The sequence below is a fragment of the Patiria miniata genome, unplaced genomic scaffold (assembly GCF_015706575.1).
Source record: "Patiria miniata isolate m_02_andy unplaced genomic scaffold, ASM1570657v1 HiC_scaffold_13, whole genome shotgun sequence".
NCBI classification, from domain to species: domain Eukaryota; kingdom Metazoa; phylum Echinodermata; class Asteroidea; order Valvatida; family Asterinidae; genus Patiria; species Patiria miniata.
This window is the reverse complement of record NW_024037051.1, coordinates 5,742,059-5,814,147: the sequence shown is the minus strand read 5'-3', so window position 1 is coordinate 5,814,147 and position 72,089 is coordinate 5,742,059. Positions and strand designations below refer to the sequence as shown.

Below are 72,089 nucleotides of genomic sequence, written 5' to 3'. Positions count from 1 at the left end.
GTATGTGCACACAGGGCACTATACTTACCTGGTGTGTCAGGAGGGTTTCCGGTTTTTAAAAGACAAGAATTAATTGGTTTTGAGTCATTTTCTTAATTAATTTTGGCAATCGTGTACATTACCTTTATCAAAGTACCTAAGCTATAGAAGTTATTAAAGGTAAGCAAATTCTTATTAATAAACGTCGGCAAATCCCATTCAGCATTCACGAGATCAAGACCTTTTTACATGCTATTATTTCTCAAAATGCAACCATAGCGTGGGCAGATATAGAACTGTTCGTAAAGGAGAGTGGTATAATAAATAATAAGGACTTATGGCGTCCATGCAGGTGAGGGAAAACACCAACCAATTATTAAAAAAACATAATGCTTTATTCAATTTTTTCTAAGGCTCAAAGATGAAACAACAGTTTCAAAATTCTCGATGCGAAACTTATCATTCACTGAAAATGACCTTTGCCTCAAATAGCCTTTCTAGTCCTGCATGTCGTACAGTTTGCGTGCAGGTAAAGAAAGGCTTCCACTGCATTTTGATGAGAAATCTTCGCTCTACCTTATCGGCATAGCCAATTCGTTTAAGCTCTCATTGGATAGAATTTGTTTTAGTCGATGACCCAGAGGCAAGCTTTTTATTACTGCAGGGTGGTGAAGTCATTTACATTACTACGCATGCGTGGAACATATCACGTGATCGAATAAACATGTCATGTGATTTGAAATAAATTCATATGGTTTGGATTGCACGGCGGAGTGCGTGGCCGGTGAAGCGTGAATATCAGACTCCATGAAATATGGACTCAGTGGTATAATAAAATATTTATAGGCCTAAAATAATAGGAGAGTGACTTGTCACGTGTGAGGGATTAACCAATAATAGGGAAAAAGAGTCCGATTTTCATAGGAGTCGGATTTTTATATTACACCGGCACCACTGTGGTCTGCTGCTACGCTAGGTAAGTGGTCACACAATGCTGGAAGTTGCGGGTTCGACTAGCCTACTCGGAATTTTACTTTTTTTCCCTCCTTCCCCAAAATTAAATGTTCTTTCTTAAATTGTGTTTAAACAACACTGAAATAATTTGACGGGTTATTCAGGAAGTGTTGTCGTCGTTGCAACCCGCGCGCTCCTTTTATAATATGCGGAATACATGGCAAAATCTACTGCGCAGTCTGGGATCCACACTGAATCGAGATTGGGACAGGTCATTCGGAATAATGGTAGAACGATCACCTATCAAATTGTGACGTGCACAGTTGCATTTACATTAAAATTGAACTTCGAGAGTTCAAGTCTTTTTGAGAAGTTATCATTTGTAAAGTTTCCTCTAGTCTTCCTCTGTGCTAGCTACGTCGCTGAAATGAACCCCTGATGTTACGTAACGAACTGTTTTTAGATTATTGTCTGATTTGTTAAAGTGCACAATTTCAGTCCACAATAACTTTACCTCACTTTGTTTGCCGGGCTCCTTTATGAAGAACGCCAATGATTTATTAATCTATAATCATCGAAAATCAAAAGAGCAAGTTGAACAAAAACACAGTAGGGACACAGGGTGAAACAATACCACGCAAGGAAACGGTTAACTTCCCTCTAAGTTGCTTAGAATATGACCTCACTGAAGCTTCTTTATTGACGGTTATGCAAAGACATTGGGAGGGCCAACTTCAATACCTCTCCGCACCGTATTTCAGCGGCTCTGTGCAACGACGTCATAGCCTTGGATGCGGCTGGAGATGAAGGCCAATACAAGCAGGCTATAAGGTGACAATTATACCCTCAGCTAGAACAATCTCTGGCATATCTCATTAGAAATGACGGGTTTTCATTTCTAGAAACCTTGCCCCGTTTCATCAAGGGGTCAAGAGATCCCCGGGTCCTTATGGGTGGTCCGGCCCGTTATTTATCCAAGTCTCGGCGGGTTTTCGTCACCAACCCCATGTTTGTTTTGCTGAAGAAGAAAAGAATAGAGAAAGAAAATTAAGATCATTTCAATTATGAAAACTATCACAACACGAAACAATCCGAAGACAAACGTGCGTGTTTGATTGGAGAAAATAGTATCTTATCTATAAAATTTGATACTAGTGATCATATATTCCTTTTGTAACTAAGTTAAGCATGTAAATGGTAGGTGGGAGTTAGGGGTACATGAAATTTGCCCAGAAACATAATCTCTAAATCGTAATTTTAAAATACTAATACTATTGCTGGTTATTATACCCGGCACCCCCGAAAAATCTAGATTTAGTTTTGCTCTAACAGAGTCGGGGTTTGGAATGCTATGTTGAACATGGCCCTCCATGTGTGCAACGTCTATACCAAAAAGATTTTAATTCCATGGCAAAATAAGTTTGTACGTGTATAATGTAAATGCAAGAATTTGTAACACTGAAGGAGAATGAACCCTCCAGAACGATTGATGGCTAAGCAAGTCCAAAATTCCAGAGATTACATTTTCGTTTAGTCAAATTATTGACAACTTTCCAGGCAGACATAAGAGATTTATCAACATGAGATTTCTATGATTGAAGTAATAGCTGGAATGTATTTAACATAAAGCTTGCATATAATTTCCTCCCACCACGTGACTCCCATCCAAATTGTTATTGGTCTATGATATGGTGATAACCAAGCTTGTGAACGAGTCGGCTTAATTAAAGGGCCCATGCAATGTAATTTTTTTAATGCAATCCTTGAAAGTGCACCTTTGTGTCCCATTAACCTTATTTTCAATAATCAGTTTTCCATTTTCAAGGGTATTTTGGTGCCTTTTTGGTTTTTATGCTGATGCAAATTTCCATATTCATGAGCCAAAGTGTTATTTTATTTAATGCATTGTCAGTACATGGCAGTAAGCCAATGAGCAAACTTTTCTCACAAATGTTTTCAATGAGGACATTTTTGGGTTCACCGTGAATTTGAACAGAAAACCTATAAACTATGAACAATATCTTCCTGGAATGACATCACAGCGAGCGCTCTCAGGTGTCCGGAAAAGCACGGAACATTTTAAATATGTCAAAAAGTGGACTTTTCTATCAAATTAAACAAAAAGGAATGTCAAATAGTTTTCATACAGTTAAGAGGAGTAGAAAGTTGCACAAACTGTATATCTTAGAAAAATTCATCTCATCATAGACAGCTTTTCAATCTGAATCAAACTCCTAAAAAAGCAATTCACAAGTTAATATCTACCAAATGAATCACTATGACAATTCTTATGAAGAAGGAAGGTAGCACTTAAATGTCTAACAAAAACAAAAGTTTGCATGATCTTTCGTAGCTACAACTATACTTCATCAGATGCAAATCCTCAAATTCCTCCCATTGGGTAGACCTGCTTATAGGCTTATGATATCCGAACCATTAGTCTCGTTAACGTTATACTATTCCACAATGCCAAACCATAGTGGACTTGAGCAGCCTGGCGCATTCCCTGTGCTGGAAACAGTCTAACAGATAGCTCTCATCTGTAAGGTGTTCCACGTTTGTCCGTGGTGCGTCTCCCAAGGCAGTCCACGTGGAGTGGTATTTGAGTCCTGCCCTTGTTATACCAACCCCCAAAACGGGCACCGTGTTGGTACGGTAACGCTACACCGTTTAGCGCGTCGTTCGCCCGGTTGCTGTTTCGCCCACTCCCCGCTGAGGGCCCTCCAGACGCCAGCGCCGATAATGAAAGAGCAACAAATTATACACAAGGATTGTTGGTCTATCGTCATACGATAGAATATTTGAGCCCAAGCCTCCGCCACGACGTTGTCCGAGGCTGTGACGTGTATTTATTTTCCTTGAAATGTATGGAAACGATCTGCAAGCGATATATCGAAAAGGCGAAAACGATAATCGTTCAGTGTTTTTATATTTTTATGGTTATTCATTTAATACTATCATAAGTTTCTCTGGAATGGAAAGGAGATAAAATGAAAGAATATTGAACAAAGAGACTGAGCCTTACATTCGTCGAAAACGGAAATGAATACCACCAGAAGGGCTATAAAATGTCCATTGGTCGATTTATTTTTAGGTTCAACAATGAAAGTATACTGGTACCACCAACCTCGCTGCTAAATATCAATTAGGTTCGTATATATAAAACCTGATCTCTCAGATTAAGGGTGCTCGCATATTCTAAATTAAAGTTGATGAACATCAAAGATATAGACCATTTTAAATTAAAGGGATTCCCACAATACCCTTTGACCTCCAACATCGTTTTGCTTTGTTTTGTGTGTCAACCAGCAGAACGTAAACTTTTCGTAATTCCATTTTGGTAAAACATTTGCTTATTCGTGTGTGTGCAAGACTCTTACATCTGCTGAACGTATCTGACGGCCTACATACGTGCATGCAAAACACACTATAGAAGGTTGCACTGCATAAATATGAGCTAACCAATATCAGTTTTTATATATATTGCTATGTTAATCACAAATTTAAAGGGTCCATTCGATAAATTTTTCTTAAAAACACATTTTGTGCAACTTTCTTCTCCTTTGCAACCTTTTTGGTTATTTTTATTGAAAGGTGCACTTCTATAAACATTTAAATTGTTCATGCTTTTCCGGACAACTGAGGGCGCTGTTGCTATGATGTCATTCCAGGAAGACACTGTTCAGTTTAGGAGTTTTGTGTTCAAATAACCCTTACTTTGCTCATTGAAAAACATTTGTGAGAAAGGGTTGCTCAGTAGCTTACTGCCATGTACTTACACAACAACGAAGGCAAAATTCCAAAATCCTAGCAACTGTTTGTACTGAAATAGCTGTAACATTGCCGAGGTTTCTGCCCAGATTGACATCACAGTTTTGCTCATGAATATGGTAATTCGCATTAGCGTAAAAACCTCAAAGGCATAAAAAAAAGTACCCTTTACAATGGCAAAACAAAAATTGAAAGTAAGGTTAAATTGGACTCTAAGGTGCCTTTTTAAGGATTGTATTGTAAATGAAAAGATTACATTGCATGAGCTCATTAATTCATCGCAATTTCATTCCTCAAAATGGAATTCAAAAAAGGGAAACTTCTGGCAATGTATTTTGACTTAATCTGCCTCCAACTTAATGTGGACATTTGAATTAGTAATTATCATTTTTAATTATAACTAAACCTATTATTGCCAACGAATGAAATGTCTTCTTAGTAAGAGAATTATAAACCTGAAAAACGCAAGCAGTCATCCTAGTGTGTTGCCATCGCATAGTCGCGTGGCCTGATGACCTTGGTCTGTCTCTACTAGCAGCTCACCATCCAGCCATTGTTTCATCTGCCACCACATTTGGCTGCTGATATATACCTGCACATCATCAAAGTTACTTTTTAAAGCTATAGTGTGGGGGGAAAGTGACGTCCGCCAGCGAAAACGACAATTAGAGCCCATAAAGATTTATAGCACCATCGGTCTTGGCCCAAAGACGGCGGTGATGAGTTTTCAAGAAAGCAATGCATTTAGTCACGGTTGGCTTGGCGGGGTTGCTGTGAGGCTCCTGTTATAGTATCACCGCGCCACGCGCACGTCTTCCAAGATTGCCGCGACAAAGAAAGAGGCGAAAGGAAGTTGGAAGAAGGGCCTGGGCCCCGTCATCCTCGAGTGGAACTCCCCCTCCATAAATGACAAGCTTCGCAAATGGCTTGCCTGGGGGAAACCCTTTGATAAATGACCGGGGGAGAGATGAGCGGCGCGCGACCCCCGATTGTTGCCCACCACTTTTCCCTCCCTTTTTATGGCCGAGGAAATGACAGATTGTGCCGTTCATATGAGATGGTCCTATGCCAAGCACAGCAAAAAATGGATTATAAAGCGGTGGGGTTGGTCTAAGCAATTCCACTGGGTGGGACGATTTTAACGGGCAGTACAAATCTTGCCGTATCATACTACACTTGGGCTCCCCGCTCAATAGGGTTGGGTTTCGGGTCTGGGTGGAGCTGGCTTTTTACCTGGACACTACAAAACCATTTTGTTTATGAAATTCCCTCCCTCGAGACGAAATGAAGCGGCTTTCGGCTCTCCTGGGGCTTGGCAAATTGGTATGCGATATCTACGGTCCTTTGTTCCGGGCTAGATCTCGCCTTCGTTCGAGGGTTGTCGCTTGTTGTCGTTATGGACCCGCGCACCTGTGCTGAGAGTAAGCTGCAACAGTAAAGTTAGCTATTCAAAAATGGGGGCACGAGTTGGGGGTTTTGTGGATTGGCTTTGGTCAGTCCAGCGGGCTAGGACCCAAGTGAATGACCACTAGGTTCAACCTCAGGTCATCTCTCGTGCCAGGTATCGGTTTACACAGGGACGGTCATCTTCAAGCCATTGGCAGTGTTACTGCGGGAGTAAAGTCTTTCAGGACAACTCGAGGCTTCTTTTTTTATCGGATATGAGCCCGTGCAAAATTACCCAGCAGTTCTGTATTATGTAGCGTTTTGTTTTCAACTTTTGATGAGAATGACCGGGCTTGTGATGAGATGGCTGCGGTCCACCGAGGCTTGGCTGTCCGATGCGGGCGAGGATGATTGGCAGGGGCTTGCGTTTCATCTCAAGCCGCAGGCTATAGCATCCGAAGGTTTGATTCCAATATCTCGCCACCGGGCGGTCGGTCCATTCATCGGGATAAACGGCCTCAGTTCGCTTGGCCCGTCAGGCCTGGACCCTCGGTTTCTGGTTTTCGCATTCAGGCCTGGAAAACCTGTCAAGCATCTGCTCAACTCGTTCCAACCACAAACTCAGACAAATTGCCAACCCCTTTTTTTGTCTTGTCCTTCGTGCCAAAGTCTTTTGTGCCGAGCCGAGGGGTCCCGCTAAGCGCTTCTCAAAATCTAGGTTGCCGGGTGTTCGAAATGTCTGAACAGAAAGGTGAAAGGTCACGTTGATTGCCATACAGCTGTTGCTTGTGGTTGAATAACATCTGCGAGTGTCTGCTTGCCTGAAATGGGACAGGTCATAGGTCAAGCTAGAGGAACATGCCTTCCGGGTCAGTATGATGAAAAATCATTTGGGCAAACCTCTTTAAATTTCCCTACGTACATTAAAGTTCAAAATCTGAAATTATACTTTATACCGTTTTGGCCTACCGCCACACAGACTGGATAGTTCAATTCAATTCAATTCTATTTAATTTGTTCACGTTTAACTTTACACATAGACATTTGATGTCCACTGACAAATCTTATAATGCACTTAAAACACACATTGCATTGTTTGAAGAATTTCGAGGATAAACCGTTTAAAATGGCTGTTGTATTGAAAAATAATTGCAAATGTGAGGATTTGTTGTGTTTCCATGTTTACAACTTCTGATCAAATGTCAAGGTGTACAGTGTCTTCCATGGATGACACGTGTGCTAAACAGCGAGCGATGCATACATCGTCTGCACATGTTTTGTTAAAATGTAACTTAACATTATTACACTAGTTCTCCCCAACGTCTGAATTAGTTCTTAAGTTTTTCTGCCTCTGAATTTGGAGGAGGTTATTAGAATCGTGTATTTTCTTTAAAATTATATCACGGTATTTTTTCTTATTTATATAAGAAATGCAACATCTACTCGCTAACGAACTTGAAAAAAAATCAAATAACAAAGACCGACCAACTAGCTTCAAAAATCAACCGTCTCTGAAAGGATAATCATTTTACTTACTAAATGAGCCAACAAGTTGAATATTGTAACAAATCAAGGAAAACCCGTATGACATAACACCATACCAATGTGTACATGTATGTCTCAATTGTCCACACTCACACTCCAACTGGGGCTAATCCGTGGTGCTCCCTTCTACTTTTCTAGAAAGTCCTGGGTCAAATTTGACCGGGATGATCCGGCTTCTATTGGGCAGGACACTTTTTCCGGGTCAAATTAACATTTTCTGCGCGTCAAAATGATACTTGAATGACCCGGAAAATGAATAAAATAAAGTTTATTTTGACCCGGACAAAGTGTCATTTTGACCCGGAAAAGTGTCATTTGACCCGGAAAAGTGTCATTTTGACCCGGAAAAGTGTCATTTTGACCCGGGACTTTTTAGAGAAAATTTGTTAAGAACAAATATGTAAATTTGTTTGTGAAAAAAATGGTTGCCGTCTAAAAGTGTCGTCTGAAAGACGGAAAATCATAATCCTTGACAAAATAAGGAGTTTTATCGCTCTAAGAGGTCATACTGGTCAATTTCTTGTGTCTGAATTTTCACGACACAGCTTTCAACAATTGTTCCACCAAGCATGATGTAACACATTGAATTGTGATGGTGATTCGAAAACCACACCATGTTTCCATGTTTGTTTTTTTGTTCCCCTTGAAGTTGTGGTCCTCTGATTTGGTTTTAAATCAAAGGTATTTAACCAATGTGAACAATAAGCTTGCTGCGTCTCAATTATTTAACGTAGTGGCAATGTTCGTTATTAAAGGCCATCTACTGCAGATTCACCGTACTACGTTCACTTTTCACAGTCCCGAGTCAAAATGACACTTTTCCGGGTCAAAACGACCCTATTCCGAGTCAAAATGACACTTTTCCGGGTCAAAACGACGTTTTTCCGGTTCGAAATGACACTTGTTAGACTCATTTTCCGGGTCATTTTGACCCATTTAAGTGTCATATTGACCCGGAAAAGTGTTATTTTGATCCAGAAAAGTGTCAGGCCCCATAGGACCCGGATTCCGGGTCAAATCTGACCCGAGACCGTTTAGAGTGTAGACCTATAATTAGATAGCGTGTGGTGTTAGAGTGTATCATCTTATGAAGCAATTTCTTTTGTTATTGTTTGTATTTGCTGCTCAATGTAGTGCCTTCTTTTACAGGATAACTGCAAACTTCTACTGGATGGATAACCACTATTACCATCAATTAGTGTGCAGGTATTGTTTCCATGTCCTCAGCTACAGTGCTCGTGCTTGACAGTACATGAGGACAAAATACAACCCGCGTGTGAAACTACTTCAAATAGTCAGTGATCCATGCAGTATCCATAGCACTCTATCGCAGCACTGGGCTGATTTGTTGTAACAGCTGATACGAAGGGGAAAACATAATTCATTAATTGGAAAATATTTCAGCGATTGGGGTGTTAGTAAAGGTAATAACATAATTAGTTTCAGGTAATACTGGCTATATGAAAGTGCAAGTTAGTGAATTGACTTTGACGATGTTCAGATCTTATGTTGAATTGTTAAATTAAGGAAACTGATTTGTGATTTTATATCAAAGGAATTTAAAACTGAGTTGAATATAGATGTCTACAGACGCAAAACCGCACCAACTATTTCTGGACCTTCCTGAGAAACATTGGGGCGACGAAATAAGTGTCTTCATGTCATAATTATTCATTCGTCATGCTATTTCTTCTATTTTTTTTCCGGATTTTTTTGTCAACTTGACGATCATTTATGTACACAATTTGTTCTTTTCTCAATCATGAAAAAAACCTCAAGGCAATAATGGTCCAAAATGTTCATCGCATAACATGGTAATACCAAGTAATTTATGAAAAACCATTCAAGTTTAATCGAATCAACAAACCAGCATCGGTAACATTCACAATAGCAGGAATGTTTTTCGCCCATCCATTGAGAAATACGCGCGAACACAAAACGCGTATTTCACGTAAGCACGCAGAACAGTTAATCGAACTCTGATGTCTAACCATGAGTAAACATGAGTAATGCGGACCTAAAAGCACACACCATCAAAGTATACATTAGCCAGAAACCAGAGCCCAAATGAGCGGCGTCACTTGATGGTTTTAATAAGTGGTAAACAGATGACAACACAACGTACTTGTTAAAAGCAGCTATGCTGCGGTCCGCCAATTCTGTTTGAAATTTATTCAAGTTTCCTCGAAAGGCTCGATTACAAGAAGAATGGACATCTTGTGTATCCTAAACATCTGCGCTTACTTTTGTTATGCTTTTGCGAGCATGTCTGTATTTGTGACAAACAAAATACTCATCATGAGCATTTCAGCTGTTATTGTGTTGGTCACTATCCGAAATAATCCGACCCAAATAATGAATTAAAAACACAGTTACTTGCAGTTCCAAAATACTAGCAAACACCCAGTGAAGTTATTCAGTCTGTGGTTGAGCAATTTTGAGAAAACCTGAATTTAAAAGGATTTTTTTTCATTCCAATATCCGATTATTTGCTTAATTGTAGGATAATGCGATAGAAAACTACAACCGGCACTGTCCTTTTTTTTTGCCAAACAACATTGACCGTGTTTACGAAATAAACAAACACTAGATAAGAACACATTTGTAGCTTGAAAACTTCATAGTTTTTCAAAATGAAAAGAAAAAGAGTAGTATATAGGCGATCTCTGAACTCAAGGATTGGGTACTTTATTGCAAATTGCATGAGAGATGTGTAGGCTTTAGTATTTTCTATTCAATTCAATAATTTTAGGGTCCTGTCATTCGCAACTTCTAAGCGACCTATATGTCTTGATCAATTTCTTTGCAACTGGGACAAAGGGCAGACATCTACTTTTGCGTGATTGCACACCACACAACAATAAGAAAGACATGAGGTTGAGCCTAACTTCAATACCGTAGTAATAAATGCAATCGGAGACCGGAATAGATGTTCGATAATGGTCAAAGTTCAAGGTGGTCTTCGACTGACGAGTTGCCCTGGCAACCATTTACGAACCTGTGTAGACAAGAGTTTCACACCTCAATCCTACGACAGCACACTGCTATTTTGCCTTTCTTTTTAATTTAATGGCATCTTATAAAAACCTCAACAAAATTACAATAAACTTATAAGAAGGTATTATCCAAACATTAGTGTTTAAACTTTCAGTTTAAAATACAAGGGTTTCAGGGGATGGACCGTCGTACACTCAGCTTTGTCTACAGAAAAGCCTCGAAGTAAGGACTAACATTAATGGAACAAAGATTGTGTCACAGAGCTCATTTTTCACTCAATTGTCTAAATCTAAATCAACATGATCGATTTGGCGCTGCACCCCCTCGGCAATGATAGCCGGGAATTGGTAGGGTGGTAAGTTACGAGAGGCCCTGTAATGTGGAGCGGGGGCTTTCCACGATCCGAGCCGGCTTGACACGGGGGCAGTTCGCGGGGATGGCGTTCCCCTGTCACCGGCACCACTCTGTATAAATTCGACGGCCGCCATGGGCGCTCCGCGGGCCCGCAGCAAACCATGTCATGTAACGGTGTGATGTGCACATGGCTTTGCTACAGCGTGATACGAACCCAAGGCGTAGAAATCAATTCTAATCCAGAGCACCCTACCGCTTGACAGTATCATCCATCCCTCCCCGATACTGATTTGTTGTTGGAATCGACTGTTGTGTCATCCAGGGCAAAGGCGCATCGGTGTCGCAAAGAAAACATTACGACATCGGTTGGGGAGAGACAGAGCAGGTTTTGCCGGTCGGTCATCCACCCGGAAAGCCTCGGCTAAAGGGACAGAATACAGTCTCCCCTCGTACCACCGTCACGCATACAGCCTCCCTGTCGTTGACGAATCATCCATCTCAAGACAAGATATGAAATCCGAAGATGATAAATGGTTGAATATGCAGCCAGCGGTCACAAATTATGACGCAGGACCCACAGGGGATTCCCCCTACGGTTTTCACGTTTTGGGAAAAAAACACACGCCACATCACAAAAACAAACGCCTCTGCAAAGCATTACTAGTTGCCAAAACCTTGCCAATGGCACTTGCTCGCCGGGCAACGCTTGCAAAGATGCGACGCACTGACACAGTCTCCCCCCTTATCATGCCTCATCGTAATCCGGCAACATCTTAAGTGTATTCATGAAAAACGAATTACGGCATCGGAGAGGAGAGTGAAAGCGAAGCTAGCAGGGGAGAGGGGCCGAGGTAGCGAGCGGGGGTTAACGCGGGATGTGGGGGAAGACGTTAGGGGACATGGATAATTGAAGCCACCGTAGCACGGAACCCATGTGTGCTTCTCTCACAGGTCATTCAGTTCTCTTAATAGTTTGGCGAGAATGCATTAAATAGCGAGGGGAATAGGGGCCTGGGATTGAGGCTCCGCAGGGAAGGCAATCTTGAGGGGAGACAATAGCGAGGCCTAGGAGGCATTTAGATGATCAGTCGATGTGCGTGCGAGAAGGATTTACTGAATTAGCGATAGGCAAACACTGACGGAAATCAATGGCCACATAAGAATGGCAGTAAAATGGATCATAATGATTTCAGCTCAGATTTTTGCGGTCCAAAACTCTTATCTGCCTTTAATTCACATTGCAACTTCGACAAAGAAGTAATTCGTTGAAAAATATGCCTAATAAAGAAGTATAGAAACACGTACCTAAAAATCGAGAGCAGACGCTGGAGAAAAATGTATTGAACATCTTTGCATTTGGGTAAAGTCTTCAATTCCCCCAATGGAAAACTGTTGGAGACACAGCACATGGCGCGACAGACATTAAACCCAGGCCAGCCTGTCGGACTCTTGATTGTACATCTCCTAACGAAATGCACTCCCCAAGATTGGTGATAACTCAAAAACACAGAAAACATCTTTGGAATTAGTCGAAATGCATTTTTCATAATCAAGTCCCTAATCGTATAGTGCTTTGGAAATGTCATTCTAACTTTTGTTCAGGCTGTACAATAAGTACTCTTCCGACAAGCCTGGGAGGTCTATTTATATAACCATCGGGTCTTAGTCGGCAGTCTAGATTCCTGTCTCAAATGCATACGTAGAACGAATATCTGCTTTGTTTTCTACCCACAGGTCACCGTAATATAATTTGCTTTTATCGGAACAATGGAATTTGGACTAGAAGTATTATCAGGTGTGATATGCTTCCAACTTGTGGGTCACAAAATAATGTGCCCGTCCCACATTTTGTGATGATCGCTTTGATGTTTTGACCAACCATTGCAATACAAGAAAACTTCGTCTTGTATCACGTGTACAAAAACTCATCACGACAAAACCTGTTTTTTCTCATTAGGTAACATCATCAAGAATATTCATCATTTCATATGCCTGTGCCAACAAGCTACATCACACGGGCTAAAAATCACACAAATATTATGAAATATTTAACTACACACAAATAGGGGCCTATTATGAAATATTTAACTAAACATGACGTATAATTTCTTGAAACGACTCGCAGTTTTTGTTTTCTCCCAAACTCCGTATGTTATGTTTTTTGAGCTTGGAAGTGTTAAGAAATTGGTTGGTTCAAAGCGTCTTTTGTTGGACGAGTTAAAGTATATGCACGACGAATGTAATCCTGAAAACTTCAAAACTGCTGACAGAACGATTTTGTTTAATGGTTGCGTACAAATGTCCGTGGAAAGCATGGGCCACATTATGGACATTTGTAGATTCCTCTTCCATCACTTTTTCTACTCTAAAATACTTGAAAGTCGTAAAATAAAAAGCAAATAGTAGTCAGAATAAAAACATTTCTAGTGCACTATTTCGAGGAAGTTTAGATAACCGTTAGGCTATATCACGAAAAGTAGCGAATACGAAACTTGCAAGCTATGCTAATGCATCACACTTTACGGATATACGAGGCTGTAAGGTTCTATGACACTGTCACACACACACAAAATGCGGCATTGGATTTACACTTTGCGCTTTCTGTATCAAATCACCCGTTTAATATAAATATCAGCAGGAAAAAAATGAAACTGACACCACTGGTGTTATTTGAACATTGATTTTTTTTTTTGTTGCAATGAGTTAATTCTGACGTCTAAAACTGTGGCAAAACGATGTCGTATGCAGATCTGGGGAGCGATATTTTATTCATTACCCGAAAGATAAGGCTTTGTTAAAATGAACTGTTATGCTTTAAGGATGTGGATCAATAAGGTTTAATGTATATAAAGAAAGGAATGTTAACACAAATTCTGAAATGAAATCGAAGTCGCTGAACGTCCTAACCCTACGCCATACACTACTTGCAAGTCTTCACCGACTGTTTTATCTGAAAAGAGCGGGTCCACCTACTCAAATTTGTTTCCGCTTCAGGCACAGCATGATACAAATAGGCCTACAGTTCGAATAGGCCTCAGTCTAATTCGACTCAGTTTCAATAAGCTCAATAAATCTTGCACTGGTTTGCTTGCCCAAAGAAAGTATACGGTGGAACCATAAAAACATACACCAAAATCAACTTGGTTACGAACTGTAACCGCCCAATGATTTCTAATCGTGAAGATTCCGGGCAGAAAATATTTCTTAAAACACCACATTTGCTTGTCAGTTGTCACTGTCCATTCACTCTGAACACGCTCACAAATACCGAACAATAATAAGCACTATGGCATTATCTTATGCACTATGTCAATGACATTCTCTCGTTCTATTTAAGTCATTATATTTCAGACCAATTTTATACATGGAAGTTGATGGTATATTTTACGCTTGTGACGCGCAGACGACGAATTAATGCAACATGGAACAGTCGTACAATGTAACAAAGAAAAAAAACACTCTGCATGATTATTATTAGCCTAAGCGTTATATTTTGGTGAACACAAACTAATTATCAAAGTAAGTTTATGATTACCATGTCTATTTTTCTTCACAAAAATCAGCAGTTTTGTTACTTGGTATATGATTGAATTGTAGTATATTGAAAACTGGAAAGAGACCGAGTGACTGAATGTTAATATTTAGATGCGATCTGCACAGGCTTGTAACCTCTAAAATTATTCATCGGCTTCCACATTAGGAACATTAACAAAATAACGATCACCTTGTGAGTTCAAACAACACATTTCATTAAAAGTTAATGCTCTTCATGTAGTTTGCGTGTGTCATTTCCGTACTTGTTAAAACATCAGTTTACAAACTTTTGTCTTTGGACAGTTCCTGAGTCCTTAAAAAAAAAACTCAAAAAAAATTTATACATTTTCAAGCCCAAATAAAATGCAGAATTTTCCCAGTGTGGACGCATGAACCTATAAAATATTGATCCAATCATGAAACAAACTACTGCAAAATATCGATAGTGGCCGATAATTCGTAACTTGATAATTATGCTGCTTTACGACATTGCAGTGGCAAAAAATGGTCTATGGCTTTTATGTTTTAGAAACCCTGCCACTGGGTTCTTGTAAGGTTTCGCTGACAACTCCACCAAAATGACCCCATGCTAGCCACGGCGTCCTTTTTAATATAATATGGCGTGACGTACTGGCCTGTGGTGCTTTATATAATGTATGGCCCAAGCAGTGACCTTAGCAAGCTGCTTGGTAACTATATATGTACTGTCCACTGACTGTGTCTCGCCGCCATACATGTATACTATGGATGTGGGTATCGACACCAAACATGGCATCTGGAATCAGACAAGTTTATACTACCTGTACCACAGATTATCGACTTACTATTGTATCTTCAGTACGAATTGTCAAACGATGGCACTCACGTAAACAAAAAGCACTGTAAACTTCTCAAAGGGTTGACAGTTGAAGCGAAGATTGACTCCCTGATCTACGGGCAAAATCCTCGGCGGCAAGTCCCGGACGAAATCGGACCCCTCGGCGGGCACAGGCTGGCAGGTTCAGCAGCAGCAGCAAGAACTCGTCATGAACCCGGGCCGTGGACAAGGGGGCGGTGTGGACATATTTGTCGGGCCCGGGAGACACCCGCAAGCGAGAGAAATAGGGTACGGCCCCATTCGATCTGACCAACGAATTGCCGGAGTGTAAACCATTCCGCGGCCTACATATCGCGGGGTCACGACCTTTGTATACGTGTCCCCATTCTGGGGACGCTGGAGACGCCATGAACGTCAAGGCGACGCACTGGAAAAACCAGGCCTAGTCTCTCCTCAACTTCTTACACGTTATTTACGAGCTTGTCACCATAAATATATTAGCCTCCTCTCGTGCTCCCTGCACCCCAGTGTCATCGAGACTAAGCCAAAAACAAGTTGGTATGTCATTTCTTTATTAAGGCGGAGCGATGGGGTCATTTAAACTTGTGTGTTCAAAACCCCTTCCGTAGGATAATAAATAAATAACTGTAAATAAATAGGCGCGGGGATAAATCACGCAGAAACGGGGGAAGGGTGCCGAACTTGGAATTTCGCAGCGACGTTTGCTGATTACTGCGCAAGAAAAAAAAGTGGATACTTGTTAGTCTCTAATGACGATGAATGGCGTGATTCACAGAGCACGCTATCCTCGCACCATCTCAAGATCCATTAAAACTAGAGCAATCCGTTGAACATTTTCCCTGCATTGAGAAGAAAAAAATACGTCTCAGATTTCATAGGTTCATTTTTTTCTTTGTGTAAATGGGAGATTTCAAGAAATGTTCAAATGTCAGTCTAAATCATTGGAAATTATGGTACCGTGCAAGGTTCCTGGTACTGCGCATGTGTGATAACCTTTGGCCACTTTTAACAACAGGAACTGCAATACAGATAGCATTGCAGATCTGCTTTTCAAGTTAATACCACTACCAGAAAAAAAGTGTTTTGGTGCACCATCTGCCAATACATTCGGCATTATGACTCAACGGCATGTAGGCCTAGGTCCTATTGTAGTACAACAATATATACATTTCCTATCCGGGATAGATACCTTGTCTTTGCATATCTTTTGTTTGTTTCTTGGCAAGGAACTTCCTAATGAGCATCTTCTTGAACTCTCGAGTTCTTCGTCATAAATAACCTGCATTGAATTACGTTCATTCATGTCAAATGTGGCTCATCTCATCACGACTTGGGATGTTTACCACAAATCAAACAAACAAGAATCAGAGCAAGTACATTCAACTTATCTGATTTCAAATGAACTTTCTCGTTGCACCATGACTGAACTCAGCTGAATGCATTACATGTATATAGGCCTATATCTATCTAAATGGACGCTTCTCGGTCAAATTATGAAGTGTCAACTTCTCAATTAAACTGAATGCATACAATAGTAAACCGATTTCAAGTTAATGACGAAGCTAAACTAATCTATCTACTGGAGCAAGATTTGAACCTGTGACCTCCAGATTGCCAAACCGAAGGTCGTAGGTTCAAATGCCGCTGCTGTCAATTTCTCTGTTCAACTGAATATGCATGTACCTAGTTGGTTTCCCCATTGTGGTTAATTTCAATTCGACTGGATTCTGCTCAACCCAAGTAGCTCAGTGTTATACATTAAAAACAAACAGACAAACAAACAAAACAAAACAAAAACGAAAATCCCAATAACTAGCTGAATTCATTTAAATTCAACTCAAACAACAATATGACTTCACTAAATGGAGTTAGATATTCTCCACGATGGCCCTAACATCATCAAACCCATTGTTAAATTCAATCACAATCAACAAGCAGCACTGAGCTCTATTGTGTGGTGCAAAAAGAAGGAAACCCACATTTGACAGAAATTTTAACCTAATTACTTAACTTATTTGAACTGTTTTTGTTATACTGTAGTGAAGTATTGCTCTTCAACCATACATGATGTTTTAAAAAATGTTTTAAAAAATCACAAGAATAGTCTGATGCTAATTTGAATACTATATAAGTCAAAAAAAAAATCACTGTTGTCCACGTGAAAATATAGTGTAGTGTATTTCATCTTCTCTCCGGAGCTGTCAAGCGGATGGAATAAAGCCGTCCGTGGACAAACAGGTTTGGCACATGAAATGTTTAAACTACCATATCTCAGAGACACAATTTGCATTTGCAATCTTTTTTTCGTCACTTATGTTTAAAGATCAATGTTTTAATACCATGCCATTAAATTGAATTTTTGAAACATAGTCAACAAGTAGGTAAAAATTGCTGTCAAAAGTGGGTTTCCTTTTTTTTTGCACCACCCTGTATATACCAGTCGATAGCCACATTATATTCTGACTCATTTTATGTCATATCGACTTTCCACAACAGGCCGATGCATCATAAAGTTAAGTGTCTACTTTAAAGACGATGACGTTTATGAAACCTATAGGCCTAAAAAAAATTATTGTTAAAAGCTCGTCCATAAATGTACTTTGTGTCCAGAACAGGAAAACACTTCAGCTTTTCAACTGAATTCAGCAGTTCATACTCACATGAACTCTACCCCGACAACTCATCTTTACCCTGACGATCGTGTCAGGTCGTACTAATTTATGGAATAGCAAATTTTCTGTCATGAAAACACAGCAAAATTGTTAAAATGCTAGATAACAGCGGAATTGCTCAGTTGCTTTTTGCGCGAGATAATTCATGGTCACAGATGTATATGTACGGAGACTCTCCTTTGTCAAGTGCCCCATGTTTTACCAAAAGCGAAATCATTAAAAGGCTGGCGCCCTCATTTGGAAACATTAATGCGTAGCAGCACACTGGTAAAAAAAGGTATCCGTTCACGATTATAACATTGTTAAATTATATTCTATTCGTATGTTAGGCATCTTCGCAGGAGTGATACTAGGGTCCATAACGGGGATTCTAAGTTAACAATGGGAAGAAACAAGTTAAGAGTCATATTTTTCCTTTTTTCATTGAAGTGTTTACCGATTTAAAAAACATTTATGTCCTTTTGTGACATTGACAATTGTAATATTAAAACCGATTACGCTTGGTGGTATAGTAAACTTGTGAACTATAGTATAACTGTAATGAATTTTTTATACAGACTCCAAAATTAATTACACTTTCGGACTGTGGTTCACATGTTGTTATGGTGAAATATATGTGTTTAGTGTGAGTTTAAAACAAAATAAGACGTTTCCATTCACCATGTTACAGTAACTTAATCCTTCTTTTTCAGCTGGGTAGCCCATTCAGTGGAATCCATGGTCTCCCATTTGGGATCAGTAGAGAGAAGACATTGTGAAGAAATTACAGTTATAGATGTGGGAGGGTAAAAACTCAGAAGAAGATTCTGAGGAAAACCCACGGAATCAAGTGGGGACAGAAAACCCAGTCCACATACTGGCCCAGGCAGGAATCGAAGCCGGGTCACAGCGGTGGAAGGCTACGCCAACCTGACTCCTTGCACTCTCTCGCGTTGAAGAGAATTGAGACTTTGTTGAGAAAGATTGAGATCAATTTAAAACTGTGGTAAAACTGTAAAAAAATTACTTGACCTTCTCAGGAAATTACATATGATGGATGTTACAAAAGATAATGGGTTGAACCACCCTAAATGGACCAAGGCAACATTGGGACATTTTGTTTTAGTTGAAATCAGCGTTAAACGTGGATGGTGAAACTAACGCTATTCCACTTGAAATCAAGTTGTTAGCCCTTTTAAAAAATAAGTTAAGTTAAAACTAAGTACCAGCGAGAATATTAACACAACTCTGTTGATTTTTTTTTTCGGGGGGGGGGGTTCTTATTATGAGGTATAACACGAACGTTTAGTTCAGTTTCATTATAAAGTGTCACACTTTTATGGATGGATTTATTTCTTTCAATTAGTATAAATCAGAAATTAGCATCAACTATGAAAAGAGGAGAAACAGTGACAAATTTCAATGACGGCGATTCATGTTTATCAGTAGAACAAAGAGAGAAATAAAACATTAAATTAAAGTGTACTTTTATATAAGCATTTTAACACTGAACAATCTGAAATCTATAAGATTTTGTCTGCATGTTGACCAACCAAATAAAAATAAACAATTGAAGGTACATACCAGTCTTTGTTTTCCCCCTTTCGATCACGAGAATGTCGACTGTTCACCAATTTTATAAAATGGGAACAAACAACGTTTCGTATGTTGACAAGGTTTCTGCCCTTCAACCGAAACAGCCGTCGGTTTAGAGGGCTGGAAAGGCAGATACCATCAATGTTTAATTTGTCTGAAAGATATCTAGATTTCGATGCAGTAATATTAACATTTTAACTAAGAAAATCCTGTCTTTTGGGTTACAAGGCTCATTTTGTGAGATAGTTGAAATTACAATTTAACAATTTACAGACTTGTACAATGTATTACTTCGGTTCACACAACAATAAACAAAATCATTAATAGTCCATCATTTAAACTACATTATGTACCGTTAACACCCAAATGCTCAAAATTATATGGACACGACCTTTTTTGTCTGTAATCTTTTCCGCATTTTTTTAAATCAATTTAGACTCAGTTTTGGGGGAGAATCGGGGAAATTGCCGATTTGTATTTTTCTCCAACGATAGAATTTTCCCGCTGATTTTAGGAAGGGAAAACCGATATCATACCTTAATCGTAACGGCCCCTCTTCAAAGTTAATATACAACATTTGCAAACATCAAAAAGCAAAACTACCAAATTATTATGAAATACCTATACCTGACTGTAACTGAATAATAGCCTCAAGCATCCTGTATGTGTGAAATCATGGCACCCTGGTGTGCTGTCATTTTCCAGAAACGTGTAATTTTCGTGTCAATTTCCAACCTTGGTCGGCCGACCATCGTTGGAAAAAATCTGACTTTTTTTTCAAATACTGCCCCCAATTTACAAAATGTAGTTAGTACACATTTTGTGTGAAATCAGTTACACATCCGTGAACGGGTGCAAGCCAGTTAGTCTGGTTCCCTGACCTGACAATTCCCCAACCTCTATAAATTGCTCCGTTCCGTCAGAATTAGGGTCACGGAACAGAATTTTTTTTCTTGGTTTTTTCAGCATCTTTGAAGACAAAACTTTAAACAGGTCAGTGTAACAATATTTTGCTATGAAATACTAACCCCGAATCCGTCCATTTCTAAATATTACTGTAAAAGCAAAATGTTGTATACCTTTAACTCTTACCTTTTTTTTGTTCAAATAGTCTCTCTGTGAAAATACAGGCCTTGGATATCTGTGGAGATCCCATGGAGTACCCTAAGCAGCCCTAGGTGACCCCGGCGTGGTCCCCTCAGCACCGATGGGTCGTCTCTGAGTGTATACATTTTTGTCTGGCAGTACTTGAACCCAAACTTGCCGAAGGGGACACTCCATGCTATGGGTCTCCATGAATAATATAAACCAAAAGTATTCAATAAATAAGTGCGGTGATTCACTAATGTCTCTTTTCAAGGGGGGTTATTCTTGCGCTGAAAAGGGCGGTTGTGTTTTCCTAGGCAGTATTTTGTTGTGAGCGTGTGCATGTGTGGCAAGTGTGTGCAAATAAAATGTCTGGTAATGGCCGGGGAAGAATGGAATGAACTATTAAAGCATTAAAGGAAATGGGGTCTGACCGGTGGATATGCCAGGCACCTGGCGTGCTCCCCAAAACCAGTCTTTTATGGGTGAAGGTTAGCCCAACTTGTCTATCAAATTGCCAGGGATTTGGCTTGAATACGGAGAGCATGGCCCACCCTAAGGCCCGCCGACCAAGGCCGGCTCTCCTTCTCTCCGCGCTCTCGGTGCGCAAACATTTACTGTTGACTTAAGAGACCAAACTCTCCAGCGGTCTCTGGGCGCACCCTATACAAGCTCCCGATCAGCTACTGTGCAATTTGCACGATTCTCATGCAGGTCCCCACCAGCCACCAGCTTAAAAAACTTCACTTCAACACAAAAACCTTCTTTTGATTGGAGCTATTATTTCACTAAAACGGTTCAGCGCGCGACCGGGTTTGTGTACTTGAACACACAATACACCCTCAACCGCCAAAAATATGTACACAGGCTCTATGTGTTCATTCCCCCTTGCGGTTGTGGAAAGAAAATCGCATGCGTGCCAGTGAACGACTGCTTAATGACTGCAGTCTATCGAAGTAATTTTGAAATGATATTTAGCCTTGGGTGTCATTATCAACCCTCTTATCAGCAGGAACTTCCGATGTCCGTGCCTATAAATGCGTTTTTATTGGCAATCTGGTACTTTTTCCCAAATCGCTTGGTGCTAATTGTTCGTGCTTAGACGCAAAGCCTTTCGGCAGCATTATTTTATCAATAAATAAAAGAAGAATGGAAAAAATGAAGCTTGATTTGTACCAAAAAGGTTTCGTTCAATTTTTTGTCAGTACCAGTATTTTTGATTCACTTTCCAAATATAATCCGAAACTAGTAGTGGTAAACATTGCACTTGAAGTAACCTAAAACCTCCTTGAAATTTTCAGCTGTATCTTGTCTTGAATTACTAATTGGATAAAACAGAATGCCCCAAATAATGGACAGTAAAGTAAAACATTGCCAATTTACACAAAGACTACATGAACACTTTGGAAGGATAATTTAGACCAATTGGGAGAAAAATGTTGAGTTTCAAATGTTTCTACAGTCACAGTTTTTATTTTTTGTTTTATATATAGCATCAGTTTTGAGAATATCGAGTAGATTTTTCTTCTTTAAAATATAAATATAATGTTCGTGTATTTTTTTTTCAATGACTGAAGAATGAAAAAAAATACTTTTCGAAATGTTACAATATGCTTTGATAGAAAATCCAAGTCTTAAGTGGTTATGTTTATACTGAAAGTGTATGAGACGAGCTCGGTATTTTTTATAACTTTTTTTTTTAATTTGATTTTTTTATTCATCAATCAAGGCAATGTTGTAAAAGTTACATGTGTACACAATATTATTTTCAATAACTTACATCGATAATGGCCAAGAAAAATAAAGGAAAACTTAAGATAAGTAAAATTATTCTACGTGGGCGGGTACCTTTTGGATACGCTTTTTAAATTGACCATTTTTACAGGCAGCACTTAGTTCTGTTTTTACCAAATTCCTGATTTATTTTATTCCTGAATTTGTATTTTCAGAAATCAGTTTTAGGGCATGTCTCGAGGAAACCCCCCTTTAAAAAAAAACAGGGTGAAGTGACATCAAACTTAAAAGTCTAAATATATCCTTCGCAAAAACGTATCACTAAGGCACCATATATTCACCCGTTTCGTGACAATTTTGAATATTTGGAAAATCGATGGCATTTTTTATGCAAATTGGATTTAGGAATAACCATAGCAGGTTCTATGTAGATATTTTGCCAAATCCCTGTGCACGATATTGTCTGCGTTTTCTGTTGTAAACCTAACATGCCTGCAGGATTTAGTACGCGTTGACGCAAATATTAGGTGAAAGAATTGCCAATCAACTTAAAAACACAGTTTTGTTTTATATTAATACACTGCTGATTTACCCGATCATAGATCGGGTAGGGCGTATTTGTGTTGGGGTTGAAAATGTAGGGAGTTAAATATAAATGGGGGACTTAGTAGAGAAGACATGCAGTTATAGAAAAGCAATTTCTGTGGTGCGATCTCAGGCAATTTCTGACCACTATTATAGTAAAAACCAATTGTTTTGAGCAAAAGATCATCTTTTAAACATCATTTTCGAGTTTGGAGTCATTGAATCAGCTATTCTAAGTAATAGAATAATTACAGTAGGCTACAATTTTTATTCGGGGAAAAAAGGTGGGAGGAGACCAAACGATATCCCGCTTTAAGTTCTAGGTCCCTATCCCGTATAACTAAAACCCCACCGAAGTAAAACTCTGCCAAAGTCCTTTCCACTATAGAACCGGGGCATGACGCTCTCAACGTCTGACCAAGTGCCCGCGTCAACTGCTTATTGCCGACCGCGCACTGCTGATGATGATCGACCCTTTTCCCAAACCATACACAAAACTTTGATCGAATTGCCGAGTCGTGAATAAGGTTTGACAACTAATCATCGAATTCGACATGAGCACTGTTAGGTATAGCCAGGATAAATAAAAGGACGTGAGTTTGTATAGAATTGCCCAGTTATAAAAACCTTTAAGATAAGTATTCGACTGACGTGAAGATTTTTTTTCAATTCATTTTAAACTATCGTTTTGTATAGACATAATTATAAACCACTTGCATTCGGAAAGTAATCAGAAATTTCCACTTTTATCAAAATAATTCTGGTTATTAACCGTTTTATTTTAAGTTTCAATCAATAGTTTATAGCCGCGCTATGCCATAAAGATATTTGGGGTAAAAGGAACATCGCCAATTAAAATGTATTTCATGAAATTGAATACATTTTAATGTAATTGGGTTGCGCTCCGATGGACTTAATTTAGAAAGAAAAAGGGCTCGTTGTGTTCTTTCATTTAGGCCACATTAACCTAAATAACTCCAATTCTGAAAACAATAGCTAGGCATGATACTTCCTGATAAGGACGGTTCAGCTTTTCCTTCGCCGAAAATTTCGCTTTCTATATCTAGAAAGTATCAGCAGAAGCCTCGTGTTGTTCGTTGACAAACAAGATCAGCACTGCCGAGGGTGTCAGTGACATTAGATAAACGGCATCGTATGTCCTTGCTTGTATTTCTGTTTAATCACAGTGATTGACAAAAATGAAAGTTCGCTCCAAATTCAGGGCGACCACCACCACCCGGAAAAATCCGGCTCGTGTTTATCCCAACGCACGGAGTGAAAAATAAATACTCCAGGTTTGTCAATATGTTTTGCACAGGATGCCATGGCCTGTTCAAGAAAAAAACCACAATAGTACGAGGGTGTTTCTCAGCTTTCAGCCGGGGAAGTTAACCTAAAATATCTGGAATGCAATGCCAATTAATAGGTTATCTATAGCGTGGCGTGGCGTACTAACCTCGGATGACAGCCAAAAAAACATCTATAAGAAATTATGCTGTAATACAATATAGGCGTAGCAGGCATGGCCGCGTCCGGTATGCCAGATAACACAGAGCTAGGGAAAGGCTCTACTTATTTATGCTGGTATCAATTTTGTTGTTGTGTTTGGTGAAAAGTCTTGTGATGCAGTTCCTGGTGGACTCGTGCCAATACTGACATTTTGAAATGCGTTTAAGCACCATACGTACCACAGCTGACGATGAAGACTTAGAATTACATATACATACACTTAAGGTGGCATTAATGTCACCCGAGATGAATAATTGTCAATATGGCTCAATTAATCAGCTCATGGTCAAGCAAGTTTGACTTGATCAAAATCCGTCTCCAGGCTTTGAAGAACGTAAAACAATAACTGAGCTATGAAAACTTACTTAGGCTAGCAGCTAATTTGTATACTGTTTTACATCATTGTCCTTCTAAAATGTTAAGCTTTGTTAGCTGTTTTCCATTGACTTTTTTTAAAAAGTAATTTTGTGTGGATTTGTTTTGCTTTGTTTTGTTATATTTTAACAAATGGAATTTTGCAGGCTTGTCAATAGAGGGCGCACCTAATCCAAACACTCGATGGCGTGCATGGGCAGCGTCGAACCGCGAATTCTCGTCTTGCGGCCGTATAGGTCATTTTGGTTGCTTTCATTGCATTCTGGAGAAATTTATGGTGCAGATTTAACGTGGTTTCGAGTTTCAGCGCGTCCTCTGCCTTGTAGGGTTGACATTTATGACTTTGTGGAAATGCGCCCCAACATCAGTGAGAACGGTGCAACGTGAAACCGCAATTGGGCAAGATTCGAGATTGGACCGAAGTGTGCGGAATGCTTTGGTTCGGTCAGATACAATTGTTTACGTGCGCCTGTAACACATATGCAATTTCATTCATTGAAATTGGCTACTATTGTCTGGCGGGGCCTTAGGAACAGTTTCTTGTACGTCTAAATCAGAGAACGGTCAATGCCCACTTTTTGGGGTTATAAATGGAACCAATCTGTTGATCTCTGGGTATTTAAAATGCAAGTGAATGCAGAATCCGTTATTACAAAGACGTCATGAATAGGCCTTCGTCAATTTTTAGTTGTTAGCCTGATTGTAAAACTTTAAAGCCCATTTTGTTGTTTTATTTTTTGCATATTCTCCCCCTCCCCCCAAAAAGTGCTACATCGCCTGAAAGTATGCTGTCTTCATAACGTCGTTTCTGTTCGTTCTACTAATTACTGGCTGATCTAAGAGAAATTCTTAACAGGCTTACAAACATTTTCTTTTTCTCTATAGATGGTAATCGGCTAGCATTTCAGGATTGTTGTCAGGATCGGCTGATATATTATTTTTTCCCCTAAATTGTTTGTTTATTGTATAGGCCTATGATTATTTATGAATTTTTAAAGAATAACAACGTGAACCGACACCCCAATAGCCTTTGGTATGATAACGTTTGGTTGATGAGAGAGAGAGAGAAGTTTCGGGATCCGTTGGCCAAAGAGGAGGCTGAATATTGACCCCTTATCCCTTTGAAATGTATACACGCTGAAGTTACACTCTTAAAGGGAATATACAACATTTGCAAACATCGAAAAATAAAACTACCAAGTTTTTGCGAAATACCTTAATAGGATGTTGGTAAATGACAGTCTAAAGCATCCTGTAAAATTATGGCACCTGGTATACTGTCATTTTCAAGAAAAGTGGTATTTTTGTATCAATTTCCAACGCTGATCGGCCGATCAGCGTTGGAAACAACTGGCTTTTTTTCAAATACTGGCCCCAATTGACCATTGCACTTGTTTGCAATCGATTACAAACCTATGAACGGGTACGAGCCAGCTAGACTGGTTCCCTGACCTTACAATTCCCCAATGTATGTAAACTGCTCTGTTTCTTCTTATATGGAGTCAGGGAACCAGACTACAGGAAAATGATCGTTTTTCTTGGTGTTTATAGCATTTTCGAACCCAAAACCTCCAAAAAGTCAGTGTAACTATATTTGCTTTATATTTCCAACCCCCCAATTCCATCTATTTCTGAAAATTACAGCAAAAGCAAATGATGTATATTCCCTTTAAACAGCTTACCACTCGTTTAATAGTTCTAGAGAACCAAGTGGAAATCTCGGGGGGAACAGTAAAAGAAAAGACAAAGACAACAAATACTCTATCGACTAGAATTGTATGCACTCGTGACTAGAGACTTAGAAATTAATTTCTGACTATGATTTCCAGTTGCACCTAGCAAGCCATACTTTTAATAAGGCTCATCTGGGAGTCAAGCCGGACTATTTTCCAGTGCATTATTAGTGTCAATCTTAGCAGCATAACCAAAAAAAATATAGTAAGGCTACGTATTCTTGGGATTTAATTAGAGTGACTGCGCTAAAACAAAAGCCATCATACGTATATACCACACACTGCATCATCAGAGCGGCAGATCTATCCAAGCGTAGTTCTTTGGCATATAGAGTTTCATTTCTAAAATTGGCTCACAGAACGTAAAACCTTTATCGTCGAATGATACTTTATTAAACAGCGTGGCCATCTGTATACAGTATTTTTCGTTGCCCTTTTTTGTAATATGTTACTGGTTTCTGTTTTATCATACCCGTCCAATTCCATGAAGCAGTGTAGCACTAAAAAGTATCTACTCAACAAAAACCAAGTGAGCATCCGAATGTCATGCATGCAATTCATATTGGTTTTCAATAGTTCATTCATAAATTTTGCTTGAAAGACATTGTGCGCAAATATCACATGTTTTTAATACCAGGCCTATTTAAAATTATATCGTTCGTTATCATAAAATCCCTCGATGTTCCTGAAAAACAAAGCACCGTTTCGTTTGTTTCCCCTAACTATCCAGATGTCTAGTTTCCACAAAATGAATTAATATTGACTGCAGTTCGTCCGTTCTCGACCTTTGACATTTGACATATCTCCCGAGGCATCCAACACCCGTAACACAATCCCGATCGTGCATGGATGATATATTATCTTTGAAAACATCGAACCATCCACTGGGAATGGTGGCAAGTAGAAATGAATTCATTTTTTCCCCTTCTTGACATGTGTGTGTATGTGTGTTCGACGAATATCGATACCGTACCGGCGTTAGTCATGTTCATGGCTTGTGCGATTTAACACGATCGATGATACCTCATACATTTGAACATGTTATCCGGCACTTCCCAGAAATCGAATTCCCAGATACGAGAACATTTATTGTGTTAAAAGGAAACAGATTTCTGATAAACCATTATTTTTCAAATAATTTCAAAGTGTTTTTCCTCACAAGATATTGGTTAATATTTCACAAAGTTTGTAAAATGCTTAATTAATTGAGATAGGCAAGGAATAAGGATTTCTCTCCGAGTTGAATTTTAAATAAAGCGCTCCTAACCAGTATTGTAGGCCTAATGTGCCATTACATTTGTTTTTGCATTTGAACCGCAGATATACGTTTTTATTTAGAGTTCATATGGTAGTTTGTCGCTCTAACTCAGTGGACCAAAATGTGTTAAATTAACGCTGAATTCAACTTACAATTGTAATATTCACTATGGATAAAAATATTCACTCCTAAACTAGCGCATTGTGTAATGGTACAATATCGGCGACGAGCTTAAAGATCGGGTGTCGTATGGTTGACGGGCCTTGAGGCCGCGACTAGACTACGGGGCACAGATTCAGCAATATCTCTTTATTTCAAGCCCCAAAACGTCTGTCATTTTCTGCGCCATTATTCAACCTAGCGGGCGGGCCGGGTTTTTTTTTTATTCAGCAGGAGTATCGGGGAGGGAGTGCGGGATCGGTTAGGCCGGCCTTTCCGTACCAGCTGCATGGTATCAACTTGGATCAGACAGCGACCGGGCTTGCGGCAACATCCACAGAAACAACACATACGCGCACACAAAATGGCCTGATATTCAATACAGCTATTTTCTAGCCAATCTGAGTATTTCTGTTGTTGGATACTGCTGCAAACAGCTTGAAGAAAAAAAGCGATTGTGTAATGGAATAAAATAGCAGCCAGACGAGATGGGTTGGTCAAATAGCTTGACCGAGCGCAACTCGCACTGCTCGGTGTAACCTGTCCACACTGCTGCTGGACGCATCGTTTCTCGGCCGCGCTGCCACTCATCTGAAATGCCGCAAGGGCCCCAGTCTCACCACCTGAATTATTTAGCAGTGCGAGGGTTTATATATCCCGGCCTCAATTCCAGATGTTGCGAAGCAATAACGGCCGCTGGATGGATCATCGTGCGCCGAGGTATAATACACGCGTTTTCAGTGTGGCTGTAGATGATCATGATGTAGTGCACGACTGCTGCCAATTCAAGTTTGTTCACCATCGATTAGAAGAGCTATGTAATAATTACTGCATACCGATTCCAGCAAAAGAGTGAATCATCCTCTTGTCGTACAGCTTCTGTTTGTGACCGCTTCCAATAACCAACGGAAGTCGTGGGTTTTGCTGTGGGTTTCGACATTTTTTTCATTTTTTTTTGCTGCCATTGTATAGAGGAAGCATTTCGTGCCCAAATTGTTTTTGTCCACAACGCGGATATCATGCATAATCGTACACAATAACATCCTCAATTCGGGCAGTCAGTAACCTCATCTATCAATCAACAACTGTTTTGTTACAATCACATGGAAATGCTATATCCCCCCCCCCAAAAAAAAAAAGGAAAGGAAATGAATAAATAAATATCATGACCCCAATATTATTCATAAAGTTCTGAAATGATTGTCATTTATTGTTCTCTTTCGTTTAGGTATATGTAATTGTCAGTTGGGAAAATAAGTCAGTTTTCGATTCGATTTTCCACCTTTTCAATCATGCAATGCTACGACGCAGTTGTTGTTGATGAATAAAAGTACCATGAAAACTTACGAGTTCGAAAGAAACGATAATTATGGTTATATGCATCACTCGACGTCTTATTTGGCAAATAACCGGCCAAATAAGAAATACTTTACTAAAATTCCAATTCGGCATAGTATTGAATATGTTTCTGTCACCTTTTTTTTTCTGGAACTAATTTGTTACGAAGTTTTCCAATGGATCTCAGAAAGATTTGTATTATTTTGGTTAACAAGTACACGTTAGAAGACTTGCTGACACCCTTATTTGGAACGCGATACGGCACCAAAAAAAAACGATGTGAAAGCACGCCGCCATCTTGAAAATTGTATCAATTGATTCGGTCGTAGGAAGAAAGTATCACGTGAGTTGTGTGTGTTGTGTGGACTGTCAGTGTGAAATCCAGGTCAAATAACGAGGTAGGGTGAGCCCGAGCGCACCTCGGCTCGCGTGGATGTTAACTTAACCTATTTATACGCATGCAAGAAGATGAGATATAAATGCCACGAATAGACTGTCGACATCCAGTCCCTGCATGACATACATCTATAACACACACGGGCAGCCTGCCGTGCAGTGATCGTGCGGTATAGAAACCTCCAGATAATTTTGTTGTTATCCTGGAAATTGCATTGAGTGCAGCTGGAAAGTGTTAGGGAAACACACAGTTGGCAATGAGTGTTTAGAAAGTCAATTACATGTACAAGCAGTTTAGAAAGTCAATTTACAAGTATATGCAGGATTGTTGCTGTTTTAGTTAAATAAGACTTCCATCATAATGCTCCACACTTCAAGGAAAGTATTTGTAATAGGACAAAATATCACAATGTCATAAGCTAAAGACATGTATTTGTGTCTGTCTGTATTTTTTTAAAAACATTTCTGAGAAATTAGGAAATAATAAATTACATGGATTTTCCGGGGTTGCTATATCAAGGTGAATTATCTTATTCAGTTTTCTTTTAGGTATAGGAGTTGACAAGCAGCCGAGATCTGGATACCTAGCAATTGCTTCTTGTATCTCGATTATCAGCTTCATTTTTTGGTTGGATTTGCTCTATTTTCTTGCAATAACTTTTGAGGGACGGGGGTAGGCTCCGCACATGACAAATTAGTATTTTGCAGGCGCGAGGGTCCGCACGCAATGCTTATATACATAAAACAATTTCAATAAACTACTCTAAGAAAGTAAAGGTGTCTTAGAAGTGTATATTTACTCTTGAGTAGACCGGTAAGGATTTATAGCATGCGCGGCTGCCGCGGTCCGAACCTGCCGATTAATATCCAGGTTTCGCCCGTGCACGGGACGGACTAGCTTCGGATTCTGTTCGCGTGTCGGAACCAACGGGTGGCTTTCTCTCCTTTATTACTACCCCGTTCATTATGTATGGCCAGGGACAACCTTTCCAAAATTCTTAGAATTTCTCGGAAGCTAATGTTTGACTTTTGTCGCCGTTAATACTAGTTTGAAACCGAAGGCAGACCATGTTCTGGACGGGCCTCGTGTCGTGTTATTTTACCCTGAATTTTTATAGTGGAGAGTAACATTAATTTTAAGAAAAACAACCAAACGAAAGGGCCTCGTGCAGTGACGTAGTGAGGTCTTGACAGAAGCAATTTACCTGTGTTGATGTGAATTGAGTTAACCTTGACGCCGGTCGTTAGGTGTGCTCGATTCACTGTTTCAGCCTTTGAGTCCAGATTTTCTCATTACTTTTCAGCACGCCAGACTCGAATCAAGTCTAACATACCGACATCCAGTCTGAGTATTCTTACAGACCGTGCCGAAGTCAAGGTGATCATCTCGGAAGAATTACAGGAAACCCGTTGCTAATAATGCTGTCATCGCAATCAACAAACTGTTCCGCCCATCACATTAATGACCCCTCTCCCCCTGACAAACTCTAGGCCGAGGCAGATAGGCCGCCTGATATCATACAGCAATGCTGATACCAACAAGATGTAGTTCAGTGTTACACATAACCCAAGTTATTCGACTCCAGCCCGAGATAAATCAATAATCTGCTCATGCCGATGTATTTTTATGCAGTCACGTCCTGACTCGGAGTGTTCCCAGCATGGGGCATATTTTCATGAGCCCGGGCCTCGATGGCAAGGCGTAAGAATGTGCTCAGACCCGAGTGTGTTACTTTATGAACTAGTTTTCCCCTCAGATGAAATATCCTTGGCTGCGGCCATCAAGGATAATCGCTCCTGACAGATAGGTGGTCGGGGTGATGCTGCGTTACAGGCGTGACGCCAGTGCAAAAAAGGAGGCGGGAACCCAACATGAACATCATACCAGGCTATTTAGCTCCAGGCTTCCGCCCTACATTACGAAATATTATGATTCGACCAACTCGACACCTCGCCAGGCAGGGGAAAATCTAGCAGCCGTGACATTAAACTGAAATCATGTGAAGGCTCAGAATGAGATATCACCGGAGGGACCTCAAGTCGCTGAAATATAAAATTGATGGCCGAAATTTCGTGTAGCAGTTATGAAATTGCCTCGTCGGAAAAAAAATGTTTTCCATATGTGAGTAGTTTCCACTGATAATAGGATCTCCGCCTACTTTTGACCCCACCACGCGAGCACACAACCCAGACGGCTTCCCGCGCTGTAATGTAAAACATCTTGCCTTACTTTTATCAACTGCAGGAGCCGGTCATTCTACCTGCCGCCATTGTTGCAAATTCTAAAGGGTATTTTTGCGCCTCCTCCCCGACTCACTGAAGGGCTTGCTTTGTAACGCCTTGGTTGTATCAAAGAGTCCGTACCCTTCCTGAGAAAAGGGTCCCCATGGACGGCGTGGAGGCCTGTAAGAGCTGCACAATTAAACACACTGCTCTTCCGCGCTGTCAAATTGTGTTTGGCGTTACATCGCAAGAAAAGCACCGAGAGCCTGCAAGATGTCACAATTGCATTAGGGAAAAGCACTGAATATTTTTATGATTATACATTTTACAAAAGAATCAGAACAAAAGGAGGGTCGTTTATAACGTCAACAGAAGCATGTTGAACCGTAGTTGAACCCCACTTTGTAAAACATTGTTGGTCGTGTTTATCGTATCAATGTACATGTGTATCAAGGTGCAGTCACACATTGCCAAAATATGTAATCACTATGATATGCACAGGTAACATAAACAGCCAAACGATGAAGGGACATCATGTTCTTTTTTACAAGGCAGTGAAGTCATGGGCTCGTTCATAATCATGCATTGCAGGCCCGTGTAATATACGTGCAGTAGTGCCAGGATTTACTGCCTCTCGTTAGTTTGTGTGCGTGGCCGGGTAACATGGTTTGCGCCGGGTGCTGTCCGAGGCAATTACCCTAGATGTTAGCCGAAATGTTGAACATGCTCCTGCACCTTTTGCACCCGGTCTATTTGATCCCGGAGTGCCTTGCCTATTAACCCGAGCCAATGTCATCACGGGGACATTAAAATAAGAAGGACTGTGGATAAACTAAGTAGCCTGGCCGTGCCCACAGTATACGACAAGGGAAAGCAAGCCCTGGCAAAGGCGAGAGATGTCCGGCGGTTACACACGGGCAATCTAGATCGCCGGGGTTGGACCGAGATGGGCCGGTGTAATTACCTACACTAAGCGTGGACCTGTCACCTTGGGTTTGCGTCTCGGTCGTGGGATGGCTGGCTATTACACGGAATTACCGGTCAATTCATCGTAGTAGAGTCATTTTTCTAGAATCCGTGACCATGTTGCGGATACCTTTTTTTCTCAATGGATTTGACAAATAAGACGAATTTGAAGAAAAAAATAGCTCCTACACACCTCCCAAAAGTGACGGCAAACTTTTTTATAGCACGTTTTTAAAAACGGCCGCGGACACCATTGAAAAAACATAAAAAGTGATATCTTGGGAACCAGATGAGCCATAGGTAAATGAGGTGTCGATTCCTACTATTTCTGGCATGAAAAATCTGCTAAAATGGTATTCATTACGTTTTGGGACCATTGTGACCTCAAAATTCAAAATGGCGGCAGGTAGCCATCTTGAAAAACACCAAATTGTTATCTCTCTGGAACCAGAGGAGCAAAACAGACATTTAAAATGTTATTTTCAATTAATTCTGGCATTACAATCCATTAGAATGGTTCTTTTGTCTTTTCAGGGACTACCATGACCTGCTCTTTGACCTGCTATTTTTCAAAATGGCCACCGACGCCATATTGAAATACATAAAAAGTGATATCTTGGGAACCAGATGAGCCATATTGATAAATGAGGTGTCGATTCCTACTATCTCTGGCATGACAAATCTGCTAAAATGGTATTCATTACGTTTTGGGACCATTGTGACCTTAAAAATTCAAAATGGGGCTGGTAGTCATCTTGAAAAACACCAAAGTGTCTCTGGAACCAGAGGAGCAAAACAGACATTTGAGATGTTATTTTCAATTGATTCTGGCATTACAATCCATTAGAATGGTTCTTTTGACGTTATGGCTCATCTGGCGTTATGGCTCATCTGGTTCCCGAGATATCACTTTTTATTTTATTTTCAATATGGCATCGGCGGCCATTTTGAAAAACGTGCTATAAAAATGTTTGCCGTCACTTTGGGGAGGTGTATAGGAGCTATTTTTTCTTCAAATTCGTCTTATTTGTCAAATCCACATGGTCACGGATCCAGGAAAATGACTCTACTATCAATGCTCTCTGTTATAACCTCTTGACTCATGTACAACCCGCTTCATTCTAAATTACCGAACTTGTTCACCGCAATACAAAATAACTTAGGATTTCAACCGAATTACTCCAATTCCACTTTGACAAAATAAAAAGGTGCGTGTTGAGACCCCTATATCAGTACGGCAGATAGGTGATGGGATTGTGCCTTTGATGATTTTACAAGCATGACATTTGGCACACAGTCAGAGTATGTCATGAGAAAGATATTTGACTATAGGGCCATCGCAGATTTGTCCTTCGAAAAAAATATAGGTAGAATAACAGGCAATGGCAGCCATTTTGAAAATTTTGAAAATTGCTTGTTATTCTACGTATATTTTTTTCAAAGGACAAATCTGCGATGGCCCTATAGCCACATATGTTTCTTAAGACATATTCTGACTGTGTGCCAAATGCCATACTTGTATCATCAAAGGCCAGTATCCCCAAATATTGCCCTTATCTGCCGCACTATATCGGCTGCAAATTATTCAAATTGTCTGGTGATGAACTAACACACTTTTGGTGCCAAGGGTGAACTTAGTGTGGTTGTGTGTTTTTGTGCACAAGGACATTTTAAATTGCATGCACATGCATCATTGTGATACTATCAAATATTGTGTTATGCTCCGTCGATCGAAGGTGTGTGGTGTACGGACAGAGTGTGGTGAAACCATGGTAAAAGAATCAGTACAATTGCGGTATGGCCTGACCCCTTAACCTCCCTGGCGGGGTCTGTAGTTGGTTCTTTTGTCCCGTTAAAGAGGGACCCATTGATGTTACTGGCAGCTTGCCCGCCCAACTCACGTAGATGACAGCTATTCAGTGCACATAAAGACCTACTTTTGTCATACAGTAATGACGCGGGTATGATTATCAACCATAAAAAAGAAATGCTAAACGGTTGTTGGGTGTATGCTCAGAATTGGGTGAAATGACTGCGGGCTATACTACTGGTCCGTTGTCCATGGATTTTGGTCCGAAGTCTGGTTCGTGGTCTATGGTCAGGTCTCCGTGGTCAAGTTAACAGTGTTGTAATCACATGATGTGGTGGATCCGTAAGTCACAAGTCCGGTCACAAACGAATCACAAGTAAATTCACAAGTATACAAGTCCACGTCAGAGGTTTGAAAAGTTGCGAGTTGACCTGGAAATGGATGAAGTGTGATGAAATTGCGATAACTTGTGATCTATCACAAGCATACACTGTTAAGTTAGTTATGTGGACAATTTATGAAGACAAGTTCAAAAATCACAGATATAACCCCCACCTCTTCCCTTCACCACTTGGGATGTGCTGACTCTTCATATGCTTTTTTTTTTGGCACCTATTTCGAGGTCGAGATAAACTCCGATTGAGGAGAGGGGACGGATGATGGGTGCTACTGCTACATGTCTCTTTAATATGTGCTCCCTATGGCTCTTCATATGCTAATGATCAAACACGTATATCGAAGATACCCTGTGATCTAACCAACTTCACTGTGTGTTTTTCCCTAAACAGACCAACTCGGAGACAAACGTGACCCCATCAGAGTTGCGAAGAGCGCGTCTATTTGAATTTTAAAGAAACTCTGAAAGGCGCACTTTGGGGGTATTGACGTCCCCGTATGTTGTAACCACTTATGGTCTCTGCATGATGATCGCATGCGGTGCACGTACGGCCCGAGTCCGTAGGCCCAGCTCCCATCAGGCGCTCGCAGCTTTCTATCCAGCTGAGATGGCAGTATCGCAAACAGTTGTGCGTCAAGGGGCTCTCAATGCACTAATCGTTACTCGGTATGAGCTAGCTACACTCACACGGTAGCCCACAAGTGACCTAATAGACAGGATGATGTTAAGTCATACTGAGAGCGCTATTATCCACAGCCTTCTCCTTCTATCCCTTCTCTTATGAATAGTCCGTTGGCTATCATTACCAATCTTCACCCAACTGTTGCATAATGTATCACCCGTCGTAATATATCCAAACAAATCCCCATTATCTATGTATGAGATACACACCCATAGTCCCCAATTTGTTTCCAGAGCACATCGTGCGTTCTTATGCATCCTTTAAAAAAACCTGATACTGATATCCTACATTTTATATACTATCGGTATATGCAGACATACATTTCAAATATTTCCTTATTGGTTGAGGTACGAAGCCTCTGCGCTTCGTGGATCATCTAATTAGAAATGGATGTTGATCTCCAAGTAGAGCTTGACCGGTATTTTGTCAGGACGGCAAGTGGAGCATGTCCGTGTTATTTCATGGCATTCCTGAGACGGCTCGTCATAGTGCAAAACCAGCGGGATGGTGTGTCTTCTGAAGCTTCAAACTGGAGTGCTGGCCAAGTTCAATGACCTTCCATTCTGAATAAAAATGTGTCCTTTTGCAAACAAAGAGATCGCCATGGTTTTCCCATTAGAACCAGATATTGAAGTCAAACCTAATGCCCAACAGTCTTGCAGTTTTGCCCAAACGCAAACCTCGAGACACAGGCTAGTGCTTGCAAAAACACACGTTCCTATATGGAAGCGGCTAAATCCAAATGTGTTACTGCCGATAACATTCCGAAGCAGACATTCATGGATTTTCCCCCCTGTATGACATGCCAATTTAAAAGAAACTTGATATATATTTTTTTCGTCCCAAAATGAGCTCAGCCCGAGAAAGTACCGTTCAGGGTGACATGCGTGCTGCAGGCTAGTTTTTTTTATCAACGAAAGCAGTCAGTTTTTGTAATGAGGATTCTGTGCATGGGTCCTTTTTCTTTAAAAAAAAATAAAAAATTACTGACCTAGATTTTTCTTCATATGATTGAGCGTTATATGTGTATTGGTTTTTAGTGGGCCCTTTTATTTGGTTCCACCGTGTTTTACAAAGTCTCATTTTGGCCTCCGATATTATATATTTTTAAATGACGTAAGCATTATTAGTTCAATAGACATGACAAAAGCGAACGAAGCATTTACAATTTCTCAGCACTCATACGGTCCAAATGAATCCCTTTTCTCGTTTCTTTTTGCGAAGTATAAGAATAACTGTAAAATTCAAATACTATTACTAAATGTGCTAAGTTATAATTCCGTCGGTTAACCGGTAGAATAGTCTTTTGAATAATTATCCCTTCTTTGAAAAAAAACAAATACCGCAAGTAGCATACTTATTGCTTTGATTAAAGAGAATATACAACATTTGCTTTTGCTGTAATTTTTAGAAATGGATGGATTTAGGGGTTAGTATTTCATAGCAAATATTGTTACATTGACTTGTTTGAAGTTTTGTGTTCGTAGTTGCTGGGAAAAAACCAAGAAAAACAATTATGTTCATGTAGTCTGGTTCCCCAATTTCAAACAAAATGCAGACTAAGTAAATACAGTATGGTAAATTGGGGGCAGTGTTTGAAAAAAACTGGGGTTTTTTGTCCAACGCTTGTTGGCAGACCAGTGTTGGAAATTGATACAAAAATACTACTTTTCTTGAAAATGACAGCACACCAGGTGCCATGATTTTACAGGATGCTTTAGACTGTCATTCACTAACAGTCCAGTAAGGTATTTCCTAATAATTTGGTAGTTTTGTTCTTTCATGTTTGCAAATGTTGTATATTCCCTGTGGTTGCTGCATGCTTTCATTACCTGACTATTCAGGATAATCTTATACAGGGTGAGTTAAAAAAAAAAAAAAAGCGGAACCCAACCCTCAAAAAAATATATTTCATATCTAAAAAAATATGTAGCACCAAAAATAATAATGACTGTAAGCCAATTTCGTAAACTACTTTTATATGAAAAAAATTATTTAAATTGCTAAATCCGTTCAATAACCATTAAACACAATGACCCTAAAAACTCTTTCGTCCAAAAATGCGATTTCAAGAATCACCGTCACAATTGTCTTCAAACATCACAAGCGATAAAACCTCAGATTTAAAGTTCAAAATATTCAACAAAGTCCTTTTGAAGGCCCGTCTTTTGGAGAAAAAAATGCATTTTATAAATCATATTGTTTGCCTAAGCAGGGTTGTTAATAAAGATATTGTGTACTACAGTTGCTGACAGTTGTGGAAACAAGTATTCTATGTCATTTTCTTTGTTGTTCTAAACAGTCAGAACACACAATAAATTGGGTTTTTTTGGTGGTCGAAACAGGTTTTAGGGTCATTGGGTTCATATGGTGATATTCTTTGAACGGATCGAGCAATTTCAGTATTTTTTTTCATCTAAAATAGTAGTTTCTGAAATTGGCTTTCTAGTCATTATTATTTCTGGCGCTACATATTTTTTTTTTTAAATAAGAAATATATTTATTGGGGTTCCGCTTTTTTGGACTCACCCTGTATAATACACCTTCCACATTATGGTCCCACTGGTGACGTTCTACCGGAAGAAATGTGAATTTTCATTTCTAGGAATAAGTTGGCATAACTTTGTGGAAATTCAACACCAGCTAACCTCAAAGGGGGTTTAAGAAAAGGGTCCTGTGCACGATATGGCCGTATCGCTGTCTGACAGAAGGGGCAATAAACCTAGCCGTGACGTGCCTGGTGATTGGTGGGCTGGGCCGACGTCACCTTTCTGTCCCCTCAGACGCTGGTTGGGTTTAAATCATAAAGCTGCGTGCAATGGGATTTGTTCTGGGGCTTGTAAATTGAGTCAACACATGTCTGCTGTGCTACATTTCGGTGTTGAATAAAGACGTATAACATTAGTTTGACCCGAGTATAGTCTGGTGCCCGGACGATAGACGTCTGGAAACCCGCCCTGCTGATGGAGCTATACACGAAAATGCCCTGGGATAGGCATGCATGAAGAATTCAAGCTGCGGCTATAATAACTTTTATGAGCAAAATGTGTCCACCACGACACTTGTCAAGTTCAGGTATGATGTTTGCATCAAATTCGTGTATTTGTTCATCAATAATGACATCGAGAATGAGAATTTACTCGCTTATTTCAAAAGAATGAAACTTCACTTCCTTCTTAGCGAAAATTCATTCCAACCGTCACAACCTCGGGACACGACGATTTCGATTGAAATTAATCCAATCGTATAGATCAAGTTAATTTCATCCGTGGTCCAACTGGAGTGACTCTTTTTCAAAGTACATGTATTTCCATAAAAAAAACGAAGAGAGATTGTCACGCTTAATGGTCTGATTCCTATAGTTTCACTCTTTTGAAACAAGTGAGTATAGCAGTGATTCATCTATTTCTACTCCTCTACATATATATGTAAAGCGACAGAACAGAACACGTTCATTAAACATATCCTCGTGACCAAAGCTCACGAAATGGATCTTATGGAAAATTGTCAACTTTAATATGCCTATAATCATGACAGGACACTCGCTGTTCGCGTTGTTGTCATCTTTAATAGTGAATATCGACGTGTATACTTGATATTGTTATTGTTAAGAATTCCATTGTGTATTCATTGTATACAACAGCTTCATTCCAGGGTTTGTAACTGCCGGGTATTACTGTGCAGACTTGCGAGTAATTTCATTGGGTTTCATCATCAAGAATATGCCAATCAATGGTATAACAACACCAAATATGGAAGAGGTGTAACTAAAACACAACTATACACAAATTAACAAACAACAAAGTAGTTAATAACAAATGATAACTAAAACATGCATGGATAAACAAAAGGGATAAATGGAAAAACAACAGATAGTTAAAGAAATAGAAATAGAAGGTAGATTTAAAAAAGAATCATGCAGATTGCTCAATAAAAACATACCATTTTCATTGCTAGCAATAAAAACAACAGACTTGATGTCATCATATAAACGCTGAGAACATGGCTTTCCTTTTCCAACAGTCTTGAAAGAATTTTCATTTTTTCTCCCATGAAAACATGGTTCAGAATGAACTGTATTCCTTTCAGTTGCTCCCGTTGAGCATAGTGATAGTCATACATCATCTCTGGATTGCCTCTCCCTGGCGATTCCGTTCATTACTACTCCGTCAACGCTTTCCCCTCGCAATTCTTTGTTGTTCGCGGTGCCTGATTCACAATACGAGCCCACCCCACTGTTGGCCGGCGGTTAGGCCCCGTCAATATCGCTCACTGGAGAAAAGAAAATCCCTCCTCATGAAAAACGATTGAGACTCATTCACCGCAAGGTGTCTTTCTAACAAAAAACAATCTTGTATAAAACTTTAATTTAATTATGTAATTCACGAGTGCTTATTTGGGTTTCCGGATGAACCCCCACTCATAGATTCAACTGAAACGTTAATTGTATTTCCTAATTTGTTGTTGAATGAGTGGAAAACAAAACATATAAGGCCTGAACCTGAAAGCTGGACATGAAGAAAGTAAATTAAAAATCAGTTCTGATTTAAAACGAGCTTGTCTGATTTCATCATAGGTTCAAGGTGTTGCCTCCAGTCAATAATAACCATCGTAACACTATTTATTTAGTCGCTGTTGTTGCTAACCGGTGGGCCCCTTCGGAGATGGCTGCGAAAGATTGAGCCACCGATGAATACTGAGAGATAAGTAGCGTCGATAATGCCATATCTGAAAGGAAGAACAGCTCTAGAGCCACTTGCTTGCTGGAACTCTTCTCCCCTCCTCCTCGGAACCCCAAACACACATACAGGGAAACACAAGCGCACGGGCCCCGAGTGTGCAATCAAATTTACACTAGCTGATGAGCTTGCCCGACAAAATTCGCGGGCAGATCTGGCCGCATTTTGCGGGCGAGCGCTCGCATATTTGGCTTCCATTATTTCAGTGTTAGAATCACAGGCTGTATTTGGCCAAGATATGCCTAATGTGGGACGGCACACAAACCAACGTGACTTGTGGGTGCCAGTGCTAGTGTGATGATGAGCCCCACGTGATCAAGCAAATCGCCCCTCAACCGACACTCACATTCTAAGGGCTCTTTTCTTTTTGTGAGTGTCTCCCTGTGTTGACATACTCAGCAACATCCTCCGGTTCCCAATTTCGATGAATAAATTCTCCAAAACATACAACACATTTTGTATCACTCTCCCAATACAAGTCGGCATTGATAACACAGAACTTGTACCAATATTGGCTAGGGATTAGGGACTCAACAATATATTAACGATGACATTACTGTACGGGCATTTCAAATAGGTTAGAGCTGGTATAGCAAATATTTACTAACAATGAATATAACATGATGTACGGGTTGATTTTCAGACTTATCTCAAAAACACTCCCCAAATAAGTAGAACCCTCCCCGTGAATTTAGTCTTACTTTGCGGCTGCTTTTCGGTTTTCATGTTTTTTCTTTGTTTTGCGTGTTTACTTATTTGTTTGTTTGTTTGTTTGTTTGTTTTGTTGCTATGTTTTCTTTAGAATTAGGTGATGTTCGATGTTTACAAAACAAAGTGAGCAAAGGAGTAAACAGCGCCAAAGGATAGCGTCAGCGTTTGGTCTGATCTAAAAAAAAAAAAAAATGTTTATTCAAAAAGTAAAACATCTTCTACTGCATAAAATATCTCAAGATTATGAAAGAGTTTTTAGAAAAACAATGTTACTGTCATTCGTTTCGTCGACTTCTATAAAACTGTTATTTCAACTGAATTACGGAGCTGGTTACGATTGCAATAAACCTAATGGACATCATTTTTTTTTAACAAAGTGCCTTTCTTCTCGTTCATTCTCGAGGCTATTGAAAAAAAGTCTCGAGATAAACGAGACTCAAAGACCTCCTCACCCCAATTTAAAGCCAAAAAAAAAACACAACACAAAACATAACCACGTCCACACAAGGCATTTAAAATACGACAGACACAACAGACGTGATTTCTCAGATTGGTCTCCAACTCGTTTTATTTCACGTTCCTTATCAACATCAAGAACTTCCATCTTGATCTGATTTACAACTTGTCCCGCTCCTTACAACCCTCCTCCGTCGTGTCTTTCATTTTGACACACCAGTATTACACAAACCAGATATATACTCAGCCTCGTTTTCTGTCAATACAAAGCACTAAGAAATAAATTACACTGTATATAAAGTGTCCGCACACCAACCCGGGGAGCGAGGAACCGATGTTAAAATTACACAGGCTTTAATTCATAAAAAAAAAACAGAACACAAGGGACCAGGGGTTAGGTCACAGAAAAAAATTCAATGCCTGTTTCATGTCATACGAGAGTACGTGTTCACCATCCTTTTCAGTGCAACAGTTTTTAACCACAGAATCCATCACTTTTAAGTTTTCTGATATTACGCTTACCATAATACACCTATCATAACGTCATTGTTTTCATCTTTTGGTTCATAAATACTGTGCACGAACACTGTGTCCTTCTAGACGCCATACATTCCATCCCGTTTTCAGAACAAAGAAACGACCTGGTGTCATCATGCTTTATATTCACTGACCCGTGTCTTCACACACGAAATGTGCATGGGGATTCCTTCGATTTTATACTATTTTTTCCATACCATGCAGTTTTTCTTTTTAACTTGCAAACATTCTGTATTTTTCTTTTAGTTTGTGCCCCCGAAAGAACAGGATACCTACGATTCGTGCAAAGTCGGTGATCGTTATATTTACTGATCACAGTCCTCATCATGCATTTTTAAAGTCTTTATAATTTACAGACGCAATTTCAAAAAAAAAAACTATACATAAAATGATTACGATCATCTGCCATTAGTTGTCTGTGCAAGGAATGCTGATGACGTTGTCATGCGAACACGGAACAGGATAATTAATAAAGGAATATCTAAAATTGATTCAAATATACTAATACAGTTTCACAAATAAACCCAGCTAATTAAGAGATCCGGACAACATATCCTAAATGGAATTTGCGACACTGGAAATGCGAAACAGAAAAAAACCAAAGACAAACTATACTGAGTAGATGACACCAATGATCAAAATGTTACTGTTTGGCTTCTGGCGTATTTGGCAATTTACATGTTTTGTATTTATTCCTTTGTTTTCCCTTTCTTAATCAGATGCCTTCTCCAAAGGGTATTCTTTTCTTGGGGATAAGATAAGCCATCCAAAATTATCAAACACAATTCGAAAACACCACAGCCAAAGAGGTAAACACTTTGTATCAACTGACCTACAATACAATCCATTCCATCAATGGGGAATGACCTGCTTCTGTTTGTTATTTATATTCTGAACTTTGATAAAATCCCACTCGTCACATTACTTGCACATCATTCAAGGATATTACCAAAATAAGTATACATTTATTCGTGCCTTCACATCAGAGTTTGTGTGAAATAGGTTTCTAGTGGGTGAGTTTACATCAACGCTTCAGTCCTAGCCATGTAAGGGAGTTCTACTTCATTCCGTTGGATAACAAACGTATATGTACTTGCTAAACTCAATTCTTTGCATAGTAACCGAAGGGAATGAATGTAGAACATTGTTTGTGTGTTAATGATCAAAAATTAACGGCTCTCAAAGTACCTGAACTGCCCTTGTTCCCAAATTGAATAACATGATGAGAACAGCAGCGCCCCTCGTTCATCAGAGATTCCCAAATACCAACGCACATACCTTTCCACTAATTTATCAATGCTCGGTCAAAAAAGACGAAATGTTAGTCCGATAACTTATCCAACAAACAAAGTTTGGAAAGTTGGAAATTGAAAAATGATACGAAGTTTCGTTTGCTATCCGAAAACAAATATTTTGCTTACCATACGAAAGTGTTCCGACGTTTCTGCGCGTATTTTCTTTTTTAGAAATGCCTCTAGATGATCAGGCGAACTTCTGAACCGCTTTTGAAAATTGTCAAAACTCCAACAAATCCGACCAAGAATATGCAAGATAGACCGCTTTCTGTATTTTCTGTTTTGTTATCTTCTTTTCACCCCATCCCCGCACAGACAATACTTTTTTTTTGTAAAACCAGGTCACAGTCCTGACTGACAAAAGATGGCGCCTGGCATTCTGAAAATAACTTAAGTTTATGCAGGGTCTCTTAGGGTGCTCGTTCATTCAAATGATTATCGACCCTCGCTCTCTGAACAGCATGTGTTCTTTCCAATTTGCGTTTTGCTGTTTCTCTCACTTCTTTGACTCTGTTATGTTTTTATTATTCTATTAACATAAGATCACTGGGAATGTTCTTTATTAATATCCTTCAACAACTGTACCCCAGATATGTCTTTCTCTGTTTTATCTGTTTCTCTGATTGGTGTTTAGCGGTTGTTAGATCTACTGTGCTGCACCCTTACGGTTCTTGTTGCTATTATGTATTCAATGTATGAATGTTGCCCAATATTTTTCTAAAGCAAAACAGCGCGGCGGGTAATATGATCGTTTTCAAAAAATACCAAAATATTGCATTGTGCATACGGCATTATGGGTACATATTATTGTTTGTCAAAAAAATAAACCAGAAATGCCGCTTAAGATGCAGAATAAACAAACACAAAACCACTTACTAGTCCAATTCAATAATGGCATAACTTGTGGTCCATACGTTTCCCTGTGAATCAAATATGAAAATACCAATTATCTGTTCCCAGATGGATTGCAGCCATGTGATTATAAATCTTTCCGAGAACAAATGAGGACAGTATGTGTGTGTTTAATGTGCGAAGCGATGTTTCCGATACCATTCTGAATCCATGCAATTTTCCGCACCGTCGCGACGGTCTTTGTGCCCGGGTGGCGCTGGCGATACGGTGGGCACGTGTGTTCTACGGGCCTTTTTTATGTCGCGGTGGAAATCACCATATCGCGTGCACGTATACACACGGGTTGCCGTATCCATGTTTTCAACTTCGCCTACATGTCACATCAATCAAATGATTTCCACTGACCGCCCTCCTCCGATACAGTCCCCAATAAGAATGCATATCAGATCCAACCCAAAATGGCAGTTATATGGGAATAATAAGGGGGGACCTAGTGCTCTAGGGATACTTGATACAACCGTCGAAACGCGGTCCAACCTGTGGTAAAAGAGAGCCGGTATTGACTTGATGATTTTGACTCTTTTCAGCCCAGTGTTGCTAACAAATGAGGTAGGTGTCAATCTCTTTATATCACCCCGATCAGATGTGACGAGGCGTAAATAAGAGGTTTAACACAAAAAAGGAACGCAAATGAAGCGCATGAGCCTATTTTTCTCCCTGCATACGACTGGCAAATCTGAAGCTGCAGGGGTTATTCTAAGGACACTATCGATGGTATAGGACACGACGGATCGTCCAATTCCCAACGCATGCTGCGAGAAATGACGCAAAAGCGAGAAATAGCTTTTTATTTCTTGATTGGTTTGCTCTTTAAAAGGCATTACATCACCAATGAAACTTTCAGAAATTAGCATGGCCACTAAACACTAAATATATAGTTTATTTACTAATTTATAGTGTGGTTTTTTTTTAAGGGAAATAGCGAAAAATTGCTTTTCAATTTCATCTTTTGATTGGTTTAGTCTGTCTTACTTGTTCGCTGCAACCAAAAACAAACAAACAAACAAACAAACAAACAAACAAACAAAGGCGCTACACTACCAAAGGAACTTCGTAGTACAGCCATGAACACTGATTTGATAGTTCCCCCTGTTTTTTTTAATCTGCTACAGCTTTGTGCATGCATTTCACGCATTTTTTGGGGGTGTTTTTTTTTACACTTGAATTTGTTTTCTTTAGCTATGACCTCACGGTAAGTGGAGATTAAGCTCAAATCTGTCATCATAGAGAAGACGGCTTTTTTTTAACTTGTTGATTCTAATATTAAACAATGAAAACGTATGAGTTCCATGCCACGGGACTGCCGATGTTCTAAGCTGTTGGGGACTAATTTGAGATCAATTAAGGGTTATACTTAGTTGTAGAGATACAGATTAGTCCGCTTGCAACTTGAGCCTTTCGAAGAATCACTTCTTGAACAATAACAATCACCAGGTAATGGAACATCATTAGTTTATTTTGAAAGAGATTCACAAGAGAACCGACAACAAAATCTACATTCTGTCATGGCCAAACTTGGTGGTATGAAAGGAACTTTGTGTGTTTATATGTTGTGTGAAACTTTTCATTTATTTGAAGGTTCTAGTTGAGGACATTACCTGCGAGCCAAATATTGTGCATAATAGAGGGCAGAGTTAGCCGGGGGTGGCCCGATCAGGACACACGTGGCCACACGCTGACCTGGAAAAAAAAGAGATGAAGGGCACGTGCGACCAATCACGAGAACTAAAAAGGAGTGACCAAATAAAATAAACCCCAAAAGCCTTCAGCTAAAAAGCGAAGAAAAAAAAGAGAACCCCGAAAATGAGGCCATCGTCCTGTGATATACAATGTCTAAAGGAGGACCCCGTAATTGCGCTATTGTTGAGGCTATTAACGCCTGAAGAATTTTTTTTTGTTGTAGGGAGGCACGATCAAGAATTCGCTTTTATGCGTGTACGGCGAGCCGAGGTATACGGTCACTGGGCACGGTCGCTTGAGTGTAAGCACTTGTACGGGCTCCGCTGTCATGGTAAAGTTGAACTTAGGGGGGGGGAGATGTTGTGTCTGTCCGCTGATAATCATATTTTTTTTTCAGTTCACGGCTTTTTTCTTTCATCGCAAGGTTTTGGTTCGAATGGCGATTTTTGAACTTTTTTTTCGAACTGACGAAAAAATAAAGAGACTGCATTTTTGTCTTCTTCTGATCTTCGACCATGGTAAACAAAAGGCGTATTATATTATGTTATTTAGGCCAACCATTTGCCGATTAATACATAAAACGAAAACCTTCATCTTATATTGTCAGTTCGGGATCGTATCCCGAAGATATATTTTCAGACTCGGTATTGAGACAAAACTATCGCAAGGAAGCTTTCTTCTTACTCGGAATGAGAAAATTGCAGACTTAGAAACCGTTAACATGGAGAGAGTGAAACTGAATATTGTTTCATTTTCGCATGTCATCATGACAAATCAAAATAAAGCTTCGAAATTTGCAGGGCTGCTATTTCAGTTGTGACAAAACACACTCGCGATACCGAAACGCTCATAGGCTCCCAACCACTTCCGATCCGTGTGCGCAACTTGTCATTTTCCCCATAAATTTAGCAAGTCTGCCAATCTTGGCGATATGACCGGTCATTTGAGTGGAAGAAATCGGAAAATCCCCTGCCCCATATGTGGGACTCTCGGTGAAGTTTCTGTCAGACAGCGAAGCGCGAAGAGTGGTAGAACTACTGCAGCTATGTGCATGGTGGTGATCAAATATGATCCATCATTTACGAGACAAACAAAACCCGTCCGCTAAACATACACTGAATCCCAGAGGTCACAGCAAATAAAGAAACAGGAAGCTCTGATATTTGCAGAAGTTCGCTGGAATTTTTTTTTTTGGTGGGCTACGCGATCGTGAGCGAATTCGCCATGTCTACATGACCAGATTAAAAAGAAAAAGAAAAAATAAAGTGTGAGAATTTTTAAGTCGCTCACTCGGGAATATCTTGTACAACACAGGCACGTATTCCACGATTGTAAAATAACATCCCATTGTTTCACATAGTACACAGTTGTATGCGTTGGAGTGCTGAATTGGTCCATTTGGGTCGACCGATAAGGAATTAGCGATAAAGGTATGCAGGCAGGTATTCACAAATAGAGGGTACCGTATTTTGCTGGAAAAAAATTCCCCAAATATTATTTGATTACCGGACCTGATTTTATTTTATTCATTTACATTGTTCAATTCAGAATGGTTTTGCCACTGTCAGGAGTCAATTTTTCATAAGTTTAGGGGGCAACGACATGAAGGAAAAGCTATACAAAAGGATACCCAACTGTGGTTCCGAACCGTCTAGTTTCACAAATAATTCTGATATTGAAACTGACGAAAGGAAAACTGTATGTCATTAATTTTGAGGCCATTAGTTGTCTTAAAGTCTGGATCAGTGAGTCAAAATGGAAAACCCCAGTAATTTACTCTGGAAATAAACAAAAGTTATAGTCAAGTTTGGTTTTTTTTTTATGAAATAATGAATAACCGCAGACAATGAAACTGTTCATCGAGAATTTCTGACTCGCCGCCCTGTATCGACCAAACAAACCTCGGCATTTCCTTGAACGGACTGACCTCTGTATTACGGGTCACGTCAAATCACTTCCATTTTACCTAAATTGCTATGATCGGATATTTTCTACGTCTGTTCGTACCCTCACGATCACTGCTTTCCGGGTTCATCGGCCGAGGGTGATTTACTTTAAACCATCGTTGTTTCATGAAAATTGAAGGAGAAAAAAAGGGTCTTTACCGTGACTGACAAAATTTTGGTGTAATTGGTTCGTATTTGGATGAAAATGTATATGGGAAAATGGCAGTTAGGTTTTGATCTATGCTCAAGCTGGCTCGAAGGCATGACACATCCAAGATTGATATGCAGCAACACACAGTCAGACTTCCCAATGTGCCCCCTCTCTCTCTCTTCCATGCAGTTATTAAATTGATTGTGCTTTCAAAGACAACAAGGTATTGATATGGCGATGGTGTGACGTGAAAACCAACACCACCCTCATTCTATGGGCTGTGGCATCCGCCTTTGAACGGCGTGCGTTTGACCCCCCACTTCACCTAATTCACGCAGGGTGAACGACGGAACAAGGGCCAGCGGACGAATACCGGGGTGAAATCTAAGTAATTGGAAGGGTGTACTCTGCCATTCAGGCCAATAATCAGCCCCTCTCTGTGGGCGTGGGATGATGTAAAAGGCTCTGTTGTGTAGCTAGAGTGGTTGGGAAAGTCTCCGAGGATTCAAGATTACCCAGGTGTAATCATCATGACCATCTTCAGCGATCGGCTTGATTGCTGCTTTTTGGCAGAGCCCATTTTTTCCCTACTTCTTCTACTTCTACTTTGCTTTCTCGTTTTCTTCGGCCAAGATACAATCCTTTGTAATGATCGTGAGGGCAAGACAAGAAAATCCCGAGCTAAAGGCTGGTGCTCAGGTAATGACAGACAGACTCTGTAAGTCGTATGATATCAGCCGATTGGTTGCACGAGGGGTAAAGACAATGAGAGGCAATAGCAGCTCATCATGGCGATCAACGGTGAACGGTACACGGCGAGATCCACGCGAGAGAGTCATTCTGCGTCGCGCCATCTTCAAAGGGATCGCAATCTGCGTATCCCGACAGTTATCGAAGATGATTCGGCATTTACGACAAACACGCACGCTTTACTTTAGACAAATTGGAAATGTAAATACACGGAATTTGGCCTTGGATTGATTGCGGGATTGCTCACATTCCAAATCGAGTATTTTTTTCAATTGCAAATAGAAGAAAAAAAGAAAGATGGATTTCTCACTGAGAACAGCCAGAGGTTAGCACGCGTATGTCCTCCGAGGTAAGATGAAGTTAGTGGCGTTTATAAATCCCCTCCCCTTGGACCTCTTAATGGCCAGCACTATGCCCCGGCATCTATCCCACTGATAGCCGCTGCCCTGGCTCCCTATCTCTTTCCTCCAGTTCCCCACCTTATTTCGCCCCGTTAGCCCCCAACTGTTCTTTTCGCCGCACGCATTGTTATATAGCTCGGACCTGCGGGAGGATTTAAGTTGATAGATTGGGTATCTATAGTAAAACACTTGCAGGCTTCTCGGGCGACATGTCACTGGTATCATCATAAAACCAAGCAATTCCCTGTACATAGCCTTACCTCCCCAGGTCAGTATACACCAAATGCGGCAATGTTGTGTCGACAAATTTCACTCACTGTAACCCGTGTTTTTCTGTTTATTTTTTGGCCGGTGTGCACGCCGCGCTATATTATCTAAAAAGCCGTACGCAAAAGTCCCACTGCCGTGATGTATTCCCCACGACACCGTCACCCGGTACTTCAAAATTCGCCCTCATTTAACAGCAGCATTGTATTTTGGGGGGTCTTTCTTTTTCAATATGCAACTCATGAAAATTTATCCCCTTGAATATCTATGACCGGTGATTGTGCGGGCCTTTCGGCCATTTTTGCCGTTGGGGTTGTCCATCTATCTTGGACACCTGTGACCTGCGAGTAAAAAAAATACGCTCGCGCATTGCTAATGACAGAGACGAATCTGCATTAATTGTTCATGCACCACAATTCAGCAACAATTCTAATATTTTGTCGAGGAAACACTGGACCTCACGGCTAGGACTGAAGCTTTGAAAATCCTAAGAATTTTCCCATTTTGTATTAATCAGTGAAGTATAATTATCAAAAGCATGAAATATAGCTGTGACTTAAGGTTACAAAATCAGCCTTTGTTTATTCAAACTTGAGACCTTTTTGATTTTTCCTCATAAAAATATATTAAAGGAATAAGCAAAAAATTGGGTTTTTAAGCCATTCACTCACAATGATGGGTTGGTGTCTTCTATTGTTTTTGAATTACATAACTTAACTACGGCATGAATTATCATTAAAGACCTTGTTTCCCGTAAAATATATTACACAAAATAACATCAATGTCGTCAATCAGTAAAAGAAATATGCAAGGATAAAGAGCTGTATTGTTTGTAAATACCGAGTCACAGGCAAGATGGCGTTCACATTCATTCTTTGTATCAAGAAATATAAACCATATTCAATAGGCTCCATGTAAAATCATGGAAAACGATTTACAGTCAACATTGGCAAGTGACGAAATAATACTAGTATGTTAGTGTCATTTCACCCTCTTGAAATGGGACTTACTTTTTCATCAACAGCGACACCGGGTGTTGGTGTTGAATTGTTCTTGGGGCCGGTGTTGTTTTGGCTTGGTTTTTTTTCTGGTGGACCGGACCCATGCAGGCAGACATCGCTACGATCCTATATCCACAAGATTGTTGGACATGGGGGCCAGCATGGAATTCTGCAGCGAGTTCTGAAGCACGGACTCGGGCATGTTGACCTGCGTCAGCCCGACATCGGCGGCCGCGCCAGGCGGCAGGCTGGTCATGGGCGACATGAGGTTGGCTTTGCTCAGCTCGCTCATCATCAAACTCTGCTGATGGTGTTGGTGGTGCGGATGCTGGTGCTGGTGCTGGTGCTGGTGCTGGTGGTGATGGTGATGGTGCATGGAGGAGGCGGCTGACACGCCTAGCTCCGTCACATCGACAAGATTCTCCTTGCCGTTCATGACCATACCCAGGTCTTCTTCAGAGCTGGTGCTGGGCGTAGCTAGTTTTCCCTTGTTCTCCTGCTCCGCGCTCTCTCTGCATATACAAGTAAGAAAAATAACAAATGCAAACAAACATTTAATATTATTTGAATTCATATTTTAAACGCAAAAATCAGAAACCAAGGTTGTCAGAGCCGAATGATTTTGTGATGAATGTTTAGACTCGCTAAATGTTTATAGACACGCAATTTGATTTTATTGGACTTTATTGCCAGGATCAGCATTTTATGCTTCTCTTAAGTTTGATACAAACTAAAAATGTATGCAGATTCTCGCAAAATTGTTTTGTAATGTTATCATCACACGGCAAAATACGGCGTAATGACCGGTGATACAGCCTGGGAATGTGTTTTCGCACCGGCCGTGCGTCGCTCCGCTACCGGGCTGTTAATCAGCTGTATCTTGCTGTATTGACATTCAAATACCCGAGTAAATGAAGAGGGACAAACCGAAAGACGAGGAGGAAGAAAAAGAAGAGGAAATACTAGCAAAATGTCCCGCGGTTGAACAAGACAATGAATGGGAGAGATGGACACACAAAATTATGTCCAGTTTACAGCTCGCTGCATGCCGCTTGCATGGCGTGCTTGACACACCAAACAAACGGGAATATGGCCGGATCACGTAGGCAGCTCCAGCAATATCAATATGCCGCCGACCTCTCCTGAGTTTGTTTGCCCTCCCCCCTGCATAACATTGCCTGACCTAAATACATTTTTTACCGGCGGTTTAGGACACCGATTGTGAGTGATAATGCTACTACAATAACGCAGAAACTGCTCCTAATATTGCAACTTAGTTGATTCAATTAGTAACACGCACAGTGAATCGCTAAAATCGCCCATCGTTATTCCCGTAAATTGGCCAATATCTCAGCCAGAGTTGGCTTTTGTAAATCGTATACAACAACCACAAAAGATGGACAATAAATTCATCTTCAATGACACTTTTGTCTCGGATTTTTTCCCCTTAAATCTACGGCAAAAAAAGGAGGATAAGCACGACCCTCCTAGCCAGCCATAGATGGCTTTTTCTCTCTGCTCCTTTTGTCTGCGTTTCCCGGCCCACAATTTACCATATTTTGCCCCTCAGAAGGAAGCTAGCGTAAACGGCCAAAGATCCCGAGGAAAGTACGGGCGTATCGTGTTACATGGATGCAGCGCTGCACGTGGGACTCGCCGTGTGTGCCGGCACGGTAGCCTTGTCAACAACCCAGTCGCTCGCTGAAGCCATCTTTTCCGATCTAACTTGCGCTGGCCGAAAACGGGAGCAATACCCGGGTTACAAAACATTGGAATAAATTTAGTTTAGATTTCATTTTGATTGAAAAAGAAAGTTGCACGTAAACATTTGAAAATTACTCACCTTTCTTTGGCTTCAGCTGCCCTGTCCCGTTGCCTCCGGTTTTTGAACCAATTACTGACTTGGGTAGTGGTCAGTCCAGTCGCTTCGGCCAATTCCCTCTTTTCTCTGGGTGAGGGGTAAGGGTTGTGTGAGTACCATTCCCTGAGGACTCCCCTCGATTTCTCCTTGAAGCAATAGCTTGTCTCTTCCCCGTCCCAGATGGTCCGTGGCAGAGGGAACTTTCGGCGTACCCTGTATTTACCGACGGCTCCGAGCGGCCGGCCCCGGAGTTTCTCAGCCTCGATGTAGTGCGCCTTGAGCCACAGCGCTTGCAGTTTCGGGTGGTTGTGTGGCGAAAAATTATTGCTTTCCAAGAGCTTGTAGAGTTCCCTAAAGTTGCCGCGATGGAAGGCGACAATGGCCTTGGCTTTGAGCACACTCTCGTTCTTATGCAGGTGTTCGCAGGCCGGCAGCGACCAGAGAAAACGGCCCAGGCGTTCGATGTTGCCCGACTGCTGCAAAACTTCGCAGACGCAGGCTACCTGCTCTTGCGTGAAGCCAAACGACGGCAACATGCTGATGCTCAAGCACACCGCGAGATGAACACAACCTCAGAAAATGTCTTCTTCGCTCCAATTTTCACCTGTCTGGCCGGCCAGCCTTTTCAGGTAAACTCTGGAGTCAAATATGTACGGTATAGCTGACCCGGTGTGTATGCAGCGGGCGCACAGTGACTAGAAGACTGTACCGCGGCGGCCGTATACGACGATCTTGACTGGAAGTTCTCTTGCGAGTCTTTGACACCACTCACACTGACAGTCACACGCTGAGCCCGAGCCTTTTACTATCCGCGGCTCTGATTGGCTTTCTGCCCAGCTTCGGTCGTTCAGCCATTATGAGGGCGAACAGGAATTAGTTGCCAGGCAACGCTGTCAATCAGTGTAACCCGAAACGGCACTGGGTGTGGACTGACTGTCAGTGCTCTATTGAGCCACTGCCTGAGAGACGTGGCCTTATCCTTTACTCGTATATACCCTCAATGAATCCTGTGGCCGCGTTGCTCTGTGTATGCATGCGCAGTGTGCATACCATGGTGTTCCTGTGTTCAACTTGCACTGATGGTGGATAAGCCAGCAATAAAAATATATACCCCTATGCCAACAACGTGTGGTATCTGGACCCGAATTATTCAAAGTCTGCTCTCGGCAGTCACAACATTTCTTGTTAGGTATGTCACCAGTCATAGCACAGCCTGCCTACTAACATTTTGTTATACCATACATGCACATACACATTTTCCATATAGTTCGGAATGGGACGCAGAAATTCGACTATTATTTCACCATGAATCACTGTACAAATATTTGAAGCAAACATTTTCTGCCCGTTTTGGGTCAGCGCGGTGAAAAGAATGGGGACAGGGTGTTCCACTTTCCATTAATTGCACTACTCCTATTACTGATAATAACCCAGCTATCAAAATCGATATTTGATGTTCACATTTTTTCTTACCTTCCCCTGATAAAACTATAATTATGTCGAGGTGTCACCAACCCATGATGACCCTGGGGTCTTGTCCCCGCCTACTCAAGTAAAGAAAGGGCCTTGTATTTTTCTGTTTCTAGTCGCAATGAAAAGAAATGGTTACCAAACTGCTCACTGAAAAAAAATCATATAGGTCTAACCATTTTTTCATTGTCACTTGTGATCAGAATTTTCGGACAAAAACTAATCACAGTCATTGGTTTTCATTCTGTTATTAAAAGCATATAGTATTATACCATCAACAGCCCCTAACCATGTCTATCGTCCACGCCGCTTACGGTCAGGCAGACTGTACCGAACGCTATGTATACCAGCCTTATTACCAAATCGGCCAGACACAACCACTTCATCCTCCAACGCTACATGTTTATAGGATTTGGCCTAAGGTTTGTGTCTTGTTTTTGTTTCTTGAATAAATCTCCTTCAGTATGCTCTTCGGGGGCATGTGTGTATGCGCGGGTTGGCCGAGCGGTGAGACTGTCAGCGTGGTGGGTATATGTGGTGACTGTGTGGGTTGGACCATGGTTGGACAAACCACAAAATTCCGTTTATTAAACGTCGCTGCCATTTCCCCCAAACTGGTGAGACTTTGTAATGAAAAATAAATAAAGGTAAGCAACTTAGTTTATATTCTGCTATGAATCTAGCATTAAATGAGGCAAAGAAGAAGGGTTGAATAAAATGGTATTTTGTTCTCAGTTTTGAGCTTGTCGTTCGTATTGATACTGTGATGTGTTCTCAGTAATTAAATAAACACTGGAGGAAATTACTAACCATCCCAGCACAAAAACATCATATAGGCTAATTCATGTGACATTAGAAAGTAATGCGGAAATAATAGGTTAGTCGTTACGGTATGAGGGTCAGTGTAAAATCATGGAGGAAGGAAACCTTCCTCAATGGTAAAACTACCAAAAGAGGTCAGTGTTTTACAAAGCTGGAGTGAACTTGATTAGCACCTGTATAGTTTTGACAATGGTCAAAATGACAATCGTCCTCCGCCGCGGCGTTAAGGAGTTGGCGCGGGTACAGCAGCAGGCGTAGGGTCGGGTGACATCTCGACCACTGCTATCACTGATGTACAACGATTCTTAACCCCTCGTCGATTGGATTCTATTTGGGAATTATGACATCTCGGACAAAAGAACTTCCACTTTATGCGCTTACGTCGTAGAGGAGTTGCATGATGCATCACAGACATAACGATTCCCATTGGAAGCAAGAAGGTCATCGCAGAGCGTCGGTGGTTATCTGTGATTGCCTGCTGTAATCCCCTTGTGTACCGTCCTCTTTGAAACTTAATTACCGAATCTGAGGTTTATTTTGTTGGTCCATTTTTCAAAACTCTTTCTTGCAATGGTGTTTTGGTGTGACAACACGCATACACATTTTGCGGGTTTGTTTTTGCATTCAATAGGGGACGTTGAACAATAGGGGACATTAGGGTCAACAATTCCCGATTGACAATCGTGTACAAAATGTGTTGGAGGTCCTCCTAAAAGTTTAAGTACAAACAAAAGAGGGACAATAGGGGTCCCCGATTGCAGGCAAATACACACTTGGGAGCGTGTGTGTGTGGGAGGTGGCTTACCCCTCCCTTATCTTACCCATTTCCTGTCGTAATTCTAGTTTGTCACTTCAGGGAGCAGTCTGCCTCTTCTCCTTTTACGATCTTTCACACATCTTAATTGATCACATTATCACGAATTCACGAGACTTAAAATCAAACTGCTGAGGCTCACCATAAACATAAGCCTATGCACCATTCTAGGAGCACTTCGTATTCGAGCAACTAACCCATTCAGTCCTCTAAACACGTGAGGGCTGTTTGCCACCCCACTCGACCAGAAAGCTAAATCGTGCGCCAGTGTTGCAGGAGGCTGCACATATAAACCGCCATTGGAGACGGTATTTATTCAAGAATTCCCTGATGCCCGACCCCTGCGTACAAAGAGGAGCAACGCGACTTCTTCGGCCATCTTACGATGATGCAACTCAACCCGAGAGGCGATCACTTTGGAATCAATCCAACTTAATATGAAGAATGGTAATCATTTCCCACTATTTTCTTGAAAACCCAAACAATGTCGGCCTTCTTTTATTATTGTTTTTAAAGCAAAACCAAAATTTTTTTTTGACAATTTCGCGTAAAAAACTGTATTCCGGGTACTGAGTGAGCATTTGTGGACCGTGCTAATGCCTGACCCTTTTGGTTTTTTTACTTCCAATATACAGATAAGGCCATAAGTATATTTTGTTTTCGCAGCGGAAAGCAATTAATGACCTTACATTTACGTTGAAGATGTGCCACCTGTGTTTCGACCATAGATCTGATCACCTTATGAATACTTTCAGCGTCTCAAAATGATTATTTTTTTTTTTTTTTCAAATAGTTGATTTTCTATGTCTCTTACTTTTTTCCATAAAATTCAGTAAAAACTGGCATTTGAGTGCGATATAGGCCTACCTCAGATAAATATAGACATTGAATGGGTATTCGGCGTGTTAAGCCCATGGTGCAAAACATGGCAGGGAAATGGATTGTTTAAAACATGAGTAGATAGGTACAGCCAGTCTAAAGGTATACATGTTTTCATGCTTCATGCATTTGCATATATTATTTCACCTAAGCACACGTTTATCAAATTCAAAGTACATCATACATGTACAACATAATGTCGTTCACTGCCACTCAGTACGAAACTTGTTTTGAAAACAACCCATGCCTACAGGATATCAAAAATGAACTTGAATGTCGTAGTTCATAGAATAACACAGCATTTTCACTTTTTACAAACTTCATATTCACACTGATCAATCTTTGAATTTTAAAATTCCAAGGAATCCTCAAAGAGTGTTCCAATTACCGTGGTGAAACTAAAGCAAGTGGCTTTCACTTTGACGTCAGGCCAAGAGAATGTCTGTTATGACGATAAAAGACATTTCATGGTGTTGGAGATGTTAATAATTAATCCCGACTATATGGGCTTACTTCATGGTGGGGATATGAAACTGATGCCGCACGGTTGGTCTTCGCTCTAATAATTTTGGATTACATGAAAAGGAACACATCCTCTGAAATTTGCCATTGATTCGAAGATGTCTTTACATATCGATCTATCTTCAAAAAAGGGTGAACACTTCTATTGAATGACTGTACTAGCAGATCAAACTGTAAGTTCAGATTATGGAAGTTCAAGTTCAAACCTGCACATCTGAATGTATTTTGCATTAGCCGGTGTGGTCCATGTTTTGAGGTCTGAGTTGTCGGTGGTAGACAATTTATCCAACATAGGCAAACAAATAATTTTGGCAAACTAATCTCCAACCTTATATTTGTTCTGTTTGAAATTGAATTTTCACGGTTGTTCATTAACCGTATGGCGATATGTTAATAGCCTATACCTATAATCAGAAAGCCATGCGAATTTGACATTTTCATTTATAGAAGGTATGGAAGGTGTACATGAGTTTGCCTAGTTTATCTCTCTTTTGTTTCAAGGTCCTTCAGTCTAGCGGTTTGTCAAGGTCTTATACAAGACCCATCACCAGCAGGCGGTGGGGAGATCGGCATGTCATGTCCCCACGAGACCTCTCAGCCGGACCCGCTACATCATCAAACCGAAACTTCGTTATCTCGACCTGACGCGTCAGGCTTATTATTTGCAGCCCGGGTATTTTTCTTCACAATTCCTCCTCGTTAATCACAAGCAGGTTTGATAAGAAAGACAGAAGAAAAAAAAACTCCGGCCGCAAGAATGGAGATAATTATAATACCCGGCTGCCAGAATAAAATAAAATATCAGATTTCATAGTAAGTTCAACTGCCAACCGCTGAACAAGGCCCCCCCCCCCCCCCCCGTCCATTTCAACTGGAGTTAAATTTTTAATCACCTCTACGGTTTTTCCCCTGCGTTGTAAGGAATGATCTCTCAGTTTGTGGCCTTGCCGATCTCGGATCATTGTCTGTGGGTAATTACCCAGCCTGGGCCCGGTGTGCCTGTCTGCCGGGCTGCGCTGATCAGATTTCTCGTAATGGTTTCACCACATTTTCGAGACCACTTTCTTAAATATGAGACGGCTTCGTGTGAGCTGGACCGTGGCTGAAACACTCGGGTTCCCCAGCTGTCTCTGGCATGGCTTTGCCTCGGTTTCCTAGTCGGCCGATGATTGGACATAATCATCGTCTAATCGGTAAGAACGTGAAACAAAGAACCCCGGACACTCCGCAAAGACAAGGACAGAAGAAGCAGCAACAGAGATAGAAACACTGGTGAACATTTTATTGAGAGCAACACAATAAACGCCAATGGTATGCATCAATTTAAGTCTAAAACATTTGTGCATTTTCAAACTCACTTTTTATTCGATGCATCGTCAGTAGTGAACTTAAATGAAATCTCAGAACAAAATATTTTTGGAACATGTTACAAAACTTTTACCGTCAGTGATTGTGCCTTTATTTATTTTTTCATTAAAAACAAAGCAGATTTGAAAAAATGGAAAGTAATCAATTGGAGCACAAGTGTTAGCAGTGCTTTTTATGTTTATCATCGAACAACACTTGGCGCAATGAGAGCAACAAATGATATTTATGTTATGTAAGAAGATGAATCCTAAAATAAACAAGATAAACACAAGTAATAAACTAATAAATCGATGCTTCAATAAGTCTTAATCTTTAGTGTTAGTAGAAAGTACAACGTAATTATTGCCTGACTTTTTAACTTTTGCCCATTATCAAAATCATAATTGCTCATTAACAATTTGGGGATTTTCTCATCGCATACGTTTTCCCCATCATTCAATGAATTTTTCAATGCAGTGACCCGATCGTCCTCATTTCCTCATGCTGCATGATTCCACATATAATGCGGGATCAGTGTGCGTCTAGTCATGCCGCAATGGCAAAAACTTCACCACAAGAGGGCGTGACCAAAGTTTGCTTAGGGTTCAGATCAGGCACAACGCGCCAACATCATGCAAAAATTATCACGCTCGTGAGATTCTATGAAAACAAATTACACTGCACGCATGGTTAAGATCGAGAGGACTTCAGATCTCAGAAGTGACTCTGTTTTAATCACTTGTCGGTACTGAGTAAATCTTTGAAAATAGGATCTAAATGTCAGGCCAGTATATATTTCAATTTTAGTTTCCCTTCATTTATGATATTTATCCATTATCGTAAACCCTAGACAACATGGGAGAAAAGGCGATTGACACTGAACTAGAGTGAGAGAGCATATATGGACATTTAAGTTTACCCTTTCATTCATGTATTTGTAACTCGAATATTGCGAATGGGCCAGTATTGACATGATACATGTATACATGTATTGGGAATTTTCTCCCATACGTGTAACTCAGCATTCAAAACCTGAGTGTGATGCTATTTTAGCACATGACTTGATGCACGAAAACTATGTAAGTATATTAGGCAATATATATTTGGATTTCTGTTTAACGTTTGTTAATGTGGCACCACATATGCAAAAATTTAACAAACATAATACAACCCAAAAGGCTAAAACTCGAGGGTCATGTGCGGCCCAAAGACTTAAATTTATCGGATTACTTGTCCACAATTTTAAAATCTGGCAGTTTCCTTTGCTGTTCAAACCACGTTTCTGCTTAATTTGAGAGAGAGAGCAAATTATATAACTTGTTTTTATACTTGCCGGTGAAGGCTTATACTATAGGAACCTCGTTCAAAAACTTCCTCCATGATCCCAGTAGCCCAAGACTTTCCGAACTCCTTCTTCCTCCTACAACAACAAACAAAGGTCATGACAGATAGGCGTTAAAAAGGCTCCCCAACCAAGCGACATGAAATCTGCAAGATAATCGTTCAAAGTAATATGCAAGGAAAACAGTGCAAAGAGGGTGTTACAGCATTTTCACAACACATCCTCGACGATTCCAAACCTGTCAGTAGTAAATCAGCCCCACTGAAACGCGAGGAATTGAACCCAATTAGCACCTATCCTATCACCACACGCGGCCAACATAAACACCGGAGCCGTTTAGAGTAATTAACGGGATTCAACGAGTGGGTGACACATTTACACACCCTTGCCTCTCATAAAAAGGACTAAAGACGACTTCCTGTGTCCATGGACTATCTAGGGACCGACATCCTCGCACTGTAAACCTTCCCTTGGCTTCAGTTTTTGCCTACTACAGTACTAGTGGTTAACAAAGTATGGTCGGTCATCAATGTCAAACAGACAAGAGAATCATTCGAAAAGTTCCGATACAAATAATCATGCAATTTTGAAATAGAAATTGAAAAATTAAACGACATTTTCACAAATGTAAATAGAAATATGCGTCACTCTTTAAAGAGTATTAAGCGTGGGGCAACTCGAGTTTTTGACAACGGATCGAAATTATGCAACATTTGGCCGCCCATACAATGGCGCTCAATGGTGTTTGTAAATAAAGTGAGGTCTATCAGCTCGCTTGTATTTTGAACTTGATTAATCCATGATTGTAGAAGTTTCTTAAAACCCAGAGACAAGAAAGAAATAGTAATAATACACATAAAATTGGACAATAACATGCAGAAACAACATGTTCACAACGCGATGCCATAGTTACAACATAGTCTATTCCTTCCTCCATGGATTGTCTAAGGATCATGTTTTGACCACACATCATTTCAACGAGTAATTTCGACCTCGAAATACTCTTCCAACTTTTTCACCCGTTTTAACAAGAAACCGTGGAGCTTTCCGTTCAGAAACTTCGTGCTAAATAATATTCTGACGTACATGTATGTATGCACGAAAAAGGTAGTGAACTTAATGTAGAACAACGGTGTTTCAAAGTATTAAAAAAACGTTCCTGGAGATTAAAGAAACAATGTTTGAATTTTATGTCTTTTGAGAATAACTTTCGATAATAATGGTGCACCCAACGTACGAGATATGGCGTAGAAGGACGTGGGCATGCCATAGAGTGATGTGTCGGTGAAGTCCATAGTTCTCACGCATCCAATTCAATTAGGGCTTCGTGATGAACATGATAAACTCCTAAGTTGATTAGCAGTTTACGCACAATGTACGACAACAATAGGGAGTACACAGTGGAAGTGTTTATCAACAGATCTTCGCAGGAACATTAGCAACGGTTCATCTCCACTCTGTTTATTCATGGCACAATTCAGGTCCTCTAATTCTATTCGGCCCCGTGTGTTATGCCCGCCCGAGTTGTAATTGTTCAAGCGGTGCGAGCCACTTCACTCTAGCGGTCACAGGGCAGCTATTGTAGCGGGGCAAGAGACAGGGACAGAGACTCCGCACTGATATGACCGAAGTCTGCTGTCGGTTGCTCGATCCTGTGGAGTTGCTGCGCTAGGGGGAAGGTCGTCGTCTAAGTTGTTTTACCGTTAAGTTGGACGTTCTGTCGGCCCCTCTTTGAGTCCGATGAACCGACAGAGAGATTCGGTCTAGAGTAAAAATAAACAAGATTCCCGGAGACGTAACGAATTCACGATGACACCACTTGTTATTAGTTAACTCGAATCGATTCTCACGCTCTACAGAGGACTGAGCTGACTCCTACAAACATTATCAATAAAAAAACAAATTCTGAGAGTTTTCATCCATGATAATACGTCTATAAAATTGTATCTCTTTTTGTTTGTTGTGTGCCACTTTGTAAAATCTAGTTTTTAGGTTTGTATCGTGATTCAATGCTCGCTCCCTATAGAACCATTCAGTGTTATAGTTTTCAATGCTTGATTTCCGAGTAATTTTCCTTGTTTTATACCTAGGCCTACAACCAAAATTCTCCAATGAAAGTTAATTTCATTCGATTATTTTTGTCCCAGGGCGTCCAAACATGAAAGAATCGGAAAAAATACACTTTCAGTTCAAATTCAAATCCATTGTTTTTCCCCAATATTACTAAATTATAACTGCGAATTTTGAAAATGTGGCCTCTGAAAGGCGTTGTTAACTTTATCGCGACATCATGCACAACATCCTTGAAGCATATACCACATGTAGTTCGCCGTTTGGATTCAAAATCTTTCTCGAATGAGCAAGCATCAAAGCGAACCGTTCCGCGTATTTGCTGCAATACCACTGAAACCGTTCACACTTTTTTTTCATCACAAACGATGCCAGAAATTTGGGCTTTAGTTTCAATTGCACTTAGCACTACAACCAGTTCCCATGCGTTTCAAGCTATAGTGTCACATAAACGGTAGTAATATCTAGCCTCTGCCGATGATGATACATCCCGGAACACATCGACCACGTAATAAAATATTAATTATATCCCTATCACACAATTATTAGTCGTCTCCCATTAAGTAAACGTGGGCCGCAGTAAACCCTACGAGTGTTTAACGACATTATGGATTTTGCTACTCTGTAAAGACTGGGGCGATTCAAGCACACACTGCCAGGCCACCTTCGCTGCTATGCCGCTCTCTCAGGTTGTTTATCTCCCGCGGAAAATTGAATCTTTCGCTCCAACAATATTTGAACTCGGCCGTGAGATGAACAATAACGCACCTCACCCTTATCCCCCTCCCCTCCCCTTACCTCATTAATTAACACCCATCGACAAAAGCCCCTCTCTATACCACTGGCCCAACAGACCGGCCGTGTGTTCTACGCCAAACGCTGGACCGGGGGAGAAGATTGCGTGACCGAGACAAAACGGGCCCTGTCCCCGAAACATCTGGCCCTAGCCCCCGCGGCTTCACTGGGCCGTATGATCCACGGCTTGCATGGCCAGGCACTCGCGTTAGAAACACTTGCAAATTACATCCACTCAATTACCTTTCGTTTCAGGTGAAAAACAGAGGAACGGTCCACCCAGGTCCCGTATTGTGGTATCCTATGCATGCCGAATAGCTTCAAGAAAAACAGAGAGAACAAAATCTGACCGAAATGAGGTTTTTTTCCGGAGTAAAGATTTGTAGTCGTCTAGCTAGCGGGGGTTATTAGTAAAGTTTGCGATTCAAGATTAACTCGGCGATTTGAGTCCATTTCCGCCCACAGGCCTTTCTAGGACAGAAGGACGAACCAGCGGTGTTTTCCAATAATACTTATCTCCGGCAAAATTAGACCGTCCCCTCAATGTTCTAGCTAACACTGGCATTTTTTTCCAGTGGCATTTCTAAAGTGCGTTTACGTAGACCAATCCAGTGCTTCAGCTCCCTTAACACGCCTATGATGGTAATTGGTGAAATTCAAGAAATGGCCTGTTTGCTTTGATTTTTTCTCCCTCCTTCAATTTAAGTTGGGCCGAGTTTTTTTTTCTTCCGCGTATATGATCAATTAGGGTTATATATCGGCCTTTAGTGCCGTGAACTCGCCCGTCGTGACTTGTGTGACAGGAAACCCGATGTATTCTGATTGATATGCGGTAACAAGATGGAGGCGAACCCTATCTGTTGTGATTTCGAGTTTGGCTGATCGAGTGCGGATTCCGTGGGTTACGGCCAAAGTATAAGTGCCGTAGCGGGAATTACACGCCGCTACCATGGGCTGAGCTCAGAGCTGAGAACCCACGGGCCGAGTGACTGCGCTGGTCGTCAAGCACTGTGGAGAGAGCCGGTTTCGACAATATAATGGTCCCATGGCGCGAGCACACGGCCCTTGACTGAATTTGTTAAGAATATTGCTTTGTAATGTCAAGAAAGGATTCAAAACTGATCTTTGTAAATTTACTTACACACGATCGTACCATTAAGTGACAATTTTGACAATAACTTGAAAGCACATGAACTGAGGCAGCAGTGAGCCTACATGAAATAGAGGTGGCAGATAAACACGCAATTGTCATGTAAATCTAAGTTAATATAGATTCGTTATGTGGACACGTGATCAATACTCAGTCTTTTATGAATTCACACACAAATCATATATCAATTTTTTATGTCGAGGGGCATTCTAAAAGTTGACCCTTTTCACTGTTCGGAGAAGGCCCCTATATACACAAGCGAATAACAATGGTGCTTTGTCGAGTCCGCAGGAAAAAATGCTTTTGATGACAAAAATTCCAAGAGAGTTTAAGGATTCTGTCTGCCACACACACAAAAAAAGGAAATGGAAAAACAAATCCCACTAAATCTTACCTCAAACGGACATGAGAAAACTAAGGAACATTACATGAACATTGCTCTCGTTTTATCACAACGCACTTGTTTGTTTCCTTTGATAGCAATGTGTTCTTCAGTCTTGTCTTCGATGTGTTCACGCACAAAACAGTTGTCCGAAAATACCTCGCAAGTGCAAGGTTGAGCGGGGGGTTATGCCTGGAAAATGCCACTGCCAAGTTGACAAAGCATTGTGTACGGATTTGGGACGAACAGAACTTTAACGACATTTTGTGTATTCTGTTCGGTGCTGCCTGACCTTTACTTACCAGCGACTTACAGAGGTCACAGGTGTCTGTGTTTGACATGATTGGGGCTGGACATTGTAGCGCACTAATGGTAACCATATGGACAAACTAACTGCAACAAAATGTGAAAGTTTTACCCTTCTGCTCAGAGCTTTGGTTCCTTTGTTGGGAAACGCTAGTGTGATTTTTTTTGGCATGTTTATTTTCGAAATCAAAATAGGTAACTCACTAGATTGACACTGTGAATAAGCAAGAGAGCGTGTAGGCCTACTTTATGTAGTCACTATACTTGCGGACATCCGGGATGTTTTTTTACACTGGCTTTATATCTAGCTCCCAGACCTTAAAATATTCTTGAAACTAATAGTTCGTTAGTCGAGTACTGAATGGTAACACGTAGCAACCGATGAAAACTGGTGTGCAAATGAATAAATGTCATCGGATGACGTCATCTCCGCCCCGATCTATATACATGTAGCAAGAAGCAACAAACACTGGGTTTTTACAAAAATATTGGTTTCTAAAAAGTTAAGAATAGGATTGATGGACTTTCATAACACGGCATATTTCCATGACTCAACACCACGCAGAATCCAACCATTGTGGAAGAATAATGGTGTTTTAATCGTGGGTTTTGTAGGTTTTCATAATGTCTATACAGCTTTTTGAAAAACAACATGTAATAGGCCTATGGCAAGGAAACTAGTGATTTGTCACTCACATTCATAACATCAAAGATTTATACCTATTCTGTAGATGAGTTTATTTTGATATTAATTATACCATTACAACTAGGCATTGTCGTTTTTTTAGTTAATTTGAAATGGGAATGTCATAGACTTCGGAAGTGTGAAGGATATTTTTTGGTACGGTTTCTTTCTGTGAGATGAGCCTCAAACAACTCATTGAAGTAACTATGAATTTAAAAGACTACTAACCTTCAAAATCTTGGGGAATATCTAAAACAAAAAAAGTTTCGCTTATTGTCTTAAGTCACTAAGGCTCTAAAGCTAAACTTTTTGGAGGGCGGGGCCGGGCAATGCACCTAGAAAGCTGACTACCACCAAAAAGGTCCGCTCTTCCCATAGAACTTATGAAGGTTAAATAACGGATCTTTAACCCCTGAACACGAAGCGCGGTATGGTAAACAAATCTGCAACCTAAATCCTACTGTATTTTTATTTCGCGAGATCGGTGGGATACTTAGGGCATACTTGTATTTTTTTTATCAATAGCCCATATTTGCAAGGACACACATCATGAATATCGTGCTTTCTCGCAACGGAAACACGACGTTTAACACGGCAAATTCGAACAGCAACAATACACAACTTTAACAGCCAGTTACATGTGTTACATTCCGCAATCCGGAACTGTATGATCGGGGAAATAAAGTTCTTTTTTTCCCCCATTTTACGTTATGACTGTCTGATATTGAACGCGATTGGCAAGAACGTGACATTTTGTACACCATTCTCAGTTACATCCACAGCCTTCAAGCGATCGTTAGGTAGTTACTTGACTTCTATCACGAAACATGTAACAAAAACGTGCAACGGGCCCAAGTTTACGAGTAACCGTTCATACCACATTATTCCATAAATATTTACAAATAACAATTTCAACTTTCCAAAATTGATAGCCACATTTATTCCAAAACATTCAAGTACAAATATTCTAAACAATTAACGTGTACACTAGTGTAAAAGTGTACGACAATTTGGTTACTAAAGGTTGTACAACATTGACACACACACACGCATGTAAAAAGAGAGCACACCTTTTTACCTAAGTTTACTTTGCATAATTTTATGGTGTAGCGCAGGGCCATAGCCGATTATGGCTTCTATAAAAATTGTAATTTCATATTTGCGTATATAGTTTTTACAATATTTTAAACAATGCTTAATTTACTAATTGGCTGAAAGCAAGCTCCGGAATTTGCCCTTTTGTGATTGTATATTGCCTAATGCCTTGCTATTGTCAATTATTTCGTCTTTGCCTTACACGAAGCAAAAAACAGAGGTGCTGAATTTGTCTTCCTCGGAGAGGCGAAAATGACCTCATTTTCTTCTTCCCATTCGACCTAAAATTTAGTACGATTTGAAAATATTAAAACTACTTCAAGTGAAATATTAAAATAACTAGCCTATATACACGTTCTAAGACACCTTACCTGAAATTGGCGATCGGTATGACAACGAAATATCCTGACGAAATTATTACGTCTGACTTTCTTTCTCTCTTTTTTGTATAAGAAGACTGACTCTTAATTTTAAATTCTCGAAAACTTGCGGAGATCTCAAGATCATAACGAACGGTCATTCATGCAATGGAACACTGGTATGTTACACTTGAATGCCGGCAGTTTAATCATGAATAGTCACTGCTGCGTGTAACCCTATAGTCCAGCAGTATGCTAAAAAAAAAGAAGGTTAGTAGACCTTATTAAAAATTTCTCAGAGATCACATCATTAAGTAAAGACCAGCTCATTCCAGGAGACTAAATGATTGAATTGCATATAGTCTTTTGTGGCGTTTGTTAAAGAATATGCCTGACGAGTTTTAAATTACCTGATATCCGTGACATCTCTTTTTTTTTCTTTTCAAGTTTGTATCATACAATTATAACAAAGCCCTGAATATTCCATAGGGCCACCATGGCGGAATATATAGACAGCCTGGGTGTTAAGCCGAAATTATTCCCCGGCTTCCCTCACCTCATCTCCGCCGCACAAAGCGAGTTACACGGTGACATCTATTTACACATGCGGTGCTGTTGTGATATCGATTGTGGTATTTTTCATGCAATATCTATACCTCCATCGAAACCTATATATATTTTTTTTTCTCTTCTCTTCTTTCATATCAATATAATGTAAGGGCCCCCATCTCTTCCTCTGCAAATGGCAGCCAAAGTAAACGTGGGGCTTTGGAGAAAAACTGGGCCGAGAGGCCGCCAATGTTTATTCGTGGCCCAGATTCCGTAGCGTTACTCAAACACGCGAGCCATGGTGCTGTCACGTCTGCGCTTCGCCCGCTCCTTGTGCTTCGTCAACGTTGGGGGGAAGAAACAGGGCGATACACGGACTACTGGGTTTCCCCATTGCACCGTGGACCAAAGGAAATGGGAAGAAAATGACCAATAATGATAACTGTTGAGGCAGGTGCCTTACCGCCTCCGACCCTCGTGAAATTCCCAGGTAATTCGTTTTCGTAATGAGAATCCCCAGTGCATTTTATTAAAAACTTGTCCTGTTGGAAGATGGTTGGTGTAAAAAAAATGCAAGCCTGTTCCTGTTTCTGCGACCACGCCGTCTCGCTATGAAAGTAAAATAAACAGTTTCCCCCTTTCTTTCAATAAAACACTCAGTGCTTGACAGAGCAGCCTATTTTTGTGACGCTGTGGGTTTTTCTTTTCTATAATAGAATCTACACAGGGAAAAAAGTATTCAGGAAGTTATATTATTTTATTTTAAAGTTTTATTGTGTGAATAAAATATCGCGACGTCTTTTCTTTTTTTCTTCTTCAAAACTGAGTGTTCGTCCGGAGAGTGTTTGTCTTTTTGGGCCATACGTTGATAGAATGCTTGTGGTTTGACGTGGAGTAGACAAGGTGAAGAGCACGTAACAATGTTTGCTCAGCAAACACAACTATGGCCGGTTCACTTGTCGTTTGCCACATATTTTTCTTTCTGAGGAACGAATTTAGGTCAAGATGAATTCCAGTTATTAAAGTGAAGTTACTGTGAGTACACAGAGGGGAGGCTGGTCCCTCGAGTTTAGAATACTGCTACTTATAATGGCACACGGCCCAAGCCTCGAAAACTCAGAAATATTCAGCACTTTTAGTGGGGAGTTTCTTTCCACAGTAATTTGTTTAACTATCAGGCTTGGTGATCTATGGAAAGTGTTTGTAGCCCGTAGGCCAGCCCTCATGACGGGGCTGGATTTGGTTAAACTGCAGATGAATGGTGTCTAATTAAGCGTGATATTAAGGTTAGTGAGCCCGTATCTTAAACCATTGTCGGCCCGCTGTTGGCCTCGGGGTCTCCCACACGACGAACTGACGGGGACCAGTCGCCAACCGGGTTGCGAGGGACGCGTCGCCGGGACGGGTGAGTCCCAGTTGCGGTGAGCTCCTTGTATATACCGCTGACAAAATTCACGGAGACCACACTCCGTGGACTTTTTCAGTGAGCCTAGCGGAATCTGTTGCCGGCTGTATACCGTGGAATGCAGCCAGTCCCCCGCTACCCTTCTCGCTTACACCACCCTCTACCCCTCGCTCGTTCACGGTCAACCTTTCCCCCAGCAAGAAAGTAAACACGGTAATTATTGGCATGAGTAAAGAGGGGGGACCCGGCCACTTAGCTTTGGTGGTCCATATCCTTGATTGAGCAACAAAGGAACCGTAAATACAGCGAGAGCCCTTCAGTCAACCCACGGTTATCCCGTTGCATCGAGCGAGACATGCTTGCGCGCGGCCGAATCTACGGAAGTGCAATCGAAGTTTCCACTCGCTCGAGACCACGAGGTTGGAGTTTCTCAGTCAGTGAATTAATGAACGACAAATCAAACTGGCTGATTCAGCCATCTTAAACAAAACACAAACAACTGAATTGCGAATTCTAAATTTGACTGAATGCAAACTCGTGCAAAAATAGAGGAAAGCTTTAAGAGATGCCAAACTAATCATTTAACCAAAATAACAAACACTGACACATTAAAAATCAATGAACAATGCAGAAGTTGAATCATGTTGTAAACAGTATGGTCCAGCCGTCAGTTATAAGCATAAATCACTCCCCGACGCGGTAAATTTCGCAATAAAAACCTTTTACGGGAGTAAACAATTCGATTGTATAAATTTGGCTAATGATCGAACATCTTTCTAGTTCGGCGGTGGCAGCTCATTTTCTTACACGAAGAAGAAACGCAAAAAAGGGCCGGGCCATTATGCAGTTGATAACCGGTGACCTTTGACACGTCTAGTTTATAAAGATTGAATTATGACGGGAATGCGCGCCATTTTCTACCCCACGGAGCTTCGAATCATAGCGAACCAATGGGATACCTAGGGCACACCAGTTGGCTGTGTGCACTCCCTTTTTAGGTAGCCATGTTGTTTTTTCTGTACTCCATGAGATGGGTCGGATCGTTGCAAATATTTTTGAGATGCAAGTTGATTCAAACCAGCCGCAGGGGTTTGTGAAAATACAGATCAGCAACATGACATCGGCTCGAGCATGGCTGAGGCAAGACACTGTCCTATAACCAAACCTATGTAGTCATAGAAAGGCACATGCCACGTGTCGATACCATTAAAGCAGTGATGACCGTCAAAACTGGCAAGACATTTTCAGTTATTAAGCGATCAGCTTGTCAATTAACAGCCGTAATTAAAACGACGCAAAGTAACGCCTCTTTCGCACCGGCTTTTGCACTCACCTTCATTTTTCTATTTCCCTTCAGTCTCATGGCCGGTTTGGCGTGTGACTGGCTATTTCCTTGGCCCGGACACAGGTCTTTTACTTCAGTCCGGTGCCTGCCGCGCATCAGTTATGGTTTTGTCGTTGAGCCTTTAGTTTCTCAGGTCAGCCCGATGAGTGATCTGTCCTCATAACCGAATTATACACAACAACCGCAAGGTGCTAAGAAATTGGCCTAGATATCGGAGATTCTATTTCAGGTGTACACACTCCGAGGGTATCACTTTGATACCATTCTTGTTTTTTTTCTTATGATAAGACGGTGTGGCTCCGGAGGCGAGCTTGAACTTGAAGACGGTGATCTTGTTCAAAGTTTCCCCCTTTCGCGACAAAGTGTTTACGATCTGGGTACGGTCTGCATATGGAATAACCCAGTTTTCTAGCGTCCCGAGCTTGTGGTCAGTACGATTCAGGTGGGACGGTGTCTGTAACTCGACCGAGGTCAAGCCTGGCAGACATTTGAGCCGCGGTCAAATTCAGGTCATGCTGGGTTTGTTTCAATATGCTTTTTTAGGGTCACCTAGGGACAACACTGAAGACTAAAGAGAGAGCCCCTCGGCCGGTACGATGGTGCCGTAAAAATTGTATAGCGGTCCGTGTCCCGGTTCTGGTGCACTATTCACATTCTTGGAAAACTTAGTTTTTAAACTTTTGGTTCAAAAAGACTCAAGCTATAGACTGACAAGAACCAAAAGGCTCAAAATGATAATAAACCACAACTCGCTGGGAAATCAGTTTTCAAGCTGCCGGAATATATCTACTGACATTTTTTTACAGTGATACAAAATAATTCGCTGCACGTCCAGTTGGAAGCACTTCCCAGTAGCCTACACTTCCCAGTACGACCCCTTGAAAGATAGAAGGGTAACTCTTTCTTTGGACCTCCGCTCCAAGTACAACGTTGTTGCCTGCGTGCAAAGATTAAATGGTCGCATTAATTGGGACATTGAAATCATAGCGGTCGGCACCCTCTCGTGGGAGGATGGGCTGATTTGGTCGGCTCTCCTGTTTCGTGCCGGTATAGATCGGTCGGAAACCTAGCCGGCCTTTGGGAGGCAACTCCGGTCCCGTGATTTGTGTGGTTAGAAATCGGATGAAGGGGTTATCATTCAGAGGGGAGATGGCCCAGCAAGAACTGGAGGACCCTTTGGTTTGTCAAAATATTCCAATATGAATAGGTTTTTTTTTTTACACAAATTCAGAACCTCATTGAGCTTTTGCCAGACAGTTTTTGTTTGCCTGAATACAACGACAGGGGGAAACACAGTTATCTGATAGGAAATGACACCAGTTTCTTTTAAGGTATCATTTGGCAGTGTCTGGCTTGCTTTACTTTGTACTCTAAAATAAAACATTAGTCAGATCTGACGAGAAATCAGTTAAATTTGACTAGCTATTCAGGGTCAGCTGATGGGTACAACTGAAAATCAGTCAATCTGACTAGATCTTTCCAGTCAGTATTATTGACTGTGGGAATAATCGTAATGCAAATAACTAAAATTTGAGTCAAATCCAACTTCATGTACTTCTTCTAGTCATAGTATGAAACTTCTCATGTTTAACTAGTCAATTTTCAATAACTATAGAAAACCAATCAATATTTGGATTAAGTTGTTCTTAGAGTGATATGCGTGACATGAATATGAAATGTTCTTCTTCCGTTTTTAAGTTTGTGCACTGATTCAAAAAGGTTACACAGTCTTGTAATGGTGGGTTTTTTTCTTACTGAAATAAAGTGAAGGACTACTTCGGTTTTGGATGAACCATCGGCACTCTCTCTTTCAACAAGGTCGTTGGGGAAATCAAAACCGAATCATATCCAAACGATTAAAGTGCATTTCTTCGGGTGCGTGGCTGGCACAATCATTTCACTGTCGTTACTTTCCAATTTTGTTCCGGGGGGGGGAGTTCGCACCGGGGTCAAGTTCATCATTCCGGCCGGCGAAAAGAAAGGGAAAGACGCCGGCTTTAGTTTTTCCAAGTACATGTAGTTTTAGGAGCGATGTGTGGCCGTGCGTGTGAGTCATTCTTCTCGTTGCGAGGTTGACTTCGGCTGATTTATACATTTACACCTGCCAAGAGCTAGCGTCTCGCACCTACAGGAATAATTACGGCAACGGGTCGCGGCTGAAAGACGGTAGCCATGGCACTTAAAAATCC

General features: G+C 40.6%; 1 protein-coding gene across 1 annotated transcript; it reads right to left on the bottom strand.

Moving 5' to 3' along the window:
* Positions 1–41,844: 41,844 nt before the first annotated feature.
* LOC119720980 (homeobox protein SIX1-like) lies at positions 41,845–53,437 on the bottom strand. The gene is made up of 2 exons (XM_038190848.1): positions 52,546–53,437; positions 41,845–51,214 (listed from the first exon to the last, which is right to left on the bottom strand). The coding sequence occupies exons 1-2, from the start codon at positions 53,097–53,099 to the stop codon at positions 50,821–50,823; spliced, it is 948 nt and encodes a 315-aa protein (XP_038046776.1). The 5' UTR covers positions 53,100–53,437; the 3' UTR covers positions 41,845–50,820.
* Positions 53,438–72,089: the final 18,652 nt, after the last annotated feature.

What these genes read in the sequence shown, in the direction of transcription:
- LOC119720980 (XM_038190848.1), bottom strand. Translation starts at nt 53,099, where the DNA reads ATGTTGCCGTCGTTTGGCTTCACGCAAGAGCAGGTAGCCTGCGTCTGC. An exon ending in GCAGCTGAAGCCAAAGAAAG is followed by an intron (nt 51,215 to 52,545) that starts GTGAGTAATTTT and finishes TTGTATATGCAG; the next exon opens with AGAGAGCGCGGAGCAGGAGA.